General features: G+C 40.8%; 3 protein-coding genes across 4 annotated transcripts in view; 1 reads left to right on the top strand and 2 right to left on the bottom strand.

The window, feature by feature from the left end:
• The window catches only part of STYX (serine/threonine/tyrosine interacting protein), a 23,984-nt gene extending 20,415 nt beyond the window's left edge, over positions 1-3,569 (top strand). Inside the window, exons 6-7 of the mRNA XM_073608926.1 lie at positions 1,948-2,041; positions 2,852-3,569. Of these exons, the coding sequence (XP_073465027.1) occupies positions 1,948-2,041; positions 2,852-2,925 (168 nt within the window). The 3' untranslated portion in view covers positions 2,926-3,569. The remainder of the gene's footprint in view (positions 1-1,947; positions 2,042-2,851) is intronic.
• A 12,024-nt stretch (positions 3,570-15,593) lies between these two features.
• Positions 15,594-50,033, bottom strand: GNPNAT1 (glucosamine-phosphate N-acetyltransferase 1). 2 transcript variants are annotated; one of them, XM_073609732.1, is made up of 6 exons: positions 49,878-50,033; positions 33,784-33,956; positions 27,575-27,637; positions 26,488-26,615; positions 21,042-21,103; positions 15,594-18,838 (listed from the first exon to the last, which is right to left on the bottom strand). In XM_073609732.1, the coding sequence occupies exons 2-6, from the start codon at positions 33,935-33,937 to the stop codon at positions 18,691-18,693; spliced, it is 555 nt and encodes a 184-aa protein (XP_073465833.1). In that variant the 5' UTR covers positions 33,938-33,956; positions 49,878-50,033; the 3' UTR covers positions 15,594-18,690. The 2 variants fall into 2 exon arrangements, with proteins under 2 accessions (XP_073465833.1, XP_073465835.1); XM_073609734.1 differs by lacking the exon at positions 49,878-50,033 and adding an exon at positions 41,473-41,620.
• An 11,743-nt stretch (positions 50,034-61,776) lies between these two features.
• Positions 61,777-72,089, bottom strand: part of HSP90AA1 (heat shock protein 90 alpha family class A member 1) — a 19,589-nt gene continuing 9,276 nt past the window's right edge. Inside the window, exons 5-11 of the mRNA XM_073610429.1 lie at positions 69,494-69,808; positions 67,695-67,860; positions 66,777-66,967; positions 65,723-65,870; positions 65,346-65,614; positions 63,779-64,112; positions 61,777-62,246 (exon numbers count right to left, since the gene is read on the bottom strand). Of these exons, the coding sequence (XP_073466530.1) occupies positions 62,137-62,246; positions 63,779-64,112; positions 65,346-65,614; positions 65,723-65,870; positions 66,777-66,967; positions 67,695-67,860; positions 69,494-69,808 (1,533 nt within the window). The 3' untranslated portion in view covers positions 61,777-62,136. The remainder of the gene's footprint in view (positions 62,247-63,778; positions 64,113-65,345; positions 65,615-65,722; positions 65,871-66,776; positions 66,968-67,694; positions 67,861-69,493; positions 69,809-72,089) is intronic.

The raw sequence follows: 72,089 nt of genomic DNA, 5'->3' as shown, positions 1-72,089 counted from the left end.
GAACTCCTTTCCCCTATCCTCCTTTTTTGTTAAGCAAGATTCCCTTGTTTACAGTGAGTTCCCTTTGGGGTAAACGGGTATTATATTAATGATTTAAATATCCTAGTAGTTCTTAGCTTGATTAAGGTTAATTTAAATAGATATTCATAATGTACTTTGTATGTATTTAGAAGTCCAATATATGTTCTTTGTGACACTATTGAATTGATCTGTAACTGCACTATTCTTTTTATACATTTGATAATTTAATTAAAATCTTTTTAAACCATAAAAAAACCAAAACTTTAATAGAGGGTGTGGGGTTTGTGTGTTTTTTTTTTTTTTCTTTAGCAGCTTTGTTGAAGCCTTCAAAGCAACTTCCTTTCCTGTATGGACATGTGAAACATGGATCCTAAGGCTGTCCATACATGGTTAAAATAACTTTAGAGTGGTGCAGCTCTCGTTTTAGGACAACGTCATATGGCGGTGCCCCAGAACGGCTTTTCTCGCACACCCGGCGATCGCAGCTGTGCCGTATTCCTAGAACATGGCGCGACCCCAATCTCAGTAAAGAGCAGATGACGCAGTTCTTTAACCATGTGATCGACTGTGTCCAATCACAGCCAGTCACACATAAACACGGAAGTGCTGTTTATCAGCTCTCCTCGCCTTACACTGACAGAGCGTGTGTGTGGCGAGGAGAGCCGATCAGCAGCAGCATCTCCTTGCAGGGGAGCCCCAGGACAGGTAATCAATTCCCTGATTACAGTAAAGCCCCAGTCAGTACCGCCCATCAGTGCCCATCGGTGAAGGAGAAAAATTACTTATTTACAAAATTTACTGACTAACTAATAAAAAGTTTTTTTATTTTTTACCAAAAACAAAAAAGAACCAAAAAAAAAAAAAAACAACCCAGAAGTGATGATTAAATACCACCAAAAGAAAGCTCTATTTGTGTGAAAAAATGATAAAAATGTCATATAGGTACAGTGTTGCATGAATGAGTAATTGTCATTCAAAGTGTGACAGCGCTGAAAGCTAGAAAATTGGCCTGGACAGGAAGAGGGTTGTTGACTAGTTCTGTATTTTGTGCATACACCTCAATCATTGTAGTAGTATGGACATATACATACCTAGATCTGAGAGATCTTACAACAAAGAGGTAGTTCGTTCCGCAATACACATTTATTAATAGGGTTACATAATCTATACAAAGTACACACCCAACAGTATTTACAACACAATGTACAGTGTAGGTCTCCTGGCTTACATGGTATTTACAAATTACCCACAACACCCATATTTACAGTACAGTATAAAATACAAGTATGTTAGATTACCTGTTAACTTCAGGTCAGCCCATGGTGACTGCTGTCTGTTCCCACACCAAAGAGTGAGTAAGCTTGGTCACAAAGCATTATATCCCCCCCCTCCTTTCTGTAGTGTGGCTAATATAATTCTCCCTAATTGGTCACTGTACCTAGTAAATGTATATTGGGCACAGCCTGATTGGATGAGTCAAAGAAGGCTATTGTTTACTACCCAGGGAAGATGTTCTCAGGGAGAACAAAAGGCCAACCTTTGAAGTTGAACTAATTACAATAACACCAACACAACACTCAGTATTTTAAATATATTTCCCTCTAACTGAAATATATTTCTAAATGCAATATTTTACAGCGATTAATGGAGATTTCACATAATCCAATAAGGCAACAGGGTGAAAGTGCCCAGTAGGCAAGTGGTTAAACCAGCGGCTAGCAGGCCTTCAACAAGTGGAGTACTAAAGCTTTCCGAAGCCTGCTTGGACCGCTGTTTGAAAGATGTGTACAAGGCCTTACTCTGCAGTGGAGTGTTATTCAGTCCCTTTTCAATTAAATTGGAATGGATGGAGTATATTGACTGGCAATCAGGTGGGTCTTCAACTGATCATCATGTTTAATAGGCTATCATTTGTCTGTTCTGCAGGAATATGAAGCCATCTATCTAGCAAAATTAACCATTAAAATGATGTCGCCTCTGCAATTAGGAAGGAACTTTTCTATACAATCTGGTGCTACAGGTAACGGTCATTCAAATCTGTGAGGCCTTGTACATACCTGCTTAGGACTGTATAAGAGCAGTGTGTACAGCAAACTTTAAAGTGATTGTAAACCCTCATCTTGTAAAACAACCCATTGAGTTTAAAATAGAAATGAAAGGCAAAACATTTCTGTATAGAAATGAAACAATATTATAAAGGCCTTGCTTCTCTCCACATATCAGGAATATGAAATTTTGGGGTGACATATTTAAAGGATATGGTACCCCAACATTTCATTGTCCTGATAGTGTCTGCTGTACCATGCACTTGTATGAAAAAGTCTCCCTGTTCTCTTTGTATTGCTTCCTTTTGTGTGAAATCCCTGGTGTTCCTGCCAGTCCCTCTGCTTTTCCGGTTTCAAACTGACCACACCCATCCCAGTGTGACCAAACTGCTTGTCCTCCAGTGATCAAACTTGTGCAGACAGCGCCCCCCCCCCCCCCCCCCCGAACAGCCATTCACTGGGAAGATCAGTGCGCTGCTGTTTCTCCACCCCTAGCTCTTGAAGTCCCTTAGAACAGATTTTCTGTGATCATTCGTGTGTGTGTGTGTATGTGTATATATATATATATATATATATATATATATATATATATATATATATATATATATATATATATATATATATATATATATATATTAATATATTATAGTGTGTGTATGTATATATATATATTTTGCCTTTCATTGGTATATTAGGTTATTTTACAAGGTACATTCTTGAAGTCTTTGCAGCAAAGCACCCTTGATTTATTTATTTTTTTTATTTATGTATTTTGCACGTTTTAGGAGGCCTGAAAAGGACACATGAAGAGGAGGATGAATTTGGAAACATGCAGGTGACGGCAGCTCATGATGCATAAACCCAAAAGACACTCGCTACACAATTTTGACTCATTTCGGCCATGTTCTTGTCCAGGTGCTGCTATTTTTGGGCTTTAATCAGACAATAATAGGACTTGTCCATGGATAAGCAGATGGCACTGATTGTTTTACTGCTTTTTACACAGCTGTTTTACTAAAGAAAAAAAAGTTTTTTTTCGTTTGGACGTGCAACTTGGTATTACTGCAATAACGCACTTTTCATACTTGAAGTTTTTCTTTTTTTTTTTTTTTTTTTTTTTTTTTTTTTGTAAAAGAATGCAATGCAACTGATGGGAAGGAAACCTGTTTCTATGAAGTTTAATTTATAAGAAAATAAAAAGAAAAAATTAAGGCTTTAGTATTAAAATGTTTGCTAGACTTGCATTTTTTTGTAAATACATTTTTATAGGTTTAGAAGTTAAGAAATTTTTAAACTAACCGGATTCTATACAGTTTAAAAAAAAAAAGACAGAAAAAAAAAAAAAAAATGCTACTTGCTCATTGGGGTCAGATTGTATACTATTGAATAACCTTCTGTATCAAAGTTCTTTTTATTATGCGGTTTCTATTGTGGCGTTGGCCTAAAGATTGTTCCTAACCGATTTTGTTCTGATGTTTTTCAAATAAACAGACAGTAAAATAAGTGTTTCCAGGATCTTGTGTTCTGTAGACAGTCGTGTGGAATCGGGTATGTGGTTGGTGGAGTTTCAGTGCAGATGGTGCCAAGAATGGGGGAGGTTTGACCAGGAGAGTCCTTGATATATATACAAGAAGCCAGATGAGTGGTCTCCACCAACTCCACCAACTAGACTCCACTTGTAACTAAAATGTGACATTACACTGGCCTTACCCTTTAACAGTTATGGCAGACAAACACTAATCTGTTATGTGCATTTAGATAGCGGCATGAATTTACGCTTTACATACACATCAGTGGGGGTCTTGCCATCCTAAGTTTCTAGTGTGTGTAATATATATGTGTGATTATATATATATATATATATATATATATATATATATATATATATATATATATATATATATACATACATACATACATACATACATACATACATACATACATACATACATACATACATACATGCATGTATTCAGACCCCCTTAAATTTTTCTTTGTGGAGGAATGGCAGAGGATCCCCAAATCCAGGTGTCTTTCTCTCTATATCTACATATCTCTATATATCTATATCCCCTTCCCGCCGACCGTACGCGGATATGCGTACTCGGCTTTCCGGGGTTATACCGGGATGATGCCCGCAGCTGCAGGCATCATCCCAGTACCGTTGTTTACAGCGGGCGATCGGCTACCCGTGTATAACAACCGATGCGGCTAAAAGCCGCTCGGCTGTTATACTGGAGGAGCGGGAGGGGACATCCACCGCCTCCCGTGCGATCGGGAGGCCCGGTGTCCCTTCGGCGGCTGGGGGCGGGCTGGAACGAAGCTGTGAGCGGCTTCGTTCCAGCCTTCTTGTTGTAAACGCAGAAGCGACATCATGACGTCACTTCCCGTTTACTCGGCTGCCAATGGCGCCGAATTTAAAAAAGTACACAGTATTCAGAATCGCCGTTTTCGGCGATCTGAATACTTTGAAGTGTAAAGGAGGGATGGGGGGTCTTTTAGACCCCCCATCCCTCCATAAAGAGTACCTGTCACCACATATTACTGTCACAAGGGATGTTTACATTGCTTGTGACAGCAATAAAAGTAAAAAAAAAAAAAAAAAAAAATTTTAAACACAATTTATAAAGTACAAAAATAAATAAATTAAAAAAAAAAAAAATTTTTTTAAAGTGCCCCTGTCCCAGCGAGCTCGCGCAGCGAAGAAAACGCATACGGAAGTCGCGCCCGCATATGTAAACGGTGTTCAAACCACACATGTGAGGTATCGCCGCGATCGTCAGAGCGAGAGCAATAATTCTAGCCCTAGACCTCCTCTGTAGCTCAAACCTGGTAACCGTAAAAAATTTTTAAAGCGTCGCCTATGGAAATTCAAAGGTACCGTAGTTCGTCGCCATTCCACGAGTGCGTGCAATTATAAAGGGTGACATGTTTGGTATCTATTTACTCGGCGTAACATCATCTTTCACATTATACAAAAAAACTGGGGTAACTTTACTGTTTGGATTTTTTAAAATTCATGAAAGTGTCACTTTTCCAAAAATTTGCGTTTAAAACACCGCTGCATAAATACCGTGTGATAAAAAAATATTGCAACAATCGCCAATTTATTCTCTAGATTCTCTGCTAAAAAAATATATATAATGTTTGGGGGTTCTAAGTAATTTTCTAGCAAAAAATACGGATTTTAACTTGTAAACACCAAATTTCAAAAATAGGCTTAGTCATGAAAGGGTTAAATCTCGATCTTCTGTTTACATCACAGGATTAGCCATCATTGGCTGACAGCTGATCATGTGGTAAGGGGCCGGGATCGCCCCCTTACTCTGATCAGCCGAGTCTCGTAGACTAGCCGATCACAGAGGGCGCGACCTGCAGGGACGCGCTGACTGCGCTTGCTCGGGAGGACGCACATGGACGCCCTCCCGGCAATTAAGTCCTGCGCTGTAGCCGTCTTTCTTGCTTTAGCGTGGGCGGGAAGTAGTTAAAACCAATATTTTAAAAAAAGAGTTCTAGGTAATTCACTCTTGCTGCTACTTTTATTGTCCAACAAATCTAATCTGTATAACTGCTTGTCTCCCACTATAAAGCCCAATACACACGGGCAGAATGTCAGGAGACATTTGCCGGTTCAAAAAAAAAAAAAAAAAGTCCGATAATCTGCCCGTCTTTATGTCGGACGTGTGCGCTGGAAAACCAGCAGCTGCTGGAATCCTGATCAGTGCACTTCACCAATGTCAGAGGGGGCTGATCAGATTGTTCTGGCGGAGGGGGCCCCATCTCCCTGTCAGAACATAACAGCTCAGTGGGGGGGGGATTGCTGGACTAACCTCGCATGGTAAATACTGTGTCTCCGACCGGAGCTGTCAGATTTTTTTTTTTTTTTTTTTGATTGGATGAAAAAAACCTGTTAGTGTGTTACTCGCCATACATAAATCCATTTTATATTTGTGTAATGATTGTAAACATTACTAATGCTAAGAAAAAAAGATTACGCATGAGCTTTTCTCAATAAGAGGCATAGGCTTTTATTTAAAAATTCACTGTTTTTATTGTGCCTTTAAATTATTACAGTAAATTAACATTCCACCAAAAGAGGGAAAAGGTATTTAAACAAGAGTGATCTTACTTTTTTCCTGACATTTTAGAAATAAATCTAAATATAACGACCTTGTCTTTGATTTATTCCTTACCGTTTTTAAAGTACCAAAAGTTTATATGCTGTAAACTGGACAGTTGCTGATCTTCACGGACAATGTTTCCTCAGGCTTCATTCATATGGATGTTGACGCCCGTCCTGCATGCAGACAGGATTTGTTATTGAGCCTGCATCCACCCCAAGCAGCCTATAGATGCACGAAACCCTAACACACATTGACTATGGGGGTGATTTACGAAAGGCAAATCCACTTTGCACTACAAGTGCACTTGCTGTAAATCTGAGGGGTAGATCTGAAATGAGGGGAAGCTCTGCTGATTTTATCATCCAATCATGTGCAAGCTAAAATGCTGTTTATTTTCCTTGCATGTCCCCCTCAGATCTACAGTGACTGAAATTCCAAGTGCACTTTCAGTGCAAAGTGGATTTGCCTTTACTAAATAACCCCCAATGTTTTGAATCTGTGCTCTTTCACACATGTTGAATTTTGACATGCAAATGTGTCTGCAATAATATAAATGTTGACACTTCCTTATGAGGATTTTTTGTTTATTGCCACCAGGCTCCTATGTAAATTTTAAATAAATTAATATTAGATAGATATAATATAAAGTTCCAAATATACAGGGTATATACAAGGTAGAGCAAAATTAGTTGAAAAAAAATATATAATGATGTACCTGTATATGACTTTAGTAAAAGCTCACAAAACTCTCAAGGAGAGGGAGCCGTTATAGAAAAGCCAGTCTGTTCAATAGACAAGGAATCACAACGCCAAAGAAGGCAGTCAAAATCTCCAACCTCAAGTATACCACAGTTGAAAATAAGGGAAGGATAAGGGTTCAGCATAATGTTCCCACAATAAAGGAGAACCATTGTCCAAAAAGAGTCCAACATATCAGAAAAACATCCATAAAAGCATTTACCATCCAGGTACCTCAGCAAGAAATACACACCACTTGTCAGACCAGACAAACAACACTGACTAAATAGTCAGTTTGACGCCAAAAAAATGGCGTTCAAATCAATTGCCGGCAGGTGTGTGGACTGAGGTAATCCTCAATGGAGGATGGTAGTGCAGCAACGTGCGATGACGCGTGCGTGCAATCGCCACCGCGCATGCGCCCGTTCCATCCCCAACCCTAGAAAGAAACCAAAACAATGCGCAGTCAGACTTAAATAATCCCGCAGCGTAGATGGCCGACCGGAGACAGGGATCAGTCTTCTTGTGGATACTAGGCTAACCATAATGTTAACTGGCACTCAATTTGCCCATGCATTATACCTCAAATAATCTAAAGAACCTATGAATCAATCAGATAGAGAGGAAAGGAAGGGATCCCCCGGATGCCTACCGCCTCAACACCACCACCAGGGTCGGGGTAAAAAGGAGCCATTATAGCTCCCTAGCCCCCAGATGTATAACATGCCAGGGGGACTTCCCATTCCATACCAGATAATGATCACGATCCTGCATGCCCAGCCCTCTGTACCGATCTAATCCATAGAGACAAAGCTGGGTAAAACAAGAAAAGGGGTTGTAAATAAATTAAATTAAATGTATTGTCCCTTTTGAATCAGCACATATCACTCAAAGACAACCATCTCACCCACTTCCTCTTTACAATTAAAAACTATACATTCATAATATACATTACAATTCCGATTATATACACCATCTCCGTTTCTATGCATAGACAGACACGTGGACACATCTTAATAGAAACAGGGACAGTATTTCTCAATATCCTCATTCCTAAAGAATAAAAGAGAAAGGGGGAGGGACAAAGAAAAAGAGAGGCCATTATCATAGAAATGGCCTAAAGCCTAATGAGTCATTAAGGCCAGGTGCCCGAACGGCATTTAACTTAAAAATCCATTTTGCTTCACGAAGCAATTTCTGATCGATATTTCCACCGAGTGGGTCTTCTCTGATCCTTTCAAGGACCGTGAAACAGACCATTGAGGTATCGTTTTTGTGTTTCAAAGCGGCATGCCGACCTATGGGTGTGTATAACAGATTTTTCCTAATATAATAAATGTGGTTGTATAATCACCTCCAGAAATTTCTGAAGGTTTTTCCGACGTAAAACAAATCACATTTACAAAATACAATGTATACAACCCCTGGTTTGGCAGTCAGCGTGAAATTTAGTAAAATTTCTCCATTTGGTAAAAAAAAAATATGAAGAGCCCTCTAACATCCAATCACAATATTCACAATTATTGCATTTATACATTCCTGGTCTTTCTTCTAGGGCATCCATGGGCTCCTGAAAGTGGCTATGGACTAGCTTATCCTTTAAAGATCGACATTTCTTATAAGTAATTTGCGGGGGTAATGGCTAACATTTTTATTTATAATACAATCACCCGTCAAAAGGTGCCAGTGCCTCCCAATTGTCTGTCGTATCATCTCGTGATTACTAGAATATGTAGTTATTACTCTCACAGTATCCATTTGTTGTCCTTTTTGCCTTTCTTTACCAAACAGTAATTCCTGTCTATCCCTATCAAGGGCCTTGTTAAAAGCCTTTTTAAGGATTGTCTTCCTGTAGCCTCTTTTTGTTAGTCTAGATCTCAACAAATTGGATTCTAGCCCAAACGACTTCTCTGTTGAACAGTTTTGCCTTAAACGCAAATATTGCGAGTAAGGGATACTTCTGATTAATGGTTGGGGGTGGGAGCTGGTTGCATGGAGTATGGTATTTCCAGAGGTTGGTTTTCTAAATAACGAAGTATCTATAGTTCCATCCTCCTGTTTCAGGATAGTTATATCCAGGAACGCCAAGGATCGTTGGTCATATTCCGTCGTAAACTTGAGGTTGAAGCTATTTTCAGCTAACTTGTTCATAAATATCTTCAAGTCATCTTACCCCCAAATTCCATACCATAAAAATGTCGTTGATATATCTGTGCCAACATATAATGTTGGCCAGATATATCGACAGAGAACTGTTCGAAAACAGAGTACGTTCCCCCCCCAGGTACAGGTTGGCGTACGATGGGGCACAACATGTCCCCATCGCCACCCCCTGTACCTGGAGGTAGTGGGAGCCATCAAATGAAAAGACATTTTTCGTTAGAATGTGTCGCAATAATTGGACAAATAAAGGCATTATACAGTTCAACCATTGCATCGCTTTCACTAAGAAAGCTTTCCAGTACCGAAAGGACTAAAGAATGAGGTATACTACAATATAGTGCCTCTAAATCTATTGAGACTAAGAGGCTATCAACTGGGATCTTTTTGTTGTATAGTGTTCTTAGCAAGGCCATGGTATCCTGTAGATGCGATGGAAGTAATACGACATTGCATCTACGACACAATGCCCGAAATTATCGGGCGTCCAGGTGGTTTCGATGAATTTTTATGTGTTTTGGGCAAAGAGTAAAATAAGAGGATTCTTGGGTATGTTACCCGTAAGGCCTCAAATATGTCTTTATCGATAATCCTATTATTGTACGCCCCAGTAATAATCATGTCATAGTCATTATTAAATATCTGAATGCTCTCTATGGAGATTAAGGAATACCAATCCCTATTTGATAAGTACCGACAAATGTGTCTTGATGTCCTATCTGTATCCATCACCACAACATTTCCACCTTTGTCAGCAATCTTGATGGTAATATCCCTATTATTCTGTAATAGGGTGACGACCTGATGTTGCTGAAATGTGATGGTCTTTTCATTATTGGACTTAAAATCCAATTTCTTCACATCCATTGTGACCTGCTGTAAAAATGTCCACACATTAGGGTTAGTTTTTATAGGAGAGAAATTGGTTGATTTTTTTTTTTTTTTACAGAATTTCGGGATCTCCTTGGGGGGAACTGCTCGAGGAGAGACCCCCGGACAAGCTGGAGGACCCTCCTCAGCAGAACCACCCAAATGATCCTCATTCTCATCCAATAGGTCCATCAGGTCCTTCAGGGCCATTAAATCTGACTGTAAATCCCTTCCCATGTTCACACTCTAAAATCTCGTTTCTTCTTTTTCCTTTCCTCATCAAACATATTTGTACGTGAGACGTCTGGCAAATAAGTTGAGATCCTCGACCACCTCAAAAGTGTCTACTCTCATAGTTTGAATCTTATCATTGAGCAATTCATCCCCCACAGTATTATCCGTAGAGATATCAGGGTCATAATTTCTATCATATAGATGTTCTTTGATTTTCTTATCCCTACCACCTCCATTATGATTATCACCAGTTGTCTGTCTTTTCCTAGAGCCTCTGTCTACCTCTTCCTCTATTGGGGGCCTGAGTAAATTGGGAAAGACATGAAGAGTATGAGACAGTGGATGAATCCGAATTGGTCCCATCTCTCATATCTCCATCACTTATATGTTTATTTTTATTGCCTCCTTGATTGTTTCTCCCTTTTCTACCTCCCTGTTGTGGCCATTTATATGCATATTTTCCGTTAAATGCCATCTTGTCTCGAATAAATTTGATGTCCTTTTTATAAATCAGGTCTTTGTTCTATTTCTCTAGATACTCTTTTAATAATTTGTCTTTTTCCAAGAATTTCGGATGGGCACATATGGACATATTTTGTTTTTGAAATTTGATAATTTCAATATCAAGATCTCAAATGTCCCTAATATAATGTTCATTTAGGGAAGTCATCATTTTTACTGTACAATCTTGTAAATTTGCTTCCCATTGTAGTTTAAACTCATTCTTAGTATCCCAGAGGCTAGGAAATATAGGCCATGTGGATTTAGACCCTCCTTTATATATCTTTCCAAAATTTTTTTACTTGCCAAAATAGATTTGATTTTCGTTCCAAAGCCTGCCTTAATTTTGTTATTAATACCTCAATTTCTAGTTCAATGCCATGATCATCTCCACACTCCCTATGGATTTTCGAAATCAATCCATCCACTCTGATCCTGTATAATCCGTCATATTAGCATGCACCTAGAGATGTATATAACAACCGGAAACAAATGTTTAAAGATTAATATAACATATTATATAATGGCTGGGACACACAGCAGGCACCATTGGCTCCCACTGCTGTCAAAGTCGGTGAGCCAATGAGGAGAGGGGGGTGGGGTCAAGCCACAGCGCCATATCTGAATGGACACACAGAGCAGCGGCTGGGGCCAGGAGCACTGGTAGGGGACCCGAGAAGAGAAGGATATGGGCTGCTCTGTGCAAAACCATTACACAGAGCAAGTAAGTATAACATGTTTGTTTAACCTCTTGGCGCTGAGCGCACACAAATATGCAGCTGGGCTTTGCGTGCAATAGCGCCGGCACAGTGACTGGCAGCTCACAAAGTTCCCAATCGCCGTTTGTGATCCGGACTTTTCTGATCATGTGACAGCCAACCATAGGGGTCACGTGTCCAAAAGCACCACCTCCTGGCATAGCAAACCCTCTAAAGGGTCGGCAGTTAAAAATAACAAAAAACAAGACAAGACTTTAGTATCACGTTAAGGCAGGCCACAGATGATACAATTTTCTTTCCTGCAACCATGTTTTTTTTTTTTTTGTGTGTGTTTGCACTACTTGCAATAAAAGTTATTGCATATTACAAAAAAATAAACCTGTGGAGACGAGCAAGCATCTCCTATACTTGTCAGGGCAGGTTCGTATAGTGTTAGAGTAAAACTACACAACATCTTTGTACACAGTAACTGATTTCACGGTCAGACAACCATACCTGTATAGTGAGCAAAGTCTAGGTGTGAATACATAATGCAGATAACAACACTTCAGTGGAGCAATCCCTTTTGAGAAGTGTTTATTCCACCACCATCTGGAGTAATTTCTGTATCTAGACCATGGGGGGGCTACCATCAAAAATGAGTGATCAACTCAATGTTCTGCTACTCCTACAGTGCCCAATCAGCAGGCTGTTTAAGCTGCCAGGGTGAAAACTGAGGGCGCCAGCTTGGCGTGCTGTCTGTCAAGGGTACATGAATTACACCACCTTTGAAAGGAGAGACAACTGTGTGTCACCTATGTATTTATAATAAGAAAAACAAGTTGCGCTGATTGATAATATATGGTCAAGGATACTTCCTTGAACAAGTGAATAATACACAAATTATTAACTGCAGTGGGTGAGATAAATTAATAAAAAACTCCAATACAATAAAAGAGTCACGGATTTATTCCAGAGTAAAGAACCAAAAGAAAGTCCTCGTGTTGAAGATGCTAGTTCAATTGTGATCATTCGCAGTGGCACAGAAACGTAACACCCCAGGAAAAAAGTGAGAGAAGTAGTAGTGCCTCCACCTCTAAATGATCTCTTGTTACGGGAGATCAAACTGTGCCTGTGGCTTATTACCCCGTCTCGGGTCTCTGTATAGTGAACCACTACTCCCAGCGTTTCCACCGAATGGATGGCAGTGCCCCAGGACGACATCAGGTGTGACGAAACGTAAGTAGGGAGGAACGACGTGCTGACGTCACATTTACGCAGGTCCCGGAAGCAACGGGCTGCTACCAAGAGCCGGCCGGCTGAACTTTATTTCATCAAAATTGTAAGTGCAATTTCGTTCTTTTAAGTTATTCAATAAAAGGTTTTACACTATGCAAGCCTTTATTTTTCCATGGGGACCTTCTGAATTTATGTGTATCTGAGGCCATCCATTTGGTGGAAACGCTGGGAGCAGTGGTTCACTATACAGAGACCCAAGGCAGGGTAATAAGCCACAGGCGCAGTTTGATCTCCTGTAACAGGAGATCATTTATAGCTGGCAAGAGGCAGATATTATAGGAGGCGGAGGCACTACTACTTCTCTCACTTTTTTCCTGGGGTGTTACGTTTGTGCGCCACTGCGGATGATCACAATTGAACTAGCATCTTCAACACAAGGCCTTTCTTTTGGTTCTTTATCTACCCTGGAATCAATCAGTGACTTTTTTTTTTTTTTTATTAATTTATCTCACCCATTGAACAGTTAATAATTTGTGTATTATTCACTTGTTCAAGGAAGTATCCTTGACCATATATTATCAATCAGCGCAACTTGTTTTTCTTATTTTGTATGCTATTGTGTGTCTCACATGAAGTTGCAGCGGGGTTTTTTTTTCAAATTTTCTACATATTTCATTGATTTTTACAGATAGCGCAGTATTTATTTTTTGTTATACCTGTGTATTTATGGTCGTTTGGCTAAAGATGGGGTTTAAAGTAAACAACACACTGAATATTTTGTGTGTGTATTGTGTAATAAATATATATATATATATACACATATATACACACACACACATACATACACACACACACACACTTTTTTTCCTAAAAGTATCTCACAAAAGTGAGTACACCCCTCACATTTTTGTAAATTATTTTATTATATCTTTTCATGTGACAACACTGAAGAAATGACACTTTGCTACAATGTAAAGTAGTGAGTGTACAGCTTGTATAACAGTGTAAATGTGCTGTCCCCTCAAAATAATTAGCAGATGAGTTAGAGGGACAGAGTACTGAGAGGGAGATAAGAATGCGGAGAGATGAGGGAGTTCATTGTAAGTACACCTGTCACATCGCTGGTTGGTGTAAATGTCTCAATTACATTGGCGGTTGATGTAAATACTCCTGTTTTGAGGTCAGTGTAAAATGTCCCAGTTACATTGGGGATCAGCGTAGGGCGCCCCCTTACATTGGTTGTCAGTGTAGAAATATTCTGTTATATTTTAATATTTTAGTTCATCATTTGGTTCAGAATATTTTCTTTTTTTCTTGTTTTCCTCCTCTACAACTTGCATCTTATGGACCGAAAAATACGGTATTTCAAATACTTTTCATATTGCTGTGTTTTTTTTTTCCTTTTGCATCCTTTATTTTCAGCAGAATTTGAATCCAAATTTTTGCTCACTGTACTATAGAGTGGCTACGCTGCCACTGGGGGTCTCCCTAGAGTGTAGCCACTCCAATGTGCTCGCTCCCGGCTCACCAAAGTCTTTGTTCTAAGTCCCTCCGGCCAGGCAGCAGCTCTGTTCCACCTAACGCCCCTGAGTGAGCAACATGACTGTTTAGGACATGAGCAGTGGGCACTCATTGAGCTGAGTTTAGGTTCAGAGAAGTGCAGCAAAAAGACAACAAAGCATCTGGCTACTGCTAAAGGAAAAAGTTATTAGGGTAACTTGGTGCAAAATTACTATTAATGATTCTATTGGAGCTAAAGGTATTTTATTATTGAGGGTTTCATTCTACTTGTTTTACTTTCAATACTTAAAGTGGAACTTTACTCTCCCAATCAACATTATTTATAAATCCTCCTGCTGCTAACATTAGTAAATAGATAGAAAAGTATATAAAAAAAAAAAAAATGTATTTATTTTAAACTTTTTTTTTTAACCGTTTCTGCAGTTATCTCCTGGTTTCTTGCCTTGGCAAATTAGGTCATATATCCCAGGAGTCTTCAGGCGGAAAGGAGAGGGGGGGGGGAATTGTCTCTGCTAAGCACTCTCCTGCATGCAGGTTTGAGCTAAGGGCAGATGGATTCCAGTAAGTAGATGCTGCATGAATCATTTGCCCTTACTCAAGATGGCCACAGCCATGAAGCCGGAGGGCCCCTGGCGTGCGAGTCTGGAAAGGGCTAGTTAATTCAATGATGCCGTATTATAAAAGCGACATACTTGTCTGGAGGATGTGGGAAGAAATTTGAAAAGGTGTGGCAGGCATGGTATAACTCTGACCTAACAGTGGGATAGAAGCATATATTGCGATTGACCGCTATTGCGAATGCATCACATCAACATCTGGGTGGGAGATACTTGTGGCCAAGCGAATAGTGGGGTTGAATATACATCAAGGAATTTTCGGCCTTAATTGAAGTTGAGCCCCCTACTGGAGATAAATGGGCGCTACACCAAAAATCCTTGAGGTTTGAGCAACAGGTGCACTTTTGTCCGGGGATACATGTGTAGAAGTGAAGAGTAGTATTTGGGTTGTTGAGGGGGTGGGGGGGTAAGGTTGTCACTTGAATGCTTAGAGCTACTGTTGGCTACCCTGAATCTCTGATGTACCTGTAAATGTTGGCCATGTGAATGGCTTGGTGTTGTGCCGAGTCATTTCTATAATGTATTCTTTAAAACTTAATAATTTTTTTTTTTTGTAAAAGGATGGCCACAGCCAGAGCCAGAAGCGCTAGGGGGCGGTTTTTGAAAGTGATTTCTCAGCATAATAAAGCATAGAGACATGGATGGATGGGGGGGGGGGGTTGCTTTGAACATTAAAATGTATTGAATCGTGTTTTTGGTAATCAGATTCAGTAAAGATCTGCTTAAAAAAAGCAGGAGGAGGGCCAGCAGTTAGCAAATGTTCTTTAAAATGTAAACAGCCTAAAACATTCAGGCATGAAAATAAAAAGTACAGAACCCCAAAAATTAAAACAGAAAAATTTAATAAAAAACTAACACTTCTTACAAGATCAAAGATTTAAAATCTATTCACAACTGGAATACATTTACATTGCAACTGGTGCAAGCATTATGCAATTTCAGAAATTATGGTCATTGCTTAAAGTAAAACTAAAAAGGCAAAAAAAAATTAAATTTTTTTAGTTTTTGGATAGAGCAGAGTGAGATTAGAACACCTGTCAGTATTTATTGCTCTGTGCCTCAGTTAGGGAGATTTCCCCTCTCTCTTTGTCCTGTTTTACTTTCAATTTCAATGATAATGGTAAAGAAAATCCCAAATTTTGGGTCGTCCCCAGAAAAGTAATAGAGGGGAAATCTTCCAATGGGGAACCCAAGCATTCCCTAAACTGCTTGCCGACCAGCCACCCTCATTATACAGCGATAGGTTGGCATGGCTGCGTGAATCGCCGGTGACCCGCGATCGCTCCTCAGAGAGCAAAGAACGAGGGATCTGTCAATGTAAACAAACAGATCCCCGTTCTGTCAGGGAAGTAGAGAGAGATCCGCTGTTCCTAGTGATCTGGAACAGCGATCTCTCTACGACCAGTCAGTCCGTCCCCCACAGTTAGAGACACCTCCCTAGAGAGCAACCTAACCCCTGTCCAAAAAAAAAAAAAAAGTGTCCGATCTGTCCGCCGCAATCCCGCTAAAAAAACGCTAATCGCCGCCATTACTAGGGAAAAAAAAAAAAAAAGAATAAAAATGTCAAATCTATTCCCTATTTTGTAGACGCTATAACTTTAGCGCAAACCAATCAATATACGCTTATTGCGATTTTGTGTACCAAAAATATGTAGAAGAATACACATTGGCCTAAAGTGATATTTATTATAGCAAAAAGTAAATAGTTTTTTTTTTTTCAAAATGATCACTTTTTTGTTTATAGTGCAAAAAATAAAAACTGCAGAGGTGATCAAATACCACCAAAAGAAAGCTCTATTTGTGGGAGGAAAAAAAAAGGACATCAATTTCGTTTGCGTACAATGTTGCACGACCGCACGATTGTCAGTTAAAGCGACAGTGTGGTATCGCAAAAAATGGCCTGGTCAGGAAGGGGGTAAATCCTTCTGGGGCTGAAGTGGTTAATTTGCAGGGATTTCCTCTAACTTCCTGTTTTGCTGTAGGACAGGAAGTAATGGCAAGTCTCCCCAGGAGGACACAGATGGCGAAACAAAAATATGACAGAGACTATAACCCTCTTTTACTCCATCCAAGAATGGAGAAAAAAAAAAAAAAAAGTTTGGCCTATAGTTCTACTTTAAATACTCTACAAAGCGGTTCCCTGCAGCCTACAGAGGATACAGTGCATTTGATCTCTCGGTTCCTCCCTTGGTGTCCTTCAGCTGCAGAGAAATTTCCCCTCTCCCTGCAGTTTAGACACTGGGGCATAATGCCAATCCCACTGTATGAATTGTTGGAGATGGGGGCAGCCCACTGATGCATGTAGTAGGATAGCCGTTAGGACAGGGTGGATTTGATTTAAATCACTAATAAAAGGCTTGATTTAAATCATAACTTTTTAAAAAGCAACTGTCATCTCTGACCCGCTGTTGACTCACCGGCAGTCCCATTCACTTTAATGGGACGGCTGGTGATGCGGCAGTGACACAACAAGGTGAGGGACGTGGCGGCAGCGGGTGAGTGGATGCCCACTAACAGGCGCTGCCATGATGGATCTGAAATGACAGGTGCTCTTTAAATGTAAGGACTTGCTGGTAGTTAGCATCTTTAATTTTTGCAAACAAAATGAAGGTTTCCTATTTAGAATATTAAGCTGTCAGGTTTGTAAAACAGCGATATCAGAACCGATTCAATCACACAGTTTGTAGTGTACATAGGATTTGCAAAACAATGGGAAAAAGGGATATTCTTGAACTTTGTTTTATCTCATGGTTACTGTAAAATTGTATGAATGCATCAATGCAGTGCATGTTATCTCAACTTGCAGAGCTTGGATTCATTGAATGAGTTTACCAAAAATGTAAATATTGCATATTATACAGCCTCATGCTACATAACTAAGCTACATTTCATGCTGAATAAACTAAATTATGAATGTATCTTAAATGGAAACCTATCTTTAGATTTTTTTACTCCAAAAGCATTTTATTAAAATAAATTTGATAAAAATCAAAAGAATCTGATTTAAATCAGATTTTTTTTTTTTAAATGGTTGATTTTTTTTATCCACCCTGCCGTAGGAGGAGTTATACAAATATCAAAATGCTGGGTGGATGTCAGTCTGGAGAAGTGGGTCTTCCTAGGCAGGCTTCTCCTACCTAGATAACGCCCACTTGTAATGCTGAGCCTCCGTGATTGAAGAACTGCAATCCAATGTGTGAAAGGGGCGGGCCAGGAACAGTCGGAGAGGAAATAATAGAGGATCTTGGATGTACTCCATCCAGCAAAATAGGCAGGCTATAGCTAACTTGCTGCAGCTTCTAAATGCACATGTTAAGGAGCTCACAGTGTGCAGTGAAATCTGAGTAATTTCAGTACGTGGAAGGAGCCTGTACAAGTGTGCAAGACTGAAGCGAAGGCCGGAGTTCAGCTTTAAAAGGGAAATCTTCCAATAGGGAAACCTGTTCTGGTAACTAAAAAGGGGAATTCCCTTCATTTTGTAGAAATTGTCCATAAATTCCTTTTGTGGTTCAGCAACTGGGTTTAAAAGGAAAACCTCTCCAAAAGGGAAGACAGATAGTAAAAATAAACCGACAACAGTAAAAACCCTTCTTTACTCTTATCTTACAGTTAAAAAAAAAAAAGTTTTCTATACGTATAATGTCAATTCTATACATATAATGTCAATTATTCCAACTGTGAAACATTTTAAACTCTGCTGATCTCTTTCTGTAATTTTTTTCTCATATAACATTCTGATCATCATTTATGCAAACTTTTTTTTTTTTTACTCTTATTAACAAATTACATTTTTTTTTTCTTAAATAGTTTAAAAACAATTCTGTTATTTACATGTTTTTATTACAGCGATCAGTCCAGTTGTCTCCAGACCAGTCTTTGTGAAGGCATTCGTCTCTCTCTTTGGTAAAGGTTTCAGTGGAATTTAGTCAAAGAATCGATACTGCATGTAGGTCTCGTCTGAGGAGCTGTAGCCAAACTTTTCATAAAAGGCAACGTTTTTGGGCTTGCACTCCAGTGTAACCTTGTAACAGTCAAGCTTTTTGCTTAATAATGTAAGCACAGATACTAACCTGTGGGGGGAAAAAACAAAGAATCGAGTATTAGTGATTAAAGCGATTGTTAACCTAAAACAAACAGGTATTTTTTTCATGTCAGGTGAGGATTTATTGCTGGAGAGGGAGGCATTAAAGTGAAATAAACTTTTTTGGTGGGGGGGGAGCTTTTGTCAAATTCTACTATTATGCTGGCACACACCTACTTCTTCTGAAATGTCCTCTAGCAATGATTCTTTCAAACAACTGACACCCACCATCTCGGCTTCATATTATCTTAGGACCTGTGGCAATCTTCTTCAGTGGACGGCCATGGATGTTGTAACTCCTGTGCACGAGCACAGGAAGTACATACGCCAGGGCACCCGGCCCATTCCCAGCATTTAATGGATACCATGAATAAGCCAACTGACATTGCAGGTCCCTTCGGGTAAAAGTCCCTAGCTCCTAAGTATTGAAGGTTTCCTTCCACTTTAAAGCCCTGCCTGGACGCTTTTTTTATTTAAATATATCTAGGATGATCCGCAGCAGCCCCGGGAATTCTGATGCCAGGTCCATATCTCCGCTGGGGTGACTGAAGTCTGCTATGCTGATCTTGGATCCAGTTGGAGGTTTGGATGTCCCAGATTTCAGGAAGCTTTCCCGCTGCTTGCCACCAATGTCACGGAACGTCCCACACTCCGCTTGAGTGCTTCCGTCATATACCACTTCCTCCCAGTCTGTATACAGATATCCCAACCTCTCTGAGCACAACACAAGGCGATACTTGCTTGTTGCTACCAAGAACTCACTTTATTCAGAACCAGAATACAGTCTTATATACACAGGAGAAGATTACTCTAACAATACAAACGTAACCTAATTAACATGAGCTAATTATCTAATCCTTCATACAGCCTAGGTGACTGAGACATGACCTTTCGCCCAGACTTGTGGGCACCGAGTTTCACACAGTTATATCAACACAATAGCTGGAGCTAATTACAATTAACAATACAAACAAAACCTAATTAACCTAATTAACATGAGCTCCAATAGGAGTCGTCCCGTCTCCTACATTGTATAGAGGACAATGTGATCAGCTCATTCAATTAACAGGTTGCGTTCAGAATCAACCAATCCAATAATAGTCTCTACATACATCCTGGGAGATATTGTGGACAAATATTACTGTCCCATTTTAAGTAGTCCAAGATATATTTTCTCACTGGCACAGGGTGACTTAGACATAAGATGTATTCTGAGTTCCACGGGCCCTCCTGTCACAATATTTGTATTTTTTAATTTTTTTTTATGCATGATGTTGGTAATATTTTGTTACTTTTGTTTTCTTTTCTTTCATAAATACTCTTAAAGCAGTTCTTAACCCTAGGAACTTAAAAAATTAAAAGTCGGCAGCTACAAATACTGTAGCTGCTGACTTTATAAAAAGGACACTTACCTGTCCAAGGATCCAGCTCCGTCCTCACCTAAGCCTCACCCAAGCCAGCCCCCCGGTATTGGCATGTTAACTGTGGGCAGTCGACTGTGACTCCTTGCAGCTTCAAAGCCAGCTGCCCACTGTGCATGTCTGAGCCATGGAGTGCTTTGTGAATGGTTCTGCAGCCTCGTTTTGCACAGAGTGGCCCCGATCATGCTCTTCTGGTGTCCCCCTGCGGCGCTATCAGCTCCTTCCCGCATCGTATAACCCCCCTTGGAGATGCACTCTCCCGGGATGTTACCTTGCGGGCACGCTCCCGAGTCCAGCATTTGCATCCATAGATGCAGAATGCAGGACTCGGCCCCGCCACCCGCGTCATTGGATTTGATTGACAGCAGTGGGAGCCAATGGCTGCGCTGCTATCAATCTATCCGATCAAGAGCCGAGAACCCCCTGCAGAGAGGTACAGTGTGCCTCCGTCGAGGGATCGAAGGGCTCAGGTGAGTAAAAACAGGGGGGGGGGGGGGGGGGGGGGGGGGGGCTGGGGGGCATAGGATGCATTAAGGTGAAAACAACATGAGGGTTTACAATCCCTTTAATGTGCATTTAATCGGTTTGTAACTTTTTTTTTTATATACTTGTGATTCCGGTTAAATTTTTTTGTACCATTCTACTTTTTGTATTTGTGGATCATTTTGCTGTGCATCATCTACTAACCATGTTCATATTCTAGATAAAAAACAAACACACATACCAGAATAAACAAGATGTGTGGCAAGATGGCAATAGACTGTTACTTACAATTTTCCAAGCTGTTTGCCTCGACATTCATCGCTCACGACCACCTCTTCTATCCGACCTCTCTGCAGGAAAAAAGAAAAAAACAAAAGAAAAAAAAAAAAACAAACAAAAAACAAAAAGGATGAGAAGGGAACGAAAAAAAATATAAAAACACAAGGCTTATGTTAGATCTTTGGCCATGGTAAGAAGTATACACTATGTATAAAATAATTCAAGTCTAACAATTAAAAAGGTACAATCAACACAAATTAAAAAGGAGAAGTACAGCCAAAGCTCGTTTGGCTGTACTTCTGTGGATCACAGGAATGCAGTACATTTTGCACTCCTGCGTCCTGCCCACATGCCTGAACCGGCACCCGGCTCAGCCTCTCAGCAAGCCGCAGAGAACCAGCTTTCTGCTCAAGCAGCTCTGAGAACCGAGTGATTGGCAGTGTTTGATCGCTCGGTTCTCAGTCTTAAAGCCAGTGTGTGACTGATGCAGCATCCAGCTAGGTGTATATATATTAAAAATCCCATACATCTCTATAACTTAGACTGTACAATGATCTTAAAGCGGAGGTCCGGCTGTTTAAAAAAAAAAAAAAAAAAAAAAAAGTCAGCAACTACAAACACTGTAGCTGCTGACTTTTAATGACACTTACCTGTCCAGCGAGCTCGCGATGTCGGCCCCCCGAGGCAGATCCGTCCATCGGATCGGGTGCCAGCGCCGCCATCCTAACTAAGGGAAACAGGCAATGGAGCCTTGCGGCTTCACTGCCTGTTTCCTACTGCGCACGCGCGAGTCGTGCGGCGCTTTGTGAATGGCCCCGTGGTTTTCTGGGACACACATACATGTCCCAGAAGACAACGGAGCAGCTCACTAAAGAGGAGGAAGTGAAGGAGCAGCGTTGCGGCAGATTAGGAAGACTGCCTAGCAACAGGCATTTCTGGTACGTAAAAAAAAATTTTTTTTTTACATTTTTTTTTTGTAGAATGTTAATGTCATTTTTAATTTTAGGGTGGACCTCCGCTTTAAAGTGGAACTTCACTCAAAAAGTGAAGTCCCGCTGGTTCGCTCCCTCCCTCAAGCCTGTAACTGGAGTTACAGTCTTTTTTGTAGTAGGGGGAAAACAAGTATTGATTTATAAATCGGTATTTGCCTTTACTTTCACAATCCTTGCCTAGGTGAGGATGATGTCCCTTTCCTTGTCCCCTCCCAGGACATGTCACATGTCCCACGAGGCTGCAGGACCAGTCACAAAGCACTATGCAACCTTGTGCATTGCAATGGGGAGCCGGCTGTAGTTCTTCAGCAAGCCACAGCGGGCTCTTGTATCCAAGATGGTGGCGCTGGGAAACCAGTGTGGTAAGAAAAACTGGCTGCAGGAAGACATCGCTGGATCCCAGGCACTGGTAAGTGCTGGATTTTTAAAAGTCAGCAGATACATTATTTGTAGCTACTGACTTTTAAAAAAGAAACTGAAGTTAATCTTTGAAAAGGTAATGTCAATGTAATATGTCTGCAAGAAAAGTATTGCCAAATCCCTCTTATGCTAGGTCCCACAGAGGTAAAAAAAAAAAAAAATACTAAAAAACTGGAGCACTCAGAATCTGGTACAGCTGTGCATGGTAGTCAATCAGCTTCTAACTTCAGATTGTTCAATTAAGCTGTAAGCTGATTGGGTTCTATGCATAGCTGCACCGGATTTTGCATGCTCCAGTAATTGTAAATCCTCCCAACAGTGTCTCCTGATAGTCACTGATCTCATGCTAGGTCATACAGTGTCTGCTGAGAATCACTGAGCAGGCAGAACCACCATCCATCCCTCAGCTTGAATGTCATTTTTCCCCAAGATCTTCTGGCAGTAAAACAATGCCAGGGGATATGCAATTAATCCTAGATCAAGAGATACTTTTTTGTACACTTTCATTATCCTTTCAGGGTACCACACTGGATACATTTTACAATAGGAGGCAATATAATTTTATATCTATAATTTCTGTATATTGGCCACATACAAACATACATTTGGATAGACCCCCACACTTTTAGTGGGACAATTACTATTATGGGATCCTCAGACAAAGGACTGGCCACCATGCAGGCCCCTGCCAATGAAAGCAGAGATATACAGATACAGTTAAAGTGTTACTAAACCCAGGAGCCTGAATGCACTATATCTGGTCTCCCGCAGTACACAGAACATGGAAATGCAATTATTTTAGTAAATATAAAAACTGCTAAATACCTCTTCTCAGCAGTATATAGCAGTCTTATGACTTCTATGAATGTCTTGTTAAAGCTTGTAGGAGGAGTTTTCATTCTACTCTGACTGTCCTATGCAGGCTGCAGGACCCCTGACCCTCTGTCTGGGCAGTACTGATTGTCCCCGTGCTGATCACATACACCAATAAAAAAATAGAAATCGAATTGAGCATATTAAATAAGGGCATTAGCCAACACATCCCATTGGGAAATAAATTTAAAAGAGCGAATAAAAGTCCTGGGTGGTTTAACTCCAATGTACAAATGCATATAAAAACCAAAAGGAGAAGGCCTTCAAAAAATATAAGACGGTTCGCTTCAGTAACCAAAACTGCAGTGTTTTTCCTCACGACACATCACAGGAAGCACTCTCATGGCTAACAGAGGACAGAATTAGGAATAGACTTGAAAAACCTAACATAAAATAAGTCACCGGGACCAGATGGCTTGCATCAGAGGGTCCTTAGGGAACTCAGTCAATTAATTGCCAGACCATTGTTCCTAATTTTTACTGACAGTCTACTGACTGGAAAGGTGCCAGCTGATTGGAGAAAAGCCAAATGTAGCACCAATATTTAAAAAAGGGTCAAAATACATCCCTGGGAATTACAGACCAGTTAGCCTAACATTAATAGTATGCAAGCTCTTGGAGGGGATGATAAGGGACTATATACAAGATTTAGTAATGAGAACGGTATCATTAGCAGTAATCAGCATGGATTCATGAAGAATCATTCTTGCCAAACCAATCTATTAACCTTCTATGAGGAGGTGAGCTGCAATCTAGATAAAGGAAGGCCCGTAGACGTGGTGTATCTGGATTTTGCAAAATCATTTGACACAGTTCCCCATAAACGTTTACTGTACAAAATAATAAGGTCCATTGGCATGGACCATAGGGTGAGTACATGGATTGAAAACTGGCTACAAGGGCGAGTTCAGAGGGTGGTGATAAATGGGGAGTACTCAGAATGGTCAGGGGTGGGTAGTGTGGTCCCTCAGGGTTCTGTCCTGGGACCAATCCTATTTAATTTGTTCATAAACGACCTGGAGGATGGGATAAACAGTTCGATCTCTGTATTTGCGGACAATGCTAAGCAGGGCAATAACTTCTCTGCAGGATGTGGCAACCTTGTAAGTAGATCTGAACAAATTAAATGGGGTGGGCAACTACATGGCAAATGAGGTTTAATGTGGAAAAATGTAAAATAATGCATTTGGGTGGCAAAAATATGAATGCAATCTACTCACTGGGGAGAAAACCTCTGGGGGAATCAAGGATGGAAAAGGACCTGGGGGTCCTAGTAGATGATGGGCTCAGCAATGCAATGCCAAGCTGCTGCTAACAAAGCAAGCAGAATATTGGCATGCATTAAAAAAGGGGATTAACTCCAGAGATAAAACGATAATTCTCCCGCTTTACAAGACTCTGGTCCGGCCTCACCTGGAGTATGCTGTCCAGTTCTGGGCACCAGTCCTCAGGAAGGATGTACTGGAAATGGAGCGAGTACAAAGAAGAGCAACAAAGCTAATAAAGGGTCTGGAGGATATTAGTTATGAAGAAAGGTTACGAGCACTGAACTTATTCTCTCTGGAGAGGAGACGCTTGAGAGGGCATATGATTTCAATGTACAAATACCGTACTGGTGACCCCGCAATAGGGATAAAACTCTTCCGCAGAAGGGAGTTTAATAAGACATGTGGCCACTCATTAAAATAAGAAAAGAGGTTTAACCTTAAACTACATAGAGGGTTCTTTACTGTAAGAGCGGCAAGGATGTGGAATCCCCTTCCACAGGTAGCGGTTTCAGCGGAGAGCATCGATAGTTTCAAAAAACGATTAGATAATTTAGATAAGCACCTGAACTACCACAACATAAAGGGTTATACAATGTAATACTGACAAAATCACACACAAAGGTTGGACTTGATGGACTTGTGTCTTTTTTCAGCCTCACCTACTATGTAACTATGTATCTCAACCGAATTGAGCATTTCACTTGCTGAAGGCAAAAACTAAAAAAGGCAGAAAGTCCCACAAAAAAAGAATAACTGAAGACAGCTGCAGTTAGAGCCTGGCAAAGCATCAGAAAGGAGGAAACCCAGTCTTTGGTAATGTCCATGGGTTCCAGATTTCAGGCAGTCATTGCCAGTAAAGGATTCTCAACAAAATATTAAAAATTAACATTTTATTTATGATTGTATTCATTTGTCCAATTAACATTTGAGCCCCTGAAAATGGGGGGGGGGGGGGGGACTGTGCATAAAAATGGCTGCAGTTCCTACAATTTGTACTTGATATTGATATTTATGTTCCACCCCTTGAATTACAGCTGAAAGTCCGGACTTCAAATTCATTTGGATGGTTTTGTTTTAAATTTTATTCTGGTGGCATGCAGAGCCAATAGTATGAAAATTGTATATAAAATTGTATATATGGACCTAACTGTACATCAATAGTGAGCACCAGTGCCTCTCATTTACATCACTAGTGAGCAGTCTTGTACACCTCAAGTGCATTTGTTTCACTTGGTACCACTTACTCAACCAAACCCAAGGAAGTTTTTAAAGAAGCTCACTGGCTGGCAAGGCAGAACTTCCTCGATTGGCACCCCCAAAACAACCCAGGAGGTGTTTCTATACTGTATAGAAACAGGTGCCAAACCATAGAGTTTAAGATACTTTTAATTATTCATACATTGATCATATAAAAACAGCCAACGTGTGTCAGAGGCAATAAACACTCCCCCTTCATCAGGGCTTTAATCAGGCAAAAGGATTTGAATAGACTCAAAGGAAACAATAACCAAATGGATCTATATTTTGGATCTGCAATGGTGTCAACTGTGATTATGACATTTAAGTCCTATCCTATTATTTAAGATGATGCCCACCAAACACGTTGGCTGCTTTTATATTATCAACTTACAAAAAAGTAAAGGATCCTAAGCTCTTTCACCTTTTGGTTTGGTGCCCGTTTCTGTATATCCACACTTTTGGAGGCTGAAAAGTTGAGTAGGTAGGCTGTATTGTCTTTATGTATTTTAAGGATTAGCATTCAATTTTGACTGACCTGAATCTTCAAAAAAAAAAAAAAAAAAAAAAAAACAGAACTAGGAAATGCAGCCACATAGAGATGGTGCCCCACAGAGCTCTTCTCCAAGCAATAGAAAGACCTGTTCCAGAAAACTGGCCACATACCTTTGAACACGCGTGTATAAATTTATGTTCTACAATTAAGGTTGCCGTAGCTACGATCTGTCCGAGATTCAAATCTTCCACCACGATCACAAAGTAGTCCCCTGTTTTCTTCATGTGGTCAAATTTTTCTAGCAAGGAAAAGACAATTAATGATAATCTGGATTACAGCCAAGGGCAGCTTATTGGTCCTAATAGAGAATCTATATTTGGGGATATAAAAAAGGTAACAACAACTACCCCTTCAGACTCAACTCTATGTACCCATTGCCATAAAATGACAGTCAAAGCCGATTACCGCACAATTTTTAGTGAAGATGGCAAAAACGAACAGACTGATAGTTTAGGAATAAAAGAGAGGAACAGAGATGCAGTCACTGTGTGATATTACTATGCAGGAAACAGAGCTGGTATTGTAAGCAAATTGGGCTGTAGTGTGTATGTAATTATATATGGGAGGGAACTACATTGCTGACATTTGTTTAAAAACTTAAATTTTGGCCTTTTTTTTTTATGGTCTAGGTGCGATAAAAAAATAAAATAAAAAAAAAAAAAAAGCATCTCAGGTTGTAATATTTGGCTTTAATCTGGAGACCCCTGCAGTACCTCTTCTTCACCACTACATGCCCTCAGTCTTCTGGTTTGTATGACGTCCAGCCACTCAACCTGGAAGCCTGAGGACTCTACAGTGAATGCAGGGTGTCATGGCCCCTGCCACACCACTACAGCAACCTTCATGAGATGAAGAGGACTCTGCAGTGTTATGTCCCTGACCTGAAGACACTGGAAAAATAAGTATTAAAAGTTTAAAAGTGGGAAGCAAAACTGGATTTGAATTTGAGAGGGGGAGCCAGGAGTTGGGCTTTTTTTTTTTTTTTTTGCAAGATTTTTATTGTTATTTCCAAAAAATACAGGAAAATAATATAAAAATGTGGTGTTACCTCATCGCAATATATCAGTATAAATATATATAATATATAAATATGTAACCATTGAAGATTAGTATCCAATAGATACATATATAAAAATCCTACACTTTAAGCTGCTGTCATTAACATGTAAAAAATATAATCTTAAAGAATGCACTTACTGATGAAATCCTCCGCTGACACATCTCCTACTTTTGTCAGTTGTCCTAGTACCTTGTAAAATCCTGAAATAAAAGAAAATAACATAGTAAATGGACTATGCTTATTACCGCCTGTACTCTTTTACCAAATATTTTGCCAAATAAAAAACACCAATGGGCTTCCATACTTGAACATAGAATGTAGGGATGCATTTTCAATAAGACTTATTAGGCCTCTTGCCTACATGGTACATATATACATAGTGCCTTGCATAAGGATTCACCCCCTTGGCATTTTTCGTGTTTTGCTGCCTCACAACCTGGAATTAACATGGATTGTTTGAGGATTTGCATCAAAATTTAATTTACAGAACATGCCCACAACTTTGAAGACTTTTTTTATTGTGAAGCAAACAAATAGGACAAAATAACAGAAAAAGTCAACGCGCATAACTATTCACCCCCCTAAAGTCAATAAAGCCACCTTTTGCGGCTATCACAGCTCCAAGTCGCTTTGGATAAGTCTCTATGAGCTTGCCACATCTTACCACTGGGATTTTTGCCCATTCCTCCTTGCAAAACTGCTCCAGCTCCTTCAAGTTGGATGGTTTGCGCTTGTGAACAGCAATCTTTAAGTCTGACCACAGATTTTCTATTGGATTGAGGTCTTGGCTTTGACTTGGCCATTCCAACACATTTACATTTTTCCCCTTAAACCACTCAAGTGTTGCTTTAGCAGTGTGTTTGGGGTCATTGTCCTGCTGGAAGGTGAACCTCCATCCTAGCCTCAAATCACACACAGAGTGGTACAGGTTTTGTTCAAGAACATCCCTGTATTCTTTCCCTCAACTCTGACCAGTTTCCCAGTCCCGACTGCTTAAAAACATCCCCACAGCATGATGCTGCCACCACCATGTTTCACGGTGGGGATGGTGTTCTTTGGGTGATGTGATGTGTTGGGTTTGCGCCAGACAGCGTTTTCTTTGATGGCCAAAAAGTTAAAATTTTAGTCTCATCAGACCAGAGCACCTTCCTCCATACATTTTGGGAGTCTCCCACATGCCTTTTCACAAACTCAAAACGTGCCATTTTGTTTTTTCCTGAAAGTAATGGCTTTCTTCTGGCCACTCTGCCATAAAGCCCAACTCTATGGAGCGTACGGCTTATTGTCGTCCTATGTACAGATACTCCAGTCTCTGCTTTGGAACTCTGCAGCTCCTCCAGGGTTACCTTAGGTCTCTGTGCTGCCTCTCTGATTAATGCCCTCCTTGCCCGGTCCGTGAGTTTTGGTGTGCGGCCGTCTCTTGGCAGGTTTGCCGTTGTGCCATGTTCTTTCCATTTGGTTATGATAGATTTGATGGTGCTCCTAGGGATCATCAAAGATTTGGATATTTTTTTTTTTTTTATAACCTAACCCTGACTTGTACTTCTCAACAACATTGTCCCTTGTTTGGAGAGGTCCTTGGTCTTCATGGCAGTGTTTGGTTAGTGGTGCCTTTGCTTAGGTGTTGCAGCCTCTGGGGCCTTTCAAAAAGGTGTGTATATGTAATGACAGATCATGTGACACTTAGAAGTCACATAATTAGTGAAATGATGTCCACCTGTGTGCAATCTGAAGGTAATTGGTTGCACCAGAGCTTTTTATGGGCTTCATAACAAAGGGGGTGAATACATACGCACATGCCAATTCTAGTTTTATGTATATATTTTTCTAATTTTACTTCACCAACTTAGACTATTGTGTTCCACCACATATAATTCAGATTAAAAAAAACATTGAACTAAAAGGCTGTCATGTAACAAAATAGGTAAAAAGCCAAGGGGGGTGAATACTTTTGCAATGCACTATATATACACACACACACGGTATCTCACAAAAGTGAGTACACCCCTCACATTTTTGCAAATATTTTATTATATCTTTTCATTTGACAACACTGAAGAAATGACACTTTGCTACAATGTAAAGTAGTGAGTGTACAGCTTGTATAACAGTGTAAATTTGCTGTCCCCTCAAAATAACTCAACACACAGCCATTAATGTCTAAACCGCTGGCACCAAAAGTGAGTACACCTCTAAGTGAAAATGTCCAAATTGGGCCCAATTAGGCATATTTGTTTTTAATTAATATCACTGATTTTAAATTAATATGAATTTATTGTTGGCCATTATTGGCACCTTTAGTGCAAGAAAAGGTCAAGAAAAATGTAGTCTGCGGTCTCTAACCATCTCTTGTATCATGTCTGTAATCTCTTAAACACATTGATAATAGTATTAGCAAAATTTCCATTCAGTGCACCTCTAGCAGACATGACACAGGAGATGGTCAGAGACTGCAGACATGATACAGGAGATCAATGTCCCGCCTCCTGCAATACGTCACACTTATTAAATTTCCTGACATTGGATCAGTGTGTCGTCTATCACAGGTGGAGGGACATTGTTACTACAGCCACCTGGACAATTCAGCTCCGTGACACAGGGAGATTGCCACTCTGCGTGAGGAGGGAGGGAGGAGGGAGGGAGGGGAGGACGGACGACACCCCTGCAAGGTGCAGCACCCGGAGAGGACCCTGTCCCCTTTTCGGTGCCATTATCGAAACCTTTTCTTCTTTTGGTCGCATGCCGAAAACAGTTTTCGTCGGCCGAAATTTCGGTGCACCACTAGTGGCAAGACTTGAAAATTGACGCTCTCCATCCAATCGGGCAGAGTTTGAGCGATTTTGCAAAAATGAATGGGCAAAAGTGTCACGCTCTAGATGTGAAAAGTTAAAAAGATGTGGGATGGCAGTGCATGCATTGTCTGGTCTGATCAGTCCAATAAGCGAGCAAAGAAGGCCTGGTGCTCTAGGCACAGCATACCCCTCAGGATTTTGAGAACAGACCAGAGAAGTATTTAAAAATTCCTTTATTGATTAACAAAATGATTATACAGTAGAAATGTATAAAATCTAAAATCAATGGTAATTATACAAAGTTGCAAGCATGATGGTAACTGCCCTGTGACATAGTAGAGGGCTAATACACGTGGCTGCATAGAATGACGCCTGACATGTTTCAGACTAAGTGTCCTTCTTCAAAGGCTTTGTGTGATCTATAGCATATATCTTCTGAGCTGACCGCTGCTAAACACACAGGGGAAGAGGCAGAGTAGATATAGCCTGCACAGTTGGTGCCCTGTGGTGCGGAGATAAAGATGTGTGGCTGGATGTTATCATGCCAAACGACAAAGGTGTGTAAGCCCAGGGCCGGACGGATCAACAATCACTACAAGAACTCCCACTCAGCGGAGTATACACTCCAATCAGTATAAGGTCAGCCAACAGGTAAAGGGGTATACCTGGTAACCTCCTGTCATGGCAAGAGTAAATGACATTGTTGGTGCTTGCTAGCTGCTGGGATCCACTGACCTGCATTTACTCTTGCCATGACAGGAGGTTACCAGGTATACCCCTTTACTTGTTGGCTGACCTTATACTGATTGGAGTGTATACTCCACGCCACAGCCTTTGAAGGAGGACACTTAGTCTGAAACATGTCAGGCATCATTCTACGCAGCCACGTGTATTAGCCCGCTACTACGTCACAGGGCAGTTACCATCATGCTTGCAACTTTGTATAATTACCATTGATTTTAGATTTTATACCTTTCTACTGTATAATCATTTTGTTAATCAATAAAGGAATTTTTAAATACTTCTCTGGTCTGTTCTCAAAATCCTGAGGGGTATGCTGTGCCTAGAGCACCAGGCCTTCTTTGCTAGATGTGAAAAGCTGGTAGAGACATCTCCAAAAAGACTGTAATTGCTGTGAAAGTTGGTTCTACAAAAGTATTGACTCAGGGGGGCCGAATACAAATGCATGCCACATCTTTCACATATTTATTTGTGAACAAATTTGGAAGATGATTTATCATTTTCCTGCCACTTCACAATTATGTGCCACTGTGTTGGTCTATTACATAAAATCCCAATAAAATACATTTACATGACAAAATGTGGAAAAAAAAATTAAAAAGGGGTATGAATACTTTTTCAAGGCACTGTATGTGATCAACTGAACATGCTTGCTTGAGGTGATTGTAGCCTTGTAGCCATATTAGTGCAACAAAGCATGTTACTGCTCACACCACAGTTTCAGCCTTTTAGGTCAGTATGACAACCTGTTTTTGTGTATGTGATGAAATAGTTCTTCAATAAACCAAAGACCTTTATAGTTATACTGTTTAGTGTATTGGCGGGGCAGCTTCTGTTGAGATAGATAGATATTATTTATTTTAAAGTGGGGTTCCACTCAAATTTTTGACTTAATCTTACCCCCTTCAGTTAGATGTTCAAATGCCGCATGAAATTTTTTTTATCGCTGTAATTACCTTTATATTGTACTTTATTGTGGCACTTCCTGTCTCTCCTTCCATGGGAGTAGGCGTGTTTATTGCCTTTCCCCGGCGCCGCACTGTCTCCTGGGAGCTTAGTGTCAGGCTTCCCAAGATTCAGTGCGGAAACAATGATCATGCACGTGAACAAGCTGTGAATGAACAGCATTCACCGCATCCAGGAAATCAATGCTTGTGGGCTTCACATGCCCACAAGCAAGATGGAAACAGCCAGCATCATATTTTTTAAGTTATTCTTCAGTACGAAAACAGACAGAGGCAGAAATATTACACCCAAACTGTGAGTATTATTTTGGGATTAGCAAAGTGTCTCAATGACCTAAAAAAAAAAAAAATAAAAAAAAAATAAAAAAAGGATTAGTCGCCGGACTCCCGCTTTAAAGATGTTTAACGTTTTACACAAACAGGTTCCAACCACAACCAGACTCTGCCTCCTAAGTCTCACAGGTAATATGCACATTAAAAAAAGGAAAATGCAGCTTTAGGCTGGGTTCACACTGGTGCATCGTTCGACATTGCGGGTGATTCGCACCGCACTGCTGTGCAGATCACATGTGATGTCTGTGCGATGTGAATTCAGCCATACATAATATATGGCAGAATTTGCATCACAGTCACATCAAAATGGTGCAGGACCCTTTTTTGTTCCGCACTGGAACCAATTCCTGCACCATTTGACAGTTCTCACTGCGATATGCAAACCAATCTGGGGGTGTCATTAACTTTCTATTGACACCCGCAGCAGTTCGCATAGGGCAGTACGAATCGTCTTGCGAGTTATATGCGATGTGGGAACCAGGACTGGAATTGCGCTGGTTCCCGCATCGTGCTAGTGTGAACCGAGCCCAAACGTTTAAAAAAAGAAAAAAACTCTTCCTACAGCAGGGAAAGAGCAAACAGACAACAGTTTAACTGGGATACACGTGAAAGTAAAAAGGTCAGTAGTACTGGCTAGTCTCCTGAACCTAAAACGTTTGCGGCGATACTTCACACGTGTGGTTTGAATGCTGTTTACATATGTGGGTGCGACGTACGTATGCGCTTGCTTCTGCATGCACGCACACAGGGGCACTTTAATTTTTTTTTTAATGGTTTATTATTTTTTTACACTTTCCCTTTTTTTTTTTTTTTTTTGGATCACTTTTATTCCTTTTAAAAAGGAATGTAAACATCCCTTGTAATAGGAATAGGGCATATGATTTACTGTGGTATGGAAGTGGTTAAAGGAGCCTGTAAAGCGTTGCATTTGCAATCAGATCACAGGTGCAATGTCAGGCTCCTGCAGACTGTCAATGTAGCGGTCTTTCCCGTACCTCCGATATGGGCAGGCAGTTACTTCAGTCCAGGAAGACTCAATGAAGTATAGGGGTGCTCACTAGCGCCCTCATAGTTCACTGAGAAGTACAAGCCATCAGTCATAAAGGCTGTTGATAGTCTATTCACTGACAGAACTCTGTGAATGAGTGACACAGCTGTGTGTGTGTGTGTGTGGAGCCCTGCACGGCCAAGCTCTTTTCAAACTATGACAGCAGATGCAGGGAGAGGATCCCCGGCCCGCTGTCAGAGAAAGGGGCGGGAGTGGATCTGCAGGAGCGAGAACATTTTACATGTCCTATCCTAAAAAATGAGTAGAACATGTTTGGGAACTTATCCTTTAACTGTTTCTTCATCATTGGGAGATTGTTTCCGATTGTTTTCTGAGTGTTACAGCACCTTGTACCTCAGGGCTCTCCTTGATCTCCAAGATTTAACTTCTAACCTGCAGTAGAAGAAGGGCTGGAACTTGGTTGTTATGGACAATGCTTGTTACTTTTTCACCAGCTATTCACTGACCTCGATTTAAATCGGCAGTACATAGCGGCCTGAGGACCAGCGACTCTCCGGGGTTCCGCGGCGAGATGGGAGGGCTGAACGACACCATGTTCTGACTCCAGTCAATCTCCTCCAGTAAATGAGGGTCAAACAGGGGGGTTTCATCTGGGATCATGGCGAACTGAGCAGAGCTCCTGAAATGAAAGTGACAGATAAAATGAAGAGCTGCCTTCACAGGCAAACATGTACTGTGTATCTTCTGATAAGCTGTCTACATACAAAATGACTTTTGCTCTGGTATGAAAACTGTACTATAAAGAAATATTCCTTCACAACAAACAGATATGGAGGAAAAGCAGGATATGGTTGCAAATATTGAGTTCTTGAAACTCAAAAGTACAGCCTATCCCCACTTTGAAGGGAAGCTATGAAGAGCAATGACCCTACACATTAGCAGGAATAGGTGATAACAGGCATAATAAAGTGCAAATACCAGCAATCAATCATAAATTCCTCCTCTGCACACCTGGAGAATCTGAACCCTGAAGTATACAAAATGCAATAAAGGTTTAGGTTCCGGCCTGAGATTTGGCATTATATTTTTGTGCAGGAAGGTTGCTCATTGGCACAGGCTATCCTGATGAAAAGTATGCAAATGGTTAAAGAGGAGCTCCAGTCTGGAAAAAAAAAAAAATAATAAAAGGTTAGCAGCTACAAACACTGTAGCTGCTGACTTAATATAAGGACACTTACCTGTCCAGGGATCTGGCGATGTCGGTACCCCGAGCTGATTCGTCAATCGACTTTGGCTACAGGCACAGGCATTGTAAAGGAAACTGGCAGTGAAGCCTTCAGGCTCCTCAGCTGGTTTCCTGTCACGCTTTGCTTTCTGAATAGTCCCGCCCTCTTTTGGGGCCTGTGTGTCCCCCCGAAGGCAATGGAGGGGGGAACGGACAGAAATGCATGTAGATTGCCGATCATACCCAGAAGTGAGAGTGGGTAACTGTCAAAACCAGATACCCGCTCCCCCCTCCCGAAAAAGTTACAAATGTGACACTGGAGGGTGCAAACAAGCTTCCCCTTTTGAGTGGAGCTTCGCTTAAGACCCCTTTCACACTGAAGTGCTGCAAAAACTGCTGATAAAAAACGCCAGACGTTTTTGCAGCGCTTTTGATGCACTAGCAGTGTGCTTATTAAAAAGACCATAAAATGAAAAACTAAATAAAAAAGTTATTTTTCAATGGGCAGGGGCGTTTTTGAGGCACTATTTAAAGCACTCCAAACATGCCCCCAAGATGCTGCTTGTAGGATTTTTTTCACCACCCCGCCAAAGTGCGTGAAAACCACCTCAGTGTGAAAGGGGGTCTTAAATTTATGTAAACACTATGGGGTTGATTTATTAAAACTGGAGAGTGCAAAATCTGGTGCAGCTGTGCATGGTAGACAATCAGCTTCTAACTTCAACTTGTTCAATTAAAGTGGTTGTAAATCCGAATTTTTTTTTTTTTTTTTTTTTTTTATCATACTGTAGAGTATAAGATTTCCTATCATTTGAGCCCAGTCTTGCCACACAGAGTTAATCCATCTCTGAGCAATCCTCTTTTATTGTTCAGTGAGATAAATCTTGACAAACTGACAAAAACTTTGTCAAATCCTCCCCCTTGCTGTGAGTGACAGCCTAAGACACAGGCATTATTTTTAAATTCCCTCCCACTCCTTTCTTCAGCAGCTCTGCAAGGATTGGCTGTTCCACACCTCAGCATGATTTGACATGCTGAAGTCATGTGGTTACTTTCCTGTCTTTTCACTGGATGTTAGAGATCATAGCAGAAGAAAATGCATATTGACAAGGGGAGTGTAGAGGTGGGCGGGGAGTCTACTGACATCACGACTCCACCCACCGAGCTCCAGACAACAGACCCGCCCACAGAATCTGCAGTTTTTCAGCTCTCATAACAGACAGAGGGGAGACATTTGACAGATAAAGATACATGCAGGAGGCATGTATATCCTTATAGATAACCCCTATGGCAGTAGTTTAGAAAGGATGACATTGGGTTTACATCCACTTTAAGCTTTGACAATAAAACCTGAAAGCCGATTGGTTTCTATGCAGAGCTGCACCAGATTTTGCACGCTCCAATTTATCAAAGTAAATCAACCCCAATGTGTCACTTTGGCCATTCAGAACAAAGACGGGTTCTCTTGACAGGACACCGCCATTGCCCAACGATATTTACCTTCCCTGCGCTCACCTGCTGCCGCATGCATCTGTTGGAGCTTTGAGTCTAATCCCTGTGTAAGCTCCATGTTGGTCTGTGTCAGAGCTTACACAGGGTTCTTTCTTATCCAACATGCCTTTGTTTGAGGCTGGCTATTGGTTGCTCAGGCCTGAGCACTGCAGCCTAGGAGTAAAAGGGAGAAGGTCAAATGCTCCCCCATACCCGAACATACCGAGTATATCTGAAGGAACAGAGCAGTGTAGGGGCATGGCTACATCATTATGTAGCTAGGTGGCCGAAAGAAGGAGCAATGGTGCCCAGTACAAGACATGCTATCAGACAGACTTACAAGTATTGGATATTTCTGAAAAAAAAAACGACCCAACGCCAACTGGAGAGGTACCAATTCCTGCTATTTTTTTTTCTATATAATGACTTCATCACTAAAGTGTGTATTTTTATATTTGCCCCAGAGGTCCTCTGTACATCTACTCTGCCTGTGCCCAGGGTGGATCCCCAATGAATCACTTTACTTGTAATGTGTTCCACATAACTATGCAATGTCCGGATTCTTCACCCGTTTCCTCCTAAGTGAGTGTTGAAGAACACGTCTTACCGGATTTTAAAACATTTTTCTGTGGCTGAGCTTGTCAAACCTCGTTTGTGTTTCTGAGTCTCAACCTGTGTTTTTTTTTTTTTGTTATCAGGCCAAGCTGTCCAACAAAAGTGAGTTTAGAGAAACCATACAACACTGCTGAAGGTTATTATAATGGTCAGCTTTCATTCATAATTCTTTAAACAAATAAAAACACACACACACACACACACACACACACACTATTAATATGGCCTTTTAAGTTAATATCCCGACAGACCCCAAGCCATGCATACTGGGCATTTTGGATGACCTCCCACTTGAGGAGAACACTAAACCAGCTATTGCTAGAGCCCTTTTTCAGGCTCGCTTGATCATTCTTACACCGTAAAAGGCAGTTAACCCTTCCACGTTGAAGGAATGGATCGCTCAAATGGGAGACATATTACGGCTGGAGACACAGAGGGCGCCCTGGTAAATTCGATACATTGTGGTCACCCTGGTGAAAGAGTCCTGACCGGTCGAAGATGGCAGCACTGGTGACAGCTGAGAATGCTGACACCGCAGCACTAGAGAGGATTGCTTTGCAGTTAAAGTGATTGGAGAGATGCGTTTTTTTTTCTTTCGCTGTAAAAATAACAAACATGTTATACTTACCTGTCCTGTTCATTGGATTTGCATAGAGCAACCCAGATCCTCCTCTTGGGTCCCTCTTCTGTGCTCCTGGCCCCTCCCTCCTGTTGAGTGCCCCCGCAGCAAGCAGCTTGCTATGGGGGCACCCAAGCCGAGCCGCAGCTCTGTCTGTTCACTCAGACACGGAGCCGCGGTTCAACCCCGCCCCCTCTCTCTCCTCATTGGCTAACTTACTTTGCTTGACAGCAGCGGGAGCCAATGGCGCTACTGCGGTGTCTCAGCCAATGAGGAGGGAGAGTCCAGGACGGCCAAGGCACTCGTGGACACCGCTGGATTGAGATGGGGTTCTGCTGCACACAGACATAGAATGCATTAAGTCAAAAAACTTCTGCCTTCACAGTCACTTTAAGTTTGTCATAATGGAGTTGATTTACTAAAACTGCAGAGTGCAAAATCTGGTGCAGCGCTGCATAGAAACCAATCAGCTTCCAGGTTTTTTTTTTTTTTTTTTTTGTCAAAGCTTAAAGGGGTTGTAAAGATGTTTTTTTTTTTTTTTTTAAATAACAAACATGTTATACTTACCTTCACTGTGCAGCTCGTTCTGCACAGAGTGGCCCCGAACCTGGTCTTCTGGGGTCCCTCGGCGGCTGTTTCAGCTCCTCCCCGCAAGCATTTACCACCTTCATGCGAGCTCCCTCGCACGGTGGTGAGTGCTTGCGGGCGCGCTCCCGTGATACAGCCGGCGGCTATAGCCGCTCGCTGTATCACTCGGCCCCGCCCCCCGGCGCGCCGCGTCATCGGATGTGATTGACAGCAGCGCGAGCCAATGGCTGCGCTGCTTTCAATCCATCCACTGCAGCTAATCAGCGACCAGGCTGAGCTGCAATGAAGCTGACGAGGAGCGAAGATTCGAGGCGTCAGGTAAGTAAAACGGGGGGGCTGGGGGCGGCGGTACTGTCAAAAGTTTTTTCACCTTAATGCATAGAATGCATTAAGGTGAAAAAATTTTTACCTTTACAACCCCTTTAATTGAACAAGCTGAAGATAGAAGCTAATTGGCTACCATGTACACCTGCACTAGGTTTGTACTCTATAGTTTAAGTAAATCTCCTCCAACGTGTGAATATGCTGTGCATACTACTACATTATGACATAAACCTCCTAGGGCCATTTTTTTACAGACCAGGTTTAATTCTACTTTAACCGGTTCCCGACCGGCGCACGCCGATGTATGTCGGCAGAATGGCACAGCTGGGCAAATGGGCGTACCTGTACGTCCATTTGAATTCCCCGCCGTGCCATTGCGTGCGCGCCGGCCGGGAGCTCCGTGAGTCGGGCCGCGGGCATACCCGCGATCGCCTCACGGAGAGGACGAACGGGGAGATGCTGATGTAAACAGCATCTCCCCGTTCTGCCTAGTGACGGTGTCACTGATCACAGCTCCCTGTCATCGGGAGCTGTGATCAGAGTAATGACACTGCTAGCCCATCCCCCTACAGTTAGAAATCACTCCTCTAGGACACACTTAACCCCTCCCCGCCCCCTAGTGGTTAACCCCTTCACTGCCAGTGTCATTTACACAGTAATCAGTGCATTTTTAATCGCACTGATCGCTGTATAAATGACAATGGTCCCAAAAATGTGTCAAAAATGTCCGCCATAACGTCGCAGTCACAATAAAAATCGCTGATTGCCGCCATTACTAGTAACAAAAAAAAAATTATAAATAAAAATGCTATAAAACTATCCCCTATTTAGTAAACGCTATAACTTCAATCAATAAACGCTTATTGCAATTTTTTATTTTACCAAAAATATGTAGAAGAATACGATCGGCCTAAACTGAGGGGAAAAAAATTGTTTTTTTTTAATATATTTTTGGGGGATATTTATTATAGCAAAATGTAAAAAATAATGTGTTTTTTTCAAAATTGTCGCTCTTATTTTGTTTATAGCGCAAAAAATTTAAATCGCAGAGGCGATCAAATACCACCGAAAGAAAGGTCTATTTGTGGGGGAAAAAAAAAGGACGTCAATTTTGTTTGGGAGCAACGTCGCACGACCGCGCAATTGTCAGTTAAAGCGACGCAGTGCCGAATCGCAAAAAACGCTCTGGTCAGGAAGGGGGTATGGGTATATATATATATATATATATATATATATATATATATATATATATATATATATATATATATATATATATATATATATATATATATATATATATATATATACACACACACACACACACACACACACACACACACACACACTTCAGGGTCTGGAGCACGCACGCGCACTGTCGGCGACCCGTGATTGAACACATCGGTAACCTATTAGCAGGTCCAGCAGACACGATGTCTGACAGGACCCGCTGATCGTTCCCGAGAGAGACAGAATGGCGGTCTGCCTACGTACAGTGCCTTGAAAAGGGTATTCATACCATCACCCCATCTATGGCTGTCTTTAGGCTCCTTTCACATGGGGAGGGTTTTTTTTTTTTTGTGATCAGCAGACAAACAATGAGGTGATCCCCTGCTGAACAGAGCAGAAGCGGGCGAATGACACATCCGTGTCCACTAAGGCTGGCAATACACGGAGCAAATTTCTATCCTGCAACCACGGGTGTTGATGCGGGAATCCCTCCTGCTGGGCCATTGTCTTCTCCTGGCGGGAGGGGGAAGCCGTCCCCACTGGATGAAGACAGTGATCATTGCTAGCGCTTATAGCAGCCGCTAGCGATAATCGCAAGAGAATCCAGCAGGCCGCTTGTATCAAAGTTGATCAATCAATTTGGTACATTCAGCCTGCCCATTAATGGTTTGAATCTTGGCCAGTTCCTGCTGAACCAGCCGAGATTTGAACCATGTTTGGCTGGCCTTATATTCTGTAGAGCGGACATGGGCAGAGCCCGCTCTGCTCTTGAGGCAGCTGGGAGTAAACAGATTTTGCTGTCCACTTACACCCAGCTACCTCTGATCCGCTCCACCTAAACAGAAGAGGATGGAGTTCTCTCCCGTTTTTTTTTTTTAGCTGGCCTGATTGGACCCAGAGGTAGGCAGGTATAAACAGACATGTCCATTTACATCCACCTGTCCATAGGGATGAAGGGACTTTCCGATCAAATCCACCTGAAAAACTGACAGGAGGACCTGATCAAAACACCCATCATTAACGCTGGGATCCCTCCAGAGTCTGCACCAGGTTCAGCCCGCTGCTAGCTGAATACAGGTCACAGGAGTACAGAACTAAGTGCACTCCAGTGACCTACAGGAGAAGTAGGGCCAAAAGAGCCCTACTTCTCCTTATTGCTATTCGCAGACTGTACCACATATGCCATTTTTTATTTTGCACATAGTTACATTTTAACCACTTGCCGTCCATGCTTTAGCAGAAAGACTGCTACAGCGCAGGCTTCCAATGCCGGGAGGACATCCATGGATGCTCTCCTGTGATCGCGCTGCCTTTGGACTCAACTGATCACAGACCGGGGTAAAGGGCCAATCACAGCGGCCCATTACCACACGATCAGCTGTCAGCCAATGACAGCTGATCACAGGATGTATACACAAGCTGGTTATCGTCTTTTCTTTCCTCACGCTCACAGCTTGAGGAGAGAAGAAGAGAGCCGGTAACCAACTTGTGTTAGGGACTTGTACACTGATAATAAGGGCAGTCCAAACAGGGCCCATCAGTGCCGCCTCATTAGTGCCATCTATCGGTGCCCACAGTGCTGCCTCATCAGTGCCATCTATCAGTGCTCATCAGTGCACACAGTGCTGCATCAGTGCCATCTCATCAGTGCCACCTATCAGGGCCCATCAGTGCCACCTATCAGTGCCCATCAGCGCCACCTAATCAGTGCCACCTATCAGTGCCCATCAGCGCCACCTCATCAGCACACATTAGTGAAGGAGAAAAATAACCTGTTTGCTAAATTGTATAACAAACTATGAAAAAAAAAATGTTTGTTTCAAAATTTTCAGTCTTTTTTTCGTTTGTTTAGCCAAGAAAAAAAAAAAAAAAACCCAGTGGTGATTAAATACCACCAAAAGAAAGCTTTATTTGTGTGAAAAAAAAAAATGATAAAAATTTAAATATGGGTACAGTGTTGCATGACCGCATAATTGTCATTCAAAATGTGACAGCATAGAAAATTGGCCTGGGCAGGAAGGGGGTAAAAGTGCTCAGTAGGCAAGTGGTTAAAGAAACTGTTACATTGATTAAAAACGTGACCTGTAGCTACTTGGATCTACTCACCTTTTGCTGTGCCTGTATGTATATCTGAAATGGATACAATGTATACATACGTTGCAGTTCTATTTATACGCAATGCTCTGTAACACGATCGGTAGGCATGGAAGTAAATATTCATGCGTCCGTTTTCCTTCAGTATATTTGCTGAAGATTTGTAAGCCCGTCACACCCATGTTACAAACAGGATTTGGCCCTGTAGAGTGACTTGTCACCACCTCCACCTCATTCTTTGTAAAGACTGAATGACACAACATGCCACATGTTCAATGATCTACATGGCAAAAAAAAAAAAAAAAACTGATGGTGTACAGAACACCCCCCAAAAATGTCATCTCCTGCTTGTATGATCGGCTCACTGATCTTCCCACAAGTCTGCACTGAGATACAAGTCAGAATTTGGGCATCCCCTGCAATAAAATGTTTTTGGTGGGATACTCCCAAAGGGAAATCATGCCTGAGGGCTAGTTCACACCACAAAGCGTTCTCCAGATTCGGTCAGGTTTACCGTATTTATCGGTGTATAACACACACCCCAATTTAGGAGGGAATTTTAAGGAAAAAAAAAACTTTTAGGAGGGAAGTTGAAGGGAAAAAAAACTTACATTTAAATGCCCATCATTGCAGCCTTCTCAGTGCAGCCTTGCCCCAGTGCAGCCTTCGATCCCCTGTCCCTGCCATCCTGGGCTTCAAAATTGCCGACCGCGATTTGAAAATGGCGCCGCCGGCGCCGAAATACACAGAGCCGGTCCTCGGCTCTTTCGGCTCCACTCGTAGTCCCGAGCGGAGCTATCCGAACCTAGCCGAGTAGGTTCGGATAGCTCCGCTCGGGACTACGAGTGGAGCCGAAAGTGAACGAGAGCCGCTGGAAAGAGCCGAGGACCGGCTCTGTGTATTTCGGCGCCGGTGGCGCCATTTTCAAATCGCGGTCGGCGATTTTGAAGTTGTGACAGCTCGGGATCGCCGTATAACATGCACCTGCGACTTTCCCCTGATTTTAAGGGGAAAAAAGTGCGTGTTATACGCCGATAAATACGGTAGTTTGTGTGTTTCCAGATGCTATTTTATTACTTTTTTTTTTCCACTGTACTCCAGTGCATTTTTGATGCTTGTAGGTACATTCCAGTTCGTATATTATCTGTTTTACCATACTCCAGTACAGTAAAAATGCAGCATGAGTTACTTTTATTTTTGGAACCAGAACACACTGGTACTGCAAGCACTGGTGTGAGCTATGCCATTGAGAACCATGTACCTTACTTTCTAAGCCTTTTGGATGCAGACCCCCCCCCCTCCTCACTGGAACGTATCGGATGCAGACCCTGCCACATTCCTCATTAGAATCCTGCAAGTGCAGCAGCTGATTGAGAATTATAAAGTCATGCCCATTCACATTTACGCTGGACACAGACAAACACAGGGATTTCTTCAGAATAACAAAAAAGGTAGGAACCAACAATGTTTGTTAAAATCCCTGAAATTTACATAGATCACCTGGGGGGGGGGGGGGGGGGGGGGGGGGAATGTTTTAGTTCTCAACAAAAGTAGAGTTAAGCTCTACAGTATATAAACATTAACCTGTGCTTAAAAATCTAAAAACAAACGCTGACAGATTAAAAAAAAAAAAAAAAAAAAAGCCTACAAATGTTTTGCACTGTCTCAATTTCAATGCTACAAACAATATAAAAACAAACCAACAATAATGTGCCAAGAAATAAAGTTAGTGTTTTTTCTTTTTTCACTTATAATTTCAGGGATGTTGGCAACCATAGGCCACTGCTAAAAAAAAAAAACAAAAAAAAAACATTTATTGCAAAAGTTAAAGTCCGTCGTGAAGTGAAATCCAAATCTACATCTGCATAGGAAGGAGCAGACAGCACCAGCGGGGGGACTTCCAGAAGTGGAGGTAAGGGACTTTTCTGTGCAACATCGATGCACAAAGCAGTTAAGTATAAACTATTTTAATTTTTTTTCCAAAAAGTATCCTTTAGTATCACTTTAAAAAGGGGTTGTAAAGGTTTGTTTAAAAAACAAACAAACACACAAACATGTCATACTTACCTCCTCTGCACAGAGTGGCCCTGATCCTCCTCTTCTGGGGTCCTCCCCACATCAAGTGCCCCCATGGAGTGCTGCTTTCCAAGGGGGCACTCGTGCCCCCTTGGAAATTGTTTGGCTGAATTTGCATCACATTCGGTTCAAAGTGGTGCAGGACCCTTTTTTTCTGCACCAGAATCAGATCGCATGGGTGTGCACACCCATGCGATCCGATTCCTGTCCGAATTGACAGTTCGCACCGCGATATGCAAACCAATCTTGGGGTGTCATTAACTTTGTATTGGCACTCCCAGCGGTTCGCATAGGGCAATGTGAACTGCCTGTGAGTAGGGTGCAACGTGGGAACCTGCACTGGATTTGCAGGGTTACCAGCATCGCACCAATGTGAACCAAGCGGCACCTAAAAGTTATTTCAGCAGCAGGAGGGGAAGGGGTGGCCACTGTCACGAGCTGACAGGCAGGAAGGGGAGGGAGGGAAGAGGACAGGACAGAGCAGAGCTGCGGATGACGGAGGCACGTAAACTGACCACAGTGTCAGGGCTCAGCAGCCATGATATACCGTGGTCAGTTTACAGGGGGGCAGCACCAGGCACGATCAGCCAGGCATTTCAGGTTTTACAGGGGGGCCAAATTACTCAGTGCAAGCACTGTGCCGTTATTCATGCTTTAAAGGAAAATTATCTATTTTTTTTTTTTTTTTTTTTTTTTTTAGGGTAACATTTTAAGTTAAATTTGAACAAGTTATAAATCACTTTATCAACCACTGAGGATCAGATTACGTAAATCAATTAGATACCCTCTGTATGCTGGGGATTTGTTCTGTCTGGAATGCTATAGAGATATGTATATGTACTGTATCGGCATCACAAAAGAGATCCCCCCCCCCATCAGTTCATTGTATACACTCCCCTGTACATGGCTTTATCACTGTGCTGAGACAAAGCAACCCTGCCGATCCACCCGGCTGATCAAGATAATGACTGAATTTATTTTAATGAACTGATAGAAATCAACGGACTCTATCGTTAGCTATGAAAACAGATCTGTTTATGTAATGTATCAATTAATCAACTTGGGTGCAACCAGCCTGCCGTATTCTCTTGTGATTATCGCTAGCGGATTCTATAGCCACTAGGAATAATCACTGTCTTCTCCCAGCGGGGACAGCCCCCCCCCCCCCCCCCCTCCCGGGGGCAGACAATTGCTCGGCAGAAGGGATTCCCCTGGCTGGTGGAATGGTGCAAATTTCTTTACCATGGGTGCAGGAAAGAAATTTTGCACTGTGTATGGCCAGCCTAAAGCTAGCTACACACCATACAATTTTTATATAATTTTCCTTTAGATTTACCAAAACCATTTAATATGGAGGTCAGACCTAAACACTTTCAAATTGTATGCAATCAGGCAGGCCCTTGTACTACAAAGTTGAAGGTAAATGTGAAAGGAGAAGGAAACTGAACAACAAAAACAGTATAATGTGTATCCAGCTTAAAGAGGAACTGCAGTCTGCTCCACATAATTTGTAATAAAAACATCTTTGCCATTCTGAAGCTTCCCTCCAACCACTTTGCGTATTATTTTATATATACTGCGAGTCTGTACTTGCCAAATATGCTGCAGAAATCTCCCTCCACCGAGTGTGGTCTAATGCCGCGTACACACGATCGGGATTTTGGTCGGAAAAAGATATGGTGGCTTTTCCGACGGGATTCCGCTCAAGCTTGTCTTGCATACACACGGTCACACAAAAGTTTGCCGAACTTTTGACCGTCAAGAACGCGGTGACGTACAACACTACGACGAGCCGAGAAAATGAAGTTCAATGCTTCCGAGCAAGCGTCGAATTGTTCCCGAGCATGCGTAGGGATTTTGCGCGTCGCAAATTGCATACAGACGATCGCATTTTCGGGATAGGAACTTTTTCCGACCGAAAAAAATTGAGAATCTGCTGCCTGGAAATCGGCCAGCAACAGTCCGATGGATCATACACACGGTCGCAATTTTCTGACCAAAAGCTCTCATCGGTCTTTTGCTGGCTGCATTTCCAATCGTGTGTACGGGGCATAAGAGGGTAATCCCCCCCCCCACTCTTCAACTTCCTGTTGCGTCTCTGGGACAGGAATTTAAATCTCCCCAAATGCACAAGGATGGGATTTGAAATGCATCTCTAGGTAAACTTTTTTTTTTTTCTTTTTTTAAACTGTTGGACAGAACAGAAAAAGATCAGATCGTCTGTCAGGTTTTTATAGCCGTTCGTGTGCCCACTGGGGACACTCATCTCTTTTTTTTTTGTATTGGTGACGGTTGTGAAAGTAATGCCCCGTACACACGGTCGGATTTTCCGATGGAAAATGTGTGATAGGACCTTGTTGTCGGAAATTCCGACCGTGTGTTGGCTCCATCACACATTTTCCATCGGATTTTCCGACACACAAAGTTTGAGAGCAGGCTATAAAATTTTCAGACAACAAAATCCGTTGTCGGAATTTCCGATAGTGTGTAGACAAATTCGACGCACAAAGTGCCACGCATGCTCAGAATAAATAAAGAGATGAAAGCTATTGGCTACTGCCCCGTTTATAGTCCCGACGTACGTGTTTTACGTCACCGCGTTCAGAATGATCGAATTTTCCGACAACTTTGTGTGACCGTGTGTATGCAAGACAAGTTTGAGCCAACATCCGTCGGAAAAAATCCTAGGATTCTGTTGTCGGAATGTCCGAACAAAGTCCGACCGTGTGTACGGGGCATAAGAGGGAATCATTACAATGGGGACACTTTGGGAGATTTCCCCCACTTCCTGTGGCATCCTCGGGGACAGGAAATGAAGGGAAATTGCCCCAAGGGATGGGTTTTGAAGCATATCTCCAGACAAAACATCTTTTTTTTGTAGCATTCAATAAAGCAGGGAAGAAGGATCAGACTCTCTTTTAGGTTTTTTTGACGTCTGGGTCCCCATTGGGAAGATTTATCCAGCTTTTGCACTTGTGACCATGGTCACCACAAAAGAAAAAGTGAGGGAAAAGCCAAAAATAAGAGGTGAGGGGAAAATCGTCCAACAGGGACACCTCTTCCACAGACTGTTGTCCAAAGAAGGAAATTCTACTGACTTCGGGAGATTTCCTCCAACATTCTGTTGCCTCTACGGGACAGGAAGTGAAGGGAAATCTCCCCAAGAGTACCCAGATGGGTTTCTAGATATAACAAATTCCTGTAGTGTTGGATAGAGAGGGAAGGATCGGGCCTATGTAAGATTTTTTCATTGCCGTGTGTCCCCATTGGGGAGATTCACCTTAGGGTTGCCACCGCATCCCTTTAAAACCAAACACATTAAATACACAGGTTCTATGGCTGATTTAACCACTTCCCGCCCAAGGTACATCCCAGGACGTCCTTGACTTTGTGCGGGTATATCTAAATGATGGGTGCAGCTACAGGTATCATTCAGATATCGGCTTTTTCAGCCAGGCGATTCCCTACACCATAGGAAGGTTCATAGTGGCCGTTCCACCGCTTGATCGTTCTTACGGGCGGCGAGAGGGTACGCCCCCCCCCTCCCTCCCGCCGCCCTTTGGTGCTTCTACCGACTCACCGCTTCCATCGGTGAGTCGGAGAACAGATCTGCAGCCCCCGGATGGTGACCATAGAGATTTCCGGTGGACTAGATGGTCGCCGGAGTCTCTATGATCCGTCGGAGGACGGGCACGATGTTATGACATCACGCCCGGCCTCTGCATTCAAACGAATGGTGCCGCCTCGGCTTTGAAGCCGCGATCATTTTTTTTTTTTTTTTTTTTCAGGCTTCCCAGCCTAGAGGTGAGATGTGGGGTCTTATTGACCCCAGATCTCATTGTAAAGAGGACCTGTCATGCCATATTCCTATTACAAGGGATATTTACATTCCTTGTAATAGGAGTAAAAGTGATCAATTTTTTTTTTTTTTTAAGTGTCAAACTAAAAAAAAGAAAAGTAAAATTGATAAAAAATAAATAAATTTAAAGCGCCCCTGTCCCCGTGTGCTCACACGCAGGAGCGAGCCCATACGCAAGTCCCGCCCACATATGAAAACGGTGTTCAAACCACACATGTGAGGTATCACCGCAAACGTTAGAGCGAGAGCAATAATTCTAGTCCTAGACCTCCTCCGTAACTCAAAACATGCAACCAGTAAAAAAAATTAATTTAAAGTGTCGCCTATGGGGCTTAAGTACCGAAGTTTGGCGCCATTCCACGAGCGTGTGCAATTTTGAAGCGTGACACGTTAGGTATCTATTTACGTAACTTCATCTTTCACATTACGCAAAAAAAATTGGGCTAACTTTAATTTTTTTTTTTTTTAAAAGCATGAAACTGTTTTTTTTTTTCCAAAAAAAATGGGTTAGAAAAATTGCTGCGGTAATACCGTGCGAGATAAAAAGTTGCAAAGCCCACCCTTGTATTCTCTAGGGCCTTTGCTAAAAAACATATATAAAATGTTTGGGGGTTCTATGTAATTTATCTAGGAAAATAAAAAATGATGAATTTTACATATAGGAGAGAAATGTCAGAATTGGCCCCGGATGGGAAGTGGTTTAAAACCACTTGCTTACAAGGCCTTTTGGTTTACAAGTTTAAAATCAGTATTTTTTGCTAGAAAATTACTTGTATAATGTTTGGGGGTTCCAAGTAATTTTCTATCAAAAAATACTGATTTTAAACTTGTAAACCAAAATGCCTTGTAAGCAAGTGGCCAATTCTGACATTTCTCTCCATGTAAAATTAGTCTTTTTTTTTTTTGCTAGAAAATTACTTAGAACCCCCAAACAATATACATTTTTTTTTTAGCAGAGAATAAAATGGCGGTCGTTGCAATTTTTTTATGTCAGCGGTTTTGCAAACAAATTTTTTTTTGGGGGGGGGGGGGGGGGGAATAAATAAAAAACACAAACTAACAGACAGGGCCGTCATATGATGCCCTGGACTTTGAGTGGTGATATCTGAATGATGGGTGCAGCTACAGGTATCATTCAGATAGAATCTTTTTTTTTTCAGCCGGCGATTCCCTGCCCCATAAGAACAATCAAAACGGCTGTTCTTTTTTTTTTGTATAATGTGAAAGATGATGTTAGGCTGAGTAAATAGATACCCAACATGTCATGCTTTAAAATTGCGCATGCCCGTGGAATGGCGACAAACCATAAAGAGTACCTGTCACATGCCTATTGCTGTCACAAGGATGTTTAGAAACCTTGCAACAGCAATAAAAATTATATTAAAAAAAAAAAAAAAAAAATAATAATAAAATTAAAAACAACAGTGTACAAAAAAATTAAAAATAAAATAAAAGTTCCCCTGTGGCTCCTCCCCCCACGTGTATTGGTCGCACCCGCACACAACCAGCGATCGTCCCATACATGTGATGTATCGCCACGAACGTCAGATCATGGGCAGTCATTCTAGCACTAGACCTCCTCTATACCTATAAAGTGGTAGCCTTGTAAAGGCTTTTAAAGCTTCACCTATGGCTGGCCACACATGTACAATTTTCCTTTAGCTTTATAATAATAATAATTTAGCTTTACCTTAAACTATGTAGTGCAAAGGCCTGCCTAATTGGATACAATTGAAAGTTGTTTCATTTTGACCTCATATTAGATGGTTTTTGGTAAATCTAAAAAAAAAAGGAAAATTGTACAAGAAAATGGAAGATGTATGGCCAGCCTATGGACAGTAAAATGTATATTGTCTGTCGCTGTTGCACAGGTGTGTGAGCGTAATTTTAAAGCGTGACATGTTGGGTATCTAATTACTCGGCGTGACCTCATCTTTTATATTTTACCAAAAAAAATAAATAAATAAATAAATGGAGTTATGTCGTGGTTTTCTTTTAAATTTAAAAAAAAAAAAAAAAAGGAAATTGTATTTTTTCCCAAAAATTACGTTTGAAAAACCGCTGCGCAAATACCATGTGACATAAAAAAAATTGCAACAACCACCAATTTATTCTCTAGGGTCTCTGTTTTTAAAAAAAATATAATGTTTGGGGGGTTCCAAGTAATTTCCTAGCAAAAAAAAAAATAAATGAATTAAAAACATTTTCCTTGCAAAAGAAAGCGTGCCACAAAATGCCTGGTCTTCAAGTAGTTAACTTCCTGTTGTGTCCCTGGGACAGGAAGTGAAGGAGAAAGGTATGATGGAATTGAGAAGCCAGGGACAAAAGCTACAAACCTGGGGACTGTCCCTGGAAAGGGGGGGGAGCAGCCAGCAAGCACATTCTCTCAGTCCACAGTACTCAAGTGGAGGACTGAGGGGCCCCTGGAGAGGTCTCAGGGGGCCCCCGTCCTGTACAGGGCGGACAGGGAACTCGCTCTTACCCGGCTCCGGTCTCTTTCAGCTCCTTCAGCCTTTTCCTCGCTCCTCAGGCCTCTGGGCTCACTGTGTGTGTGGGGAAACTCCGACGTGGCGTGACGTCCACTGAGAGGGCGGCGAGCCCAAAGCGCCTCAGCCAATCAGCGATCAGGAACCCTGCCCCGTCCTCGCCTTGCCCACAGCGTGACGTCACTCTCCCACGCCGTCGCTGCAGGAGGGGGGTGAAAGGGTGCTATGCGTTGCTATGGTGACGCCCCCATGCGCAGAGCTCTGTTTACATAAGCCAGTGATCATTTCCCTGAACTGGGAGGTGAAGCAAGAACTGTCTGTTGTTGGCCAGTGGCCACCTATTTCCGGTTGCCTCTACTGTTTGACATTAAAACCGAACTCCAGACCATTTTTGTTCATATTTGCAATTTGTTTTTGTTTAAAAAGTGGAAATTCCATTTTTTTAAATCACTGTTTCTCCCCCTTCATGACCAGGCCATTTTTTTTTTGCGAAATTGCACTACATATATATATATCTATCTATATATATATATATAGATAGATATATATATATAGATATATATATATCTATAGATAAATAGATAGATAGATAGATATTTATCTATCTATATCTATAGATATAGATATATATCTATATAGATATATATATCTATATATAGATATAGATATATATCTATATCTATATATATAGATATAGATATATATATCTATATCTATATATAGATATAGATATATATCTATATATATATAGATATATATCTATATCTGTATAGATATATATATAAATAGATATGTATATCTATAGATATATATCTATATATATCTATAGATATAGATAGATCTATCTATATCTATAGATATAGATAGATCTATCTATATCTTTATATAGATATATATATATAAGCAGAGATCCTAGGGAATAACATGGCAATTGTTGCACGTTATGTCAGGGTATTTGCACAGCAATTATTCAAACACAATTTTTTGGGGGAAAAAAAAACACTTTCATGAAAAAAATAAAAAATTGAAAACAATATTTACCCCATTTTTTTTTGTATAATTTGAAAGATAATGTTACGCCAGGTAAATAGATACCTAACATGTCACACTTTAAAATCGCGCACACTCATAGAATGGCACCAAACTTTGGTACTTAAAAATCTACATAGGCTATGCTTCAAAATTTTTGACAAGTTATCAGTTTATAGTTACAGAAGTGGTCTAGCACTAGAATTATTGCTCTCGCTCTAACATTTGCGTCAATACCTCACATGTGTAGTTTGAGCGCTGTTTACATATGTGTGCATGACTTACGTATGAGTTTGCTTCTGTGTGCGAACACGAGGGGACGGGACGCTTTAACTTTTTTTTTTTTTATCTTATGTATTTCATTTTATTTTTAATTTGTACACTGTCCATTTATTTTTTCAATCAATTTTATCCCTAATACAAGAAATTATAAAATCTTTTGTATTAGGAATAAGACATGACGGGTCCTCTTTATGAAAACATCTGAGGTCAATGAGACCCTAGATATCTCCTCTACCCTGGAAAGCATGATAAAAAAAAAAAAAAACATTGATCTCTGCTTTCCAGGTAAAAAAACCTGGCAGTGTTTAAATCTGCTAGTGCTGGAAGTGATGTCATGATGTCGCTTCCGGCCTCCCAGGGTCATAGAGATGGCCGGGGACCATCCAGTCCACGGCCATCTCTATGGTAACCTGGCACCACCATGTACTCTCATACCACCTGTAAAGAGAGAGGGGAATGCAAAAAGAGTCTGCCGATCGCCTCCCAATGGCTGACAGCGCTGAGTGTTCTGTCCTGTAATAATAATAAAAATGAAAATAAAAATGAAAATAAAAAATGAAAATAAATAAATAATAATAATGAAAATAAGAAAAAAGTTTCTTTAATAAATCCCCTAATAATCCTCTATAAAACAATTAACTTCCAGTTCAATATTCAACCCCATCAGCCTCAAAGTGTTTAATTGGAGAAACTTGAATATGCGAAGGGAAGTTTCAAAAAATGAGATGTACTGGATATTTAGGTTAAACACGTTGAGGCCGATGGGGTTGAATATTGAACTGGACGTTAATTGTTTTTTAGAGGATTATTAGGGGATTTATTAAAAAAACTTTTTTCTTATTTTCATTATTATTATTATTTATTTATTTTTATTTATTTTTTTCATTTTTTATTTTAATTTTTATTATTATTTTTATTTATTTTAATTTTATTTATTTTTATTATTTTTTTCTATTTTTTTCTTTTTTTTTTTTTTCATTTTTCTCATTTTTTTCATTTTTTTTTCATTTTTTTCATTTTTTTTTTCATTTTTTTCATTTTTCATTTTTTTCAAAAAATGTTTTCATTTTTTTCACTTTTATATTATTATTTTTATTTTTATTTTAATTTTATTTTTATTTATTTTTATTTTATTTATTTATTTTTAATTTTTTATTTTCATATTCATTTTTATTTTTATTTTCATATTATTTATTATTATTTTCTATTTCTTATTTTTGTATTTATTTATAATTTTTACTTTTAATTATTAATATATTTTATTAATTTATTTGCAGTTTTTAATCTTTTTCCTATATACTTTTTAAGTTGAAATTATCTCTCGCGTAGGTCTAATAAAATGTTAAACTATATGGGTTTTAAATAGGATTAATTTGATTAGGATATATATACAATGTTAATTTTATTGATATTTTTAGATATATTAAAATTGTTAAAGCTATTCCAGCCGTTTTTTAATGGGCAACCCCGGCGGGAAAAAGGGACCAAGTATATCATCCTCCACCCACCCATGATAGTTAGGAACAATATTAATGAAATAACCAAGAGGGGGACTAACGAATTACATATAAATAGAGTGTGGGCAAATAACCATAGTTAAAATGGCGGGGGGGGGATGAATTTCCGGTATAAGGGTATTGTTCAACAGATTTAGAGTATAAATAAGGTGATACATCAACACTAAGCAGCTTCCTGATGACGCAACCATTATTGCGAAATGTGTAGAGGCTGCTGGGAATTTTTTATCACGTCGTTACGCTACTTCCGGCTGGGCGAGAGCGAGGTGTGGAACGCAAGGTTGCATCGCACGCCAGCCTCAGGAACGATAGCACAAGATCTTTTCACCCATTATTAACCGTTGGAACAGCTTGGTGCCGGCTTATGAGCACCAGAAAATGAAAATATCTATATTTAAATAAATATCAATTACATATTGCGCAATGATCGCTGTCATTTTTCTATGAGGATGGATATGGCTTGCCTATAGCAATTGGGGTCAGCAAGGAAAGCGTTACAGGTGGAGTGGTTATCCCTTCTAAATGAACCAAAGGCGCATACTTACCAGCATCTGGTGAGTGGTCAATTCATGTGGTGGTGGTGGTATTGTCACTTAAATGGTGGAAGTGTCACAAGGAGAAACGGATGATTAATCTGACAAGCACAGGAACTACTTATCCATAAAGGACAGTTCACAGGGCACCTTGTAATAATTAGCACATTGCACATATCACAAATTGGACAATATAGTCCTATCATTTTTAGTGATTGTATTCTAATAAGACATGTGCACAGCCAAAAAATTTGTTCATTTTCGTTTTCGTTTCATTAGTTTTTTTTTTTTTTTCGTTTTTCGGGTCATTCGTTATGATCGCGATTCGTAAATTCGTTCATTCGTAAATTCGTAAATGCGTTCATTCGTACATTCGTTCATTCGTACATTCGTACATTTTTACATTTGTAGATTCGTAAATTCGTACATTCGTAAATTCATAAAATCGTACATTTGTAAATTAGAAAATTCGGAAATTTGTAAATTCGAAGTTTGAAAATCCAAAAACCCGAAAATTCAAAAATCTGAAATAATAATTAACTATTAAATTATAGGTATTGTAATTTCCTTTCAAATTTGACTGTCAGTGAACGTAACAAATACGAATTTATCCGAAGTTACGAATTATCCAAAATGAATGCTGCATCTAAACAAATGGAACGGAACAAATTAATAATAAATAATATTAATAAAACGTTGTTATTATTATTCTTGTTATTTATTATTATTAATTCATTACGTTCCATTCCGTTTTTTCGGATCATTCATAACTTTGGATAAATTTGTATGTGTTACGTTCACTACCTATGATTTAAAAGTTACTAGTAATTACTAATGGTTAAGTTATTATTAGTTAACTATTATTTCAGATTTCCGAATTTTCGAATTTACAAATTTACGAATGCACTCATTTACTAATGTACGAATGCCCGAATTTACGAATGTCCAATTTTATCGAATTTACGAATATTCCGAAAAAATTCGTTAAACGGGTTTTCGTTAATTCGGATATTCCCGAATTAACGAATTTGTCGAAATTCGTTAAAAAACTGATTCGGAACGAAACAAATTGCACATGCCTAATTCTAATGTGGTTTTATGAAATTTTTGTATTGCCACATTGCACTTTATATATTTAGTCGGACATTATAAGTTGGTATACTTTGATGTAGTATGGAATTTTAGTTGCACAACAGATTTGGGTATACACATAATTCATAACCAGTGGTGTAATTTTAAGGTAGTAGGGTAGCGCAGTCAACAGTATTTTTATTTTTTATATCAACAAACAGCCTTTTATCTCCACTTCATGCTCCACAGATATGTGTCGCTCCTCCTGCTGATCAGCAGCCTTCAGTTTCCAGCTATTTTTTTTCCCTCAGTCCCATGCAAGAAATTGAGAAAGTACAATCGTGCTTTATCCTTTTAAAAACCCCTCTTTATTCCAAACATACAAGGTAAAACTCACATTTTAAACAGTAGAATATTGCCTTTGTATATACAGTATGTATATACCATAACACTGGTACACTTGCTGCCCGTTTCTCCAGTCCCATCAGCTTACTGTCAGGCAGGGGCTCGGCCCTTCCTTCTCTGAGCTGGCCGCTCAGCTGTCGGCTAATTGCCAGCTCCTATCTCTCCACAGTGACTTAGCTGTTGATGATCTGCTCGTCAGTCCTGCCTACTTAAAGCTGTCCAGCTCACTTCATTTCTGCCTTCGCCTTTGGTGACATCTCAGAGACTTTCTCCTGCGTTCCTGTTGAAGACTTGCTCGGCTGACGTCCCTTCTGGCTCCTGATCCTGCTTGCTGTACTCCTACGTTGATCTCTGGCTCTTTGACATTGGCATTGGCTGTCTACCCGATCTGGTTACTGAACTCTGGCTATGTATTGACTACGCTAACTCTGTTTACCTTATTATTATTATTATTAAACAATTGTGATTAACTGTACTTCTGTCTCGGTCTGATTCATGGTTTCTGACACTTACAATGCTCTTTCGTACCTCCACAGCGTCAGCCTATCAGGTCCCGCCCCTATATATTTTGTCACACGGGTCCGTACTGGTGACATCAGAGCTGCCGACCAGAACTGTAAACGGAGCGGCTGGAACCAGTGTGGGCTGTCAGGACAGGGATCGGTGGACCTGTGACTGACAACCAGTCCTGTGAAGTTTTAAAGGATTGTAGTCCAGAATCATTGCTACTTGTGATTTTCCCTGAAAGTCATGAGGTGTGACGAAACATGCAGGGGCGGGACCTGATAGGCTGGCGCTGTGGAGCATTGTAAGCTGATGGGACTTCAGAACTGGGCGGCAAGCATGCCAGTGTTACACACGTATATACATGTATACAAAGGCGATATTCTGTTTAAAATGTGAGCTTTACCATGTATGTTTGGAATAAAGAGTGTTTTTTTAAAGGATGAAGTACGATTGTACTTTCTCAATCTCTTGCATGGGACTGAGGGAAAAATAGCTGGAAACTGAAGGCTGCTGATCAGCAGGAGGAGCGACACATATGTGGAGCACGAAGTGGAGATAAAAGGCTGTTTGTGGATAAATGATATATAACGAAACGTCCTACACTCCGCTTGAGTGCTTTCGTCATATACCACTTCCTCCCAGTCTGAATATAGATATCAGATATTCCAACCGCTCACAAGCACAAAACAAGATGATACTTGTTTAGTTGCTGAACATGGACTCTTTATTAGAACCAAAATACAAGTCTTATATACAGTAGAAGAGGAGGACCTACCTCCTGCTTATATTACTCTAACAATACACCTGTAACCAGAATTAATATGAGCTAATTAACTAATCCCTTAAAGCAGCCGATGTGACTCCCTAACTACACTACACATTATCATACATCTCAACACAGAACTCCTTCATACAATTGCAGGGTTAATTAGCACAAACAACAATGGGTGAAAGACACTTAGAAGCTGTGGCAAGCCAGACTAGACTCATTTACATTATAGAAGACAACAGACAGGTGGCTGGAGTTGATGACATTAGCATCTAACAGTGTGTGTCCCAACCGTATAAATCAGTCACTATTTCTAATGTGGCATATACAGGGTTCCCAGAGTCTGTGTGTTTTGGGGGGGATATAGACCTGAATCCAAAGTAACACAACCTCAAGGGTCCCCAGGCATACAGCTCACAAAGAGCCCTGTTCCCCCAAATGCCAGGGCCCATGATCGTAGGCAAGAGGCTAGCATTCAGTCTCCTCCAAAAGCCTCTGTCCTTGCTAGGTCTGTCACAGGATATATCAAGGCTTGATACACACTGTATTAAGGCATACCTCCCAACATTTTGAGATGGGATTGAGGTACACCTACTAACAAATGTATGTAGGCATAGAACACGCCCCCTGCCACACCCCCTTAAAGGAGAATTAAACAAAAAAAAGGTTAATTAAATCCACAAGGACTTTTTTTTACCACTACTATTCCTTTATATTGGCTTTTAAAATGTACAACTGCAGCAATTTAGGAATTGGATGAAAGGTTTAGCACTGGGAAATACTTTTTGAAAGATAAAAAGTGCATTTTATATACAACTATATAGATCTGACCAAAATGAGGGACAAATGAGGTGGAATGAGGGACAGAGGGACATTGCTCCAAAGCAGGGACAGTCCCTCCAAATCAGGGACAGTTGGGAGCTATGTATTAAGGTGAGGGCACAGCTGGTGGAGATGGCACAATCGTTTAGGAGAGGAAATCACGATGAACAGAGTTTATATAAAAAAGGACTATTTCTACTATCAAGAGATACACTTATTGCAATGTGCAGGATTATTTTTTAGATTTTTTTAGATTTATTTTTTATTGCTGTGAGCACTAACAGGGAGAGATGTGTATGGAGTTTTAAAGAGACGGCGCTAAGATTTATATATTTTATAGATATTTTTTGTAGTTTTCTATATACTTCTATTGTTATTGTGGCCCAATATACATAGTTGTAATTTAGATTTTTTTTATGGTTCAATAAGTTTTTATTGTTTGCTTTCAACAAATATTTAAACATATAAAAACAGAAGGAAACAGGCCTCCTGGTATACAGATAGTTTATACAAATGTTGAAATAGTGCAATCGTGTACAAGTGCAAAAGTCACGTTTGAGGAAGCGCTGCACCTATAACTTATAACATAATTTACTGTTTTTATTTATTTTGACACTTTTTAAGAAAAGCTAGGTAAGGGAAACTGGCAGTGAAGTCTTCTGGCTTCACAGCCAGTTTCCTACTGTGCATGCGCGAGTCACGCTACACCTTCTGAATGGTTCTACAGTCTTCTGGGACCAGTGTGTGTGGGGGGGGGGGGAGAGGCCGGACATTGTGAGCAGGAAGTGGGAGCGGGTACCACCACAATCCGCCATACTTTGCTCATGATAGAGTCACTCAAAGTGGTCCTAAAGGCTAAAGGTTGGCTTTCTCAAGGGCCCTATTTCAGGCTGGGAAGGTCATTCTACTGGGCTGGAAGTCCATGACCCCCCCCCATCAGTCAAAATGTGGGTGACTTATATGGGGAACACGCTCCATTTGGAGAGGTACATATATCAACATAGAGGTCGACCTACTAAATATGAAAAACTTTGATCTCCGTGGCTTAATGTTCCTAAACTAAAACCTAGTCCTGATGAGGGTGTTGCAGTGCCCCACAGGCTGAGTGCAATTTGAGAGAATCCTAGAAATGTTGAAGTGGTGGAACAATGGGGCATATAGTCGAGGAGGAAACCGGCATACCTGGAGGAAACTCACACAGGCACAGGGAGAACATGCAAACTCCATGCAGGTAGCGCCATAGTTGGGATTCAAACCAATGACTCTAGAGATTCTAGGCAGAAGTGGTAACCACTTAGCCACTGCTGCCCATATACTGTATATTACTTACCTACAGTCCCAGGTTGTCCCTCGCAGTACCTCCTCTCCACCAGTATGTGTCCTCAGTCTTCTTCTACAAACTGTGCTGTGTCCTCACTGTTGCAGAGATAAGGTGTTTATGTGGACAAATGCAATGTACAAACATTGGGCAACAAAGCAGCTTAGGCTGCAATACTCACCTAAAACCTGGAGCTGTCCCCTGCACATACCTGGGAACTTTGGTAAATGGCTAAACCTAAAATAGCTATGGAAGGGGTAGCGCATTAGAATGACACAAAACAGACACAAACACCCAGTTAACAGCACACTATCATTGATGCTCCACTCTGTTCCTGTGTGGCACCTAAGTACAAAGATGATAATGATGATGATGAAGAACGGGGTGAAAATGGCATTTTGTCAGTTTTATCAGTTTTATCAGTTCCTAATAGGCTGCACTCACTTTTGTATCTCCTATCTCCATCACTCTGATTGGTTCCCACAGTCTGTGGGTCTCTGATCCAAGAGGCCTCCACCAGGGTCCTCTATCTTGATTGCCATTGGCAGCATACCTACACCATGCTCTCCTTTTTGATAGTCGCCCCCTGACCTGTACAATATGTGAAATAAGAAACAGGCATCTCCGGCCAAAACCCAGCAAGTTCCCAGCTATGCCCCTGCAGCACCTCTTTTCTGCCAGTTGATATCCTCGGTGCTCCTCTGTACAAACATTATGCCATACAAAAGGTGTCCTCACTTTGGTGCCCCTCTTGCAGAAAGCCTGTAGATGGAGGAATAGTATGGCAAAAACTGTTCATCTATTGACATCCTATCCAGAAGAATTTATTGTTAGGCCAGATCAAAGCTTTAAAGTGAACCGATCTTTAGATAAAGATTGTTATACTGATGAAGGTGCTTGTACAATTCCTTTCTTCTCCATTCTTCTGTATGAATTATTATGGGCTCATTCAGATAGCAGATAAGGCATAGCTCCCAACTGTCCCTAATTTTGAGGGACTGTCCCTGATTTGGAGCAATGTCCCTCAGTCCCTCTTTCCTCCTCATTTGTCCCTCCTTTTGGTCTGATCTATATCGATGTATATAAAATGCACTTTTTATCTATCAAAAAGGGTTTTCCAGCACTAAACCTTTCATCTGATTTCTAAAATTGCTGTATTTGTAAATTCTGAAAGCCAATATAAAGGAATAGTAGTGATAAAAAAAAGCACTTGTGGGTTTAACCAATCTTCGTTTTTTTGTACAATTCTCCTTTAAGTGGGCGTGGTCAGGGGTGTGTCCTATGCCTGCATACTTTTGCTGATAGGTGTCCCTCATTCCCATCTCAAAAAGTTGGTAGGTATGGATAAGGAGACAGAAGATAAGTACAAATCTTACCCTCCAATATCCCCCCTCCTAGCACAAATCCATCCTCTTAGCACACCCCCCTCCAAATTACTCTTCCCAGGACAAATCCCCGCCCCTACCCTTAATTCTCCCCACCTAGCACAAATCTTCCCCAATTCTGTCCCGTAACACATATGCCCCCCCCCCCCCATTTCTTCTAATAAAAATTCCTCTCCCCCCCCCCCTCCATTACCTTTCCCAGCACAAATAGCCCCCTCCAATCTTACAGGAGTAGTGAGGAGGTGCTGCTTTCTGTGCCCCTTAGGCTGGCACCCCATGAACATTGTGCCCACACCTGTTGCAAGTCCGGACAGGAGAAGTGTCAGCGAGGAGAGAGCACTCTCCATACCCACGGATCCGCAGGATCCTTTTGGATCGGATGGTTCATGGCTTGACTACCCGCCCTCTACCTCCTCCAAGGACTGTTCATCTCCTGGAAATGTGGGTAGGGTGCGGGTAATCAAGCCTTGTATCGTGCGATCTAAGAGGATCCTGTGTAATCCGCTGTATGGAGGAGCGCTCCAATGACAGGAGCGGGGAGAGCACAGAAACCACCTTCCAGCTCTCTTCTTGCTGACAAGTCTCCTGTACAATGTTCATCAGCAGGCCGGCCTGGGGGGGCACAGGCCACAGCCTACCCCAGCACCCCCCTAGATTCGGCCATGTACAGATGGATTTCCTAATGCAAAATCCCTGGCTGCATTTTACCACAGCTCACCAGACCAGCATTGTGGTGTGAATGGGGCACATAGAAAACAATTGTAGCGCTACCCCATAGGTGCCCCTGGTGAAAGCTGGTTCCTCCCAAATAATAGGGATTGGCTAAGGCATGATAAATATTCAGGCTGATCAATTTACTCTCCAGGCCCTATGTTCTGGAAACCTCTTCCAGAAGCAGGGGGGAGCAGTCAAACTCCCAGCCTGTGAAACCCTGAACAGATCAGAGCAAACAATCACCTTGACTACAAAAGGAGTCAAAAACTAAATTTGCATATCATCCTACGCTAGGAGGGTGCTACACAACTGTTTTCTATGGGCCCTAGCGGTGACCTGTAAAGAGTGGAAAAGCACGAGTTAACGTTGATAGTGAATGAGCCATAAAGGGCTAAAGGATCCTAAAGGGTTAAAGTAATATTACTCTCGATATAAGGCTCTTAGTGTAAAGCTGGCCAATCACTAGTAGATTTCTTTCAGTTAGGCTGTGGTCTGAACAGATTAAATCTAGCAGATTCCACCATGCACAAATGGATGTACAATTTCCCCTGCTGGGCTACTGTACAGTATTCGGACAGCCGCTAGTGCCAACTCACAAAATCCCCAAACAGTGCCCCCAGCCGATTGGCTGATGGCTGTAGGGTGACAGACAATGGTGTGGTGGTGTCAGCACTTGACAATGATATGAAAGTGCAGATCCGTTGCTGCTGCTTGGCTCTTTAAGAACAGCCAGCAGGTGGGGGTTGTGATACATCAACTTCCTGCTTATTGCAAAAGTGAAAGAACACGTCCTGGATCACCATTTAGATTTGTATGTTCAAGGGAGGTTGCTGGACATTGCATGGTGTGTAGGATTTAGCGATGCAGTCTGCAGACCACTGATTAAATTCTATCAGATCTGCTTCTGGAACAGTAATCAAGCAACTGATCAGCCCAGCACAGCTAAATTCTGCACCATCCAGTGGTCAGCAGGTAGGAACGTACTTGTCTTAGGGGTTGCTGGGAATGTGCTCTTTCACTTTCCTCATCACTTACCCTCTCTGCTGTCAGTGCATCTGATTGTGTGACTACAAAGGATAATTTTGAGAGAGCCAAATGAATTGTAGACATAGGCATAAAGGAAATGGATGCAGATGGGGTTCTCTGTAATGATTTTAAGGTATTTATGGGGATTAAATGCATACAGAATTTAAAGAAACAGGATGAAACAATTCAGAACTTAAATTTGAAGTTTCGACTCCAGTTACGATATTGGACTTTAGTTACGATATAACCTCTCACCAAACACACTGTGCATCGCTGGGGTGCTGGGGGAGTTCTTATTACAACACCAGGAACAATCTTGTCATTACGGTAAGTACAGCCTCCCACTAAGTATTGTTAAGTGCACTGTTATTATCTTTAAACCTACAGAACATAGCATGGTAAGAATCTACATTTGTTTAAATTCCTTTAATTGATTTAGCTGATCTGGAAGTTTTTATTTTATTTTATTTTTTTCAACAAAGCTCATTCTGGAATTAAAAATAAACAGAGAAAGAAGTTGCTGCACAAACCTTCTTTTATTACCAAAATAATTTACATCTTAAAAAAAAAAAATAGCAAAATAACAAGAGAGCTTATATAATAAGCCAACATGTTGGAGACATGGTGGTCTGCCAAAATAACCAAACTGCACTTTGAGATATTGGGAGCACTGTGTGATATGTTACAAAACAGTATAAAAATCCCACCCAAAATGACTTTGAGGTCTCAAAAATACACATTAAAGCTCTTTCCTCCAATATCCTTATGTCAAGTAATAAATATACTATTCTGTAAATAGGGTGCTGTACAGAGATTAGGAAAACTGTACACAGTGTGCACATCGCCACTCAGAATCCTAGGAGCAAAGTTCTGCTCTTTAGTCTACTTCTTCCATCCTGGATGAATCATCTTCGCCCTCTAGTGGCGGCATGTCTTCTATCACCGGACTTGTGATTTCCTCCTGAGTGATGTCATCTTCGTCAATGCCTGTACAAAGAAAGTAAAGGTCCGTGAGCCTCCAAACAAAGTCCAGTTACCCATACTAATAACACAGGTTCTGTGGCTGATTAAGGTGGTAATTAAACTTACTTGGTGCCTTATGTGCATTGAATTAGACACATAACCTGTGTAGTTCGTATGTGTTCGGGTTTAAAGGGATGATATGGCAACCCTACATACTATTTAAAGTTTTGATAGCTACAGCCTCCCACTTCCACTCGGATCACCTGTTCACCACATGCTATGTTCTGTGATATGTTGTTGTATATAATATAGTTGCATATTCATATAGTTACATAGTAGATAAGGTTGAAAAAATACAAGTTTATCAAGTCCAACCCATGTGTGTGATTATATGTCAGTATTACATTGTATATCCCTGTATGTTGCGGTCGTTCAGGTGCTTATCTAATAGTTTTTTTAAACTATTGATGCCCCGCCTGCTGAAACCACCGCCTGTGGGAGGGAATTCCACACCCTCTTACAGTAAAGAACCCTCTACTCAGTTTAAGGTTGAAATTCTTTTCTTCTAATTTTAATGAGTGGCCACATGTGTTATTAAACTCCCTTCCACTGAAAAGTTTTATCCCTATTGTGGGGTCACCAGTACGGTATTTGTAAATTGAAATCATATCCCCTCTCAAGCGTCTCTTCTCCAGAGAGAATAAGTTCAGTGCTCGTAACCTTTCCTCATAATTAATATCCTCCAGACCCTTTATTAGCTTTGTTGCCCTTCTTTGTACTCGCTCCATTTCCAGTACATCCTTCCTGGGGACTGGTGCCCAGAACTGGACAGCATACTCCAGGTGCGGCCGGACCAGAGTCTTGTAGAGTGGGAGAACTATCTTTTTATCTGTGGAGTTAATCCCCTTTTTTAATGCATGCCAATATTCTGTTTGCTTTGTTAGCGGCAGCTTGGCATTGCATGCCATTGCTGAGCCTTTCATCTACTAGGACCCCCAGGTCCTTTTCCATCCTTGATTCCCCCAGAGGTTCTCCCTCCAGTGAGTAGATTGCATTCATATTTTTGCCACCCAAATGAATTATTTTACATTTTTCCACATTAAATTTTGCCATGTAGTTGCCCACCCCATTAATTTGTTTAGATCTACTTGCAACGTTTCCACTTCCTTCAAAGAAGTTACTGCCCTGCTTAGCTTAGTATTGTCCGCAAATACAGAGATTGAGCTGTTTATCCCATCCTCCAGGTCGTTTATAAACAAATTAAATAGGATTGGTCCCAGCACAGAACCCTGGGGAACCCCACTACCCACCCCTGACCATTCTGAGTACTTCCCATTTATCATCACCCTCTGAACTCGCCCTTGTAGCCATTTTTCAATCCATGTACTCACCCTATGGTCCATGCCAACAGGCCTTACTTTGTACAGTAAATGTTTATGGGGTACTGTGTCAAATGCTTTTGCAAAATCCAGATACACCACGTCTACGGGCCTTCCTATATCTAGATGGCAGCTCACCTCCTCATGTGATATGTTGTTGTGTAAGGGGCCACTCACCTAATCCAAGCTTGATCATTCTGTAGATGCGGTTAGCATGTGTTTGTGGGTCCTCCAAGGTGAAGCCAGAGGATAGCAGGGCAGTTTCATATAGCAGATTCACCAGATCCTTCACAGATTTGTCATTATTGTCAACCTCAGCCTTCTGCCTCAGATTTTCAATAATTGGGTGATCACAGTTGATTTCAAGATGTTTCTTGGCTGACATGTAACCCATCGTGGAGTTGTCTCTGAGGGCCTGAGCCTTCATGATACGTTCCATGTTGGCTGTCCATCCATAGGTGCTGGTCACTATGCAGCATGGAGATTCCACAAGTCTGTTGGAGATCACCACCTGGAAACCACAAATGTAGATGAAATACATATGAAAAAAGCTTGAGATTCTAAATTAAAAACTTTGAAAATTCCACTTGAAGACTAGGCACATTTTGTTTACAAGTTTAAATCAACATTGTTTGCTAGGAAATTACTTATAACCCCCAAACATTATATATTTTTTTTTTCTTAGACCCTAGTGAATAAAATGGGGATCGTTGCAATATTTTGTCACATGGTATTTGCGCAGTGACTTTTCAAATGCATTTAAAAAAATGATAATGATTTAAAAACAAAACACAACATATACCCCAATTTTTTTGTATAATATGAAAGATGATGTTATGCCGAGCAAATGGATGCCTAACATGTCTCGCTTTAAAATTGGGCATGCTCATGGAATGAGCTACGGTATTACGGTACAAACTACGGTACTTAAAAGTCTCCATAGGCAACGCTTTAAACATCTTTACAGGTTACCTGTTTAGAGTTTCAGAGGAGGTCTAGTACTAGAATTATTGCTCTTGTAATGTTTGCGGTGATACCTCACATGTGTGGTGCGAACACCGTTTACATATGCGTGTGTGACTTGCAATTGCTTATGCGTGCAAGCACGGAGAGATGCAGCTCTTTTTAAAAAATATATGATTTTCTTATTTATTTTAATTTTTATTTTTACACTGTCCCTTTCATTTTTTTATAATCACTTTTATTCCTATTACAAGGAATGTAAATATTCCTTGTAATAAAAATAAGGATGACAGGTCCTCTTTATTGAGAGATCTGGGGTAAAAAAAACCCAGATCTTTCCTTTACCTTTAAAAGCAAATAAAATTTTTTTGATCTTTTGCTTTAAAAAAAAAATCGTTTACTTCCACCCTGGACTGGAAGTGACATCATGTTGTTGCGCCAGTCCTCTAAGGCCATAGAGGCGATCAAAGACGATTGAACCTTTCATCGCCTCACTGATGGATCATTCCTCAGGCAAGCCGGTGGAAACTGTAAGCCCGAGATACACCTGTGTGAGCCCCTCGGAATGCTATCAAGAGAAAGCCAGCCGCCGGCTGAAAAAACAATACCAGGGTTATGGCTGATATCTTCAGCCATAATCCCAGCAAACCACTTGCAAACCGCAACTTATATATATGTAATACTATTGCGGTCACAAATTGGTAATAATACCAAAAATAAGAAGTGCCAAATGTTTGGCTAATCACGGAAAATTTCTTCTGTGACACAAAGACAAACTCACCTTCTCAACCTTCTTGTCCAGGATGTCCTTCATGACTTTGAGGAGACCTTCAAATTTGGTTGTGATCTCTTCCTTCTTTTTCTTCTCCTCTTCATCCTCTGGAAGCTCCAGGCCTTCTTTAGTAACAGACAGCAAAGTTTTGCCATCAAACTCCTTCAGCTGCTGCACACAGTACTCATCAATGGGCTCTGTCATGTAGAGGACCTCAAGGCCATGTTTACGGAGCCTTTCCACAAAGGCTGAATGGGTTACTTGATCCCTGGTCTCACCTGCATGTAGACAAGGATGAAGAGAAGATAAAGAATTATGAAGCACACAAGGCATCTCTGAAAAGCCTAGACCCTGGGAAGAACTAATATTAGGAGATCAGGGCCTACCTGTGATGTAGTAGATATGTTTCTGGTTCTCCTTCATTCGTGATACATAGTCTGCTAGTGAAATCATCTCATCTCCTGAAGCTGAGGTGTGATAGCGCAACAGTTCGGAAAGCTTCTTGCGGTTTTGAGTGTCTTCATGAATCCCAAGCTGAAAAAATAGAAAGAAATGGATTATTATTGATGATAGTTGATCAAGGATCGATGATAGTTGATTGTTGATAGTTGATCAAAGAGCTATTCATAAGACCACTGCCAATTTTAGCTGTGATTATTCCAGACAAATCAAACAAGTTGGAAAATACGAAGCTTTCCTTGCTTCTTCTGTTCTCGAAGGCCTCTGCTGGAAACCTCAATGGAGACTGTACCAATTCAAATTTCCTTTTTTGTTGGCTGATACTGGACCCAGACATCTAAAGATTCAGGACTCAGAGTAGTTAATAAAATAAAAGCCTCTGGATCCCTATAGATGTACAAGCTTCTGGCCCCCAGAAATAGCTAAACACAACCAGAGGGTTCCTGGAAATGTCCTATACAAGAGTGGAACTGCAGAAAGTCTGTCTTTCCTATTCTTCAAGGTTTAATTTTTATTCATCGCTACCGTTTCCCGAGAGGGGCTGGACCAAAAAAACGACTATTTCAGAGTTGTAAATTATTAAAATATAACTAAAGGCAAAACTTTCGAATGCTTGTCAGCTTTTATTGTTGTCTGTGCCCCCCATTAGGGAGATTCACCCTCTCTATTTGTCCTGTTCACCGTTATCATCGAAAGTGAAAGTAAAAGAAAATTTTGAGTCGTCCCCAGGAAAGTAATAGAGGGGACACTAGTTCTGGTGACCCAGGGGTCCTGAAGAAGGAATTCCCTTAATTTTCAGGGATTACCTCTCATTTCCTGTGTTGACAATGGGACAGGAAGTGAAGGGAAATTTCAGCAATGGGACACAGATAGCAAAAAAAAAAAAATAAAAAATCTGAGAGGGGTTTAAACCCTCCATTACACTATCCAAAATGAAAAAAAAAAAGTTTTGCCTATAGTTCTTCTCTACTCTTCTCTGACCTTTATATTCTTGGAGAACTGCTCATAGAACTTTTTATAGTTCTCTTTGTCCTCAGCCAGCTCTGTGAAGAGTTCCAGACACTTTTTCACCAAGTTCTTCCGGATAACTTTGAGAATTTTGCTCTGCTGCAACGTCTCACGGGAAATATTCAGCGGAAGGTCTTCAGAGTCCACCACACCTTTGATGAAGTCTGCGGGGCAAAAGAGGATCAGACGCTTCTCAAATGAGCAATAGTGTACTGTGAGGGCTGACTTTAAATGGCAAAGCATTAGAATGCAGACACTGACTTAAATCGTTTTAGAGTCCATGCACACTGGGCTTAAAAAAAACGCCAGTGCTTTTGGCAGAAAAAGACACTCAAATAGAGCATTTTTGTACAGGCATTTAGGAGCATTTAGGAGCGTTCAGCGTTTTTTTTCTGCCATTAAACTGCTCTAAAAACCACAAACCAGAAGGGTTTTTTTCTGCCACTAAAAGCTGAGCGTAAAATATGCCTCTAAACGTCCTAATGTGCATGGACACATAGGATAATATTAGCTGCTTCTAATGCAATGCAAAATGCTACACTCCTTTAGATGCAGCGTTTTTTAAGCCAGTGTGCATGGACTCTTAAGGGCTTTTCTTGCTCACTTTTATTAAAACAAAGTTTAGCCACTTCCTGACCGTAATATAGCCAAAAGACGGCTTCTTCTAACGCCCACAAGTGTAAGGAGCATTCTTCCCACCCACCATCACACTAATGTATCATGAGTTGTAGACATAGTCATTTTTAGCAGGGGTCCCCTGAGACCAGAAAGTTATTTCAAAGGTTCCTCCGTGTTGAAAAGATTAAGAAAATATGTTCTGGGTGGACAGGAACAGCCTGACCCACTTGCAGTCATATCACGGAACGAAGGAACATGAAACAAGTGACTTACTCAGAAATTCTGGAATGAGGTCCTCACAGTTGTCCATGATGAACACTCTGCGCACATACAACTTGATGTTATTCTTCTTCCTCTTGTTCTCAAACAAGTCGAAGGATGCCCGTCTGGGCACGAAGAGGAGAGCCCGGAATTCAAGCTGACCCTCAACGGAGAAATGCTGGAAAATGACAGTAAGGCACGTCAGTCATGGATAAAGGCCAGGGCTTATGTATTGAGCATAGACCAAGTTAATGCAATAAAGCTGCCCAGAATGGGGTGTCTATTGTTGCTGGAGGGATCTACAGTTGGGGGGGGGGGGTTGATTGTTACTGGTTGGGAATCTTTTGCTCTTAGGTTATGTTGTTGGGGAGAATCCACTGTTCGGGGTGAATTGATGCTGGCTGCTGGGGGACCTATTGTTGCCAGCAGGGGTCTTTGTTGCTGGTGGGGATCAATTGTTGCTGGCGGGTGTATTTAGTTCCTGGGGAAGGGTGTATTGTTGCTGGTGGGGTCTACTATCATTACTCAATTCCATACAAATTACTTAATACCACAAAATGATACTTGGCTCTGTATTCCCTAAGAGCAGCAGTACTAGGATGTAGATAGGGGGCGGAGACAAGGGATGGTACCCAGAGGTAAGTAAGGGTGAAGAGTGTACCTGCAACCTATTCTTTGAGAAAAAAAAAGCCCTCATTCAGACTTAGACTTCAGACTAGGGAGGCCGGAATGTGACCATTGGAAGAAGATATTGTCCTGGCATCAGTGGGAGTAAGCAATGCATATTTGGTATTAGGGAGAGAAATAGTGCCCCATCATTGGTGTCAGTGGGGCAAATAGTGCCCCATCATTGGTGTCAGTGGGACGAATAGTGTGCCAGTGTTGGTCTCAGTGGGAGGAATAGTGCCCTAGCGTTGGTGTCAGTGGGGGAGAATAGTGCTCCACTGTTGGTGTCAGTGGGACGAATAGTGCGCCGGTGTTAGTGTCAGTGGGAGGAATAGTGCCCCAGCGTTGGTGTCAGTGGGGGAGAATAGTGCCCCTACATTGGTGTCAGTGGGGCAAATAGTGCCCCATCGTTGGTGTCTGTGGGACAAATAGTGCCCCAGCCTTGGTGTCAGTGGGAGGAATAGTGCCACAGCATTGGTGTCAGTGGGGGAGAATAGTGCCCCTTCACTGGTGTCAGTGGGGCAAATAGTTACCCATCATTGGTGTCAGTGGGACAAATAGTGCGCCATTGTTGGTGTCAATGGGAGAAATAGTGCCCCATTGTTGGTGTCAATGGGACAAATAGTGCCCCATTGTTGGTGTCAGTGGGAGGAATAGTGCCCCAGTGTTGCTGTCTGTGGGGGGGAATAGTGCCCCATCGTTGGTGTCAGTGGGACAAATAGTGCCCCATCGCTATTATTAATGAGATAAATGGTGCCCCATGGCTAATATCAGTAGCAAGAATTATGCCCCATTGTTGGTGCCAGTGGGGGGTACAGTGTCTTGTATCAGTGGGGGGGGGGGGGTGCCTCAGGGGCGATGTAAAGACAAGCAAAAGGGCGCATCCGGCCCCGGGCCGCAGTTTGGAGACCACCGCTCTGTTGAATATGACAAAAGCTATGGTGGCACTGTATGAATACAAGATAAAAATAATTCTTCAGCAAGGCAAAGGACAGTGTGCAGAGTTCAGTAACCCACAAGAACCAATCAGAACTGATCAACCACTGATGTGACTCCAGTAAACTGAATTCTAATTGGCTGCTTTGCGTGTCAGACTCATCAGTGCCCCATGGGTTGCGTTATGGAATAAACTCTTGGTCTCTTACTTTCACAGCCAGGTGGTCCTCCCAGTCGTTGGAGAGGCTCTTGTAGAACTCTCCATACTCCTCGTTGGTGATGTCGTCCGGGTTGCGGGTCCAGATGGGTTTGGTCTTGTTCAGCTCCTCCTCGTCAATGTACTTCTCTTTGACCTTCTTGGTCTTCTTCCTCTTGCCTTCGGCCTTGGCGTCCTCCTCCTCGTCGGACCCCACATCCTCAATCTTTGGCTTTTCTGTGTTGCCGTCTTTTTCTTCGGCTTTGTTTTCTACAGTTTCCTCTTCAGCTTCATCATCACTGATTTCCTTCTCTCGCTGCTTCTCTACCTGTGGGCCGAAAATGAATCTCAGATTCAGCGAGCATTAAAAAGGACAATTCTGAAAAACCGTATTTGCCTGCAGACATACCAGGCAGTGGGGTGCATTGATAAAGAAAATTTGCAGAGCTATTCGAAACTGCATGTACATTCGATCTGTGCGCACGGGGCAAAATCCAACACTGCTAGGTAGACATGTGCAGTTCATTTTCTTCCGAATTTAAATTCGGACAAATTTTTCGTTATTCGTAAATTCTGATGTATCTGAATCTCCGAATTACAATAGTAACGTAGTTAAACCAATCCCAAATAACGAAACAAAATTTTAGACGAAATTCGAATTCAAATAGTTTTCCAATCAAATTTGAATTTCCGAAGAGAATAAATTAGAATAGAAAATAAAGGAATAGAAAATAAAAGAATAGAATATAATAGGGTAAAACAGAAGAGAATAGAAATGAAAAGAAAAAAAAAAAATTGAATAGAAATTAAAGGGATTGAATAGAAAAAAAAAAAGAATAGAGTAAAACAGAACAAAATAAAATAGAAAATAAAAGAACATAATACAATAGAATAGAAAATAAAGGAATAGAATAGAATAAAAAATAGAATATAATAGAATAAAATAGAAAGAATATAACCATCTTCTGAAATTCTAGATGATGTGGTGCTAGAATTTTCAAATATTTTTTATTTAATGTGGGACACATTGTATCAATGTGAGCAGCTGCTGAAACCTAATCCTTAATGAAATTCAAATAGTTTTCGAATCAAATTTGAATTTCCGAAGAGAATAAATTAGAATAGAAAATAAAGGAATAGAAAAAAAAAGAATAGAATATAATAGGGTAAAACAGAAGAGAAAAGAAATGAAAAGAATAGAAAAAAATTGAATAGAAAATAAAGGGATCGAATAGAAAAAAAAAAAAAGAATAGAGTAAAACAGAACAAAATAGAATAGAAAATAAAAGAACATAATAAAATAGAATATAAAATAAAGGAATAGAATAAAAAATAGAATAGAATAAAATAGAAAGAATGTAACCATCTTCTGAAATTCTAGATGATGTGGCGCTAGAATTTCCAAATATTTATAATCCTTAATCAAATTCAAATAGTTTTCAAATCAAATTTGAATTTTCCCAAGAGAATAAATTAGAATAGAAATTAAAGGAATAGAAAATAAAAGAATAGAATATAATAGGGTAAAACAGGAGAGAATAGAAATGAAAAGAATAGAAAAAATTGAATAGAAAATAAAGGGATTAAATAGAAAAAAAAGAATATAGTAAAACAGAACAAAAAAATAAAAAAAATAAAAGAACATAATAAAATAGAATAGAAAATAAAGGAATAGAATAAAATAAAAAATAGAATAGAATAAAATATAAAGAATATAACCATCTTCTGAAATTCCAAATGATGTGGCACTAGAATTTCCAAATATTTTTTATTTAATGTGGGGACACATTGTATCAATGTGAGCAGTTGCTGAAACCTAATGCTCTCTCTTACACGGTAGTGCATAAGAATCTCTTTACATATAACCATCTTCTGAATTTCGAATTTTAAATAGAATTAAATTGAATTTGAATAGAATAGAAAAGAATAGAATAGAAAAAAAAAGAATAGAAAAGAATAGAATAGAAAAAAAAAATAGAAAAGAATAGAATAGAAAAAAAGAATGGAATAGAATAAAATAGAAAGAATATGACCTTCTTCTGAAATTCGAATTTTGAATAGAATAAATTCAAATTCAAATAGAATAGAATAGAAAAAGGATAGAATAGAAAAGAATAAACAATAGAAAAGAATAGAAAACAACATAACAGAAAGGACTAGAATAGAAAATTTTAAAATAGAATAGAAAAAAACAATATAATTGAATGGAATCGAAAGAATATACATATCTTCCAGAATTTCAAATAGAATAAGTTCAATTTCGAATGGAATTTGATTTAAATGCAATTTGAACGGAATTTGAATTCAAACCAATTCAAATTTTCCGACTTCGGTCGAATTGAACTCAATTTGAATAAACAAAATTAATTCCGAAAACGAATTAAATGAATTTAACTACAATAATTAATGTAAATAATGAATCAAAACAAACAAAACAAATTTTTTCGTTCTGCACATTTCTACGTTTAGGCTGTTTTCTCTGCAGGTTGAATGTTCTTCATAGACAGAAGCAGGAAAATACCTTGTTATGGCCACTAGATGGAGCTGACAATCATAACCACTTTCCACCAGCCTTACGCATATATGCGGCCTCTCTGCACTCCTAGTGC

Source organism: Aquarana catesbeiana, linkage group LG13, assembly GCF_042186555.1.
Source record: "Aquarana catesbeiana isolate 2022-GZ linkage group LG13, ASM4218655v1, whole genome shotgun sequence".
NCBI classification, from domain to species: Eukaryota; Metazoa; Chordata; class Amphibia; order Anura; family Ranidae; genus Aquarana; species Aquarana catesbeiana.
This window is presented reverse-complemented; position numbering and strand designations above follow the sequence as displayed.

Coding starts and splice junctions, on each gene's coding strand:
- GNPNAT1 (XM_073609732.1), bottom strand. CDS start 33,937: ATGATCCCAGATGAAACCCCCCTGTTTGACCCTCATTTACTGGAGGAG. Junction 21,104..26,487: donor TTATACACGCGTGTTCAAAG/GTATGTGGCCAG, acceptor TTTTTCCTGCAG/AGAGGTCGGATAGAAGAGGT. Junction 18,839..21,041: donor GGCAAACAGCTTGGAAAATT/GTAAGTAACAGT, acceptor TTCCCCCCACAG/GTTAGTATCTGTGCTTACAT.